Raw genomic sequence first — 72,089 nt, forward strand, 5'->3', positions numbered from 1 at the left:
GTGTGTGTGAGACAGAATGTGTGTGTGAGAGAGAATGTGTGTGTGAGAGAGAATGCGTGTGAGAGAGAGAGAGAATGTGTGTGTGAGAGAGAATGTGTGTGAGAGAGTGAATGCGTGTGCGCAAGAGAGAGAGAATGCGTGTGTGAGATAGAATGTGCGTGTGAGAAAGAGAATGTGTGTGTGTGTGTCTGAGAGAGAATGTGTGAGAGAGAGAATGTGTGTGTGTGAGAGAGAGAGAATGTGTGTGTGAGAGAGAATGCGTGTGTGAGAGAGTGAATGTGTGTGTGAGAGAGAATGTGTGTGTGTGAGAGAGAATGTGTGTGTGAGAGAGTGAATGTGTGTGTGAGAGAGAATGTGTGTGTGAGAGAGAATGTGTGTGTGAGAGAGAATGCGTGTGAGAGAGAGAGAGAGAATGTGTGTGAGAGAGTGAATGCGTGTGCGCAAGAGAGAGAGAATGCGTGTGTGTGAGAGAGAGAGAATGCGTGAGAGAGAGAATGCGTGTGTGTGTGAGAGAGAATGTGTGTGTGAGAGAATGCGTGTGCGTGTGAGACAGAGCATGCGTGTGTGTGAGAGAGAATGCGTGTGTGTGAGAGAGATAATGTGTGTGTGAGAGAGAATGCGTGTGCGTGTGAGAGAGAGAGAATGCGTGTGAGAGAGAGAATGTGTGTGAGAGAGAAAATGCGTGTGTGAGAGAGAGAACGTGTGTGTGAGAGAGAGAATGTGTGTGTGAGAGAGAGAATGTGTGTGAGAAAGAGAATGCGTGTGTGAGAGAGAGAAGGTGTGTGTGTGAGAGAATGTGTGTGAGAGAGAGAATGTGTGTGAGAAAGAGAATGCGTGTGTGAGAGTGAGAATGTGTGTGTGTGAGAGAATGTGTGTGTGAGAGAGAATGTGTGTGTGAGAGCAAGAGAGAATGTGTGTGAGAGAGAGAGAGAATGCGAGTGAGAGAGAGAATGCGTATATGCGAGAGAGAATGCGTGTGTGAGAGAGAGAATGTGTGTGTGAGAGAATGTGTGTCAGAGAGAGAGAGAATGTGTGTGAGAGAGAGAATGCGTGTGTGCAAGAGAGAGAGAATGCGTGTGCGAGTGAGAGAGAGAATGCGTGTGTGCGAGAGAGAATGCTTGTGAGAGAATGTGTGTGTGAGAGAGAATGCGTGTGTGAGAGAGAGAGAATGTGTGTGTGAGAGAGAGAGTGTGTGTGTGAGAGAGAGAATGCGTGTGTGAGAGAGAAAATGTGTGTGAGAGAGAATGCGTGTGTGCGAGACAGAGAATACGTGTGTGTGAGAGAGAGAATGCGTGTGTGAGAGAATGCGTGTGCGTGTGAGAGAGAATGCGTGTGAGAGAATGTGTGTGTGAGAGAGAATGCGTGTGTGAGAGAGAGAGAATGTGTGTGTGAGAGAGAGAATGTGTGTGTGTGAGAGAGAGAATGCGTGTGTGAGAGAGATAATGTGTGTGAGAGAGAATGCGTGTGTGCAAGAGAGAGAATGCGTGTGTGAGAGAGAGAATGTGTGTGTGTGAGAGAGAGAATGCATGTGTGAGAGAGAGAATGTGTGTGAGAGAGAATGCGTGTGTGCAAGAGAGAGAATGTGTGTGTGAGAGAGAGAATGTGTGTGTGAGAGATTGCGTGTGTGTGAGAGAGAGAATGCGTGTGTGAGAGAGAGAATGTGTGTGAGAGAGAATGCGTGTGTGCGAGAGAGAGAATGCGTATGTGCGAGAGAGATTGCGTGTGTGAGAGAGAGAATGTGTGTGTGAGAGAATGTGTGTCAGAGAGAGAGAGAATGTGTGTGAGAGAGAGAATGCGTGTGTGCAAGAGAGAGAGAATGCGTGTGCGAGTGAGAGAGAGAATGCGTGTGTGCGAGAGAGAATGCATTTGAGAGAATGTGTGTGTGAGAGAGAATGCGTGTGTGTGAGAGAGAGAATGTGTGTGTGAGAGAGAGAATGTGTGTGTGTGAGAGAGAGAATGCGTGTGTGAGAGAGAAAATGTGTGTGAGAGAGAATGCGTGTGTGCGAGAGAGAGAATGCGTGTGTGCGAGAGAGTGAATGCGTGTGTGAGAGAATGCGTGTGCGTGTGAGAGAGAATGCGTGTGAGAGAATGTGTGTGTGAGAGAGAATGCGTGTGTGAGAGAGAGAGAATGTGTGTGTGAGAGAGAGAATGTGTGTGTGTGAGAGAGAGAATGCGTGTGTGAGAGAGAGAATGTGTGTGTGAGAGAATGTGTGTCAGAGAGAGAGAGAATGTGTGTGAGAGAGAGAATGCGTGTGTGCAAGAGAGAGAGAATGCGTGTGTGAGTGAGAGGATGTGTGTGAGAGAGAATGTGTGTCAGAAAGAGAGAGAATGTGTGTGAGAGAGAGAATGCGTGTGTGCGAGAGAGAATGCATGTGAGAGAATGTGTGTGTGAGAGAGAATGCGTGTGTAAGAGAGAGAGAATGTGTGTGTGAGAGAGAGAATGTGTGTGAGAGAGATGCGTGTGTGCAAGAGAGAGAATGCGTGTGTGTGAGAGAGAATGTGTGTGTGAGAGAATGCGTGTGTGTGAGAGAGAGAATGCGTGTGTGAGAGAGAGAATGTGTGTGAGAGAGAATGCGTGTGTGCGAGAGAGAGAATGCGGATGTGCGAGAGAGAATGCGTGTGTGAGAGAGAGGATGTGTGTGTGAGAGAATGTGTGTCAGAGAGAGAGAGAATGTGTGTGAGAGAGAGAATGCGTGTGTGCAAGAGAGAGAGAATGCGTGTGCGAGTGAGAGAGAGAATGCGTGTGTGCGAGAGAGAATGCATGTGAAAGAATGTGTGTGTGAGAGAGAATGCGTGTTTGAGAGAGAGAGAATGTGTGTGTGTGAGAGAGAGAATGTGTGTGTGTGAGAGAGAGAATGTGTGAAAGAGAGAGAATGTGTGTGTAAGAGAGAATGCGTGTGTGAGAGAATGTGTGTGTGAGAGAGAATGCGTTTGTGAGAGAGAATGCGTGTGTGAGAGAGAATGCGTGTGTGAGAGAATGTGTGTGTGAGAGAGAATGCGTGTGTGAGAGAGAATGCGTGTGTGAGAGAGAATGCGTGTGTGTGAGAGAGAGAATGTGTGTGTGAGAGAGAATGTGTGCGTAAGAGAGAATGTGTGTGTGAGAGAGAGAATGTGTGTGTGAGAGAGAATGCGTGTGTGAGAGAGAATGTGTGTGTGAGAGAGAAAGCGTGTGTGAGAGAGAGAATGTGTGTGTGTGAGAGAGAGAATGTGTGTGTGAGAGAGAATGTGTGTGTGAGAGAGAGAATGTGCGTGTGTGAGAGAGAGAATGTGTGTGAGAGAGAGAATGTGTGTGTGAGAGTGAGAGAATGTGTGTGTGAGAGAGAGAGAATGTGTGTGAGAGAGAGAGTGTGTGTGTGAGAGAGAGAGAATGTGTGCGTGAGAGAGAATGTGTGTGTGAGAGAGAATGCGTGTGTGAGAGAGAATGCGTGTGTGAGAGAGAGAATGTGTGTGTGTGAGAGAGAATGTGTGTGTGTGAGAGAGAGAATGTGTGTGTGAGAGAGAGAGAATGTGTGTGTGAGAGAGAATGTGTGTGTGAGAGAGAGAGAATGTGTGTGTGTGAGAGAGAGAATGCGTGTGTGAGAGAGAGAGAATGTGTGTGTGTGAGAGAGAGAATGTGTGTGTGAGAGAGAGAATGTGTGTGTGAGAGAGAATGTGTGTGTGAGAGAGAGAGAATGTGTGTGTGTAGGAGACAGAATGCGTGTGTGAGAGAGAAAATGCGTGTGTGTGAGAGAGAATGTGCGTGTGAGAGGGAATGCGTGTGTGAGAGAGAATTCGTGTGTGAGAGAGAGAGAATGTGTGTGTGAGAGAGAATGTGTGTGTGAGAGAGAGAATGTGTGTGTGAGAGAGAGAATGTGTGTGTGAGAGAGAATGTGTGTGAGAGAGAGAATGTGTGTGTGAGAGAGAATGCGTGTGTGAGAGAGAATGTGTGTGAGAGAGAGAATGTGTGTGAGAGAGAGAATGTGTGCGTGAGAGAGAATGTGTGTGTGTGAGAGAATGTGTGTGAGAGAGAGAATGTGTGCGAGAGAGAGAATGTGTTTGCGAGAGAGAATGTGTGTGTGAGAGAGAATGCGTGTGTGAGAGAGAGAATGCGTGTGTGAGAGAGAATATGTGTGAGAGAGAATGCGTGTGTGCAAGAGAGAGAATGCGTGTGTGTGAGAGAGAATGTGTGTGTGAGAGAATGCGTGTGTGTGTGAGAGAGAGAATGCGTGTGTGAGAGAGAGAATGTGTGTGAGAGAGAATGCGTGTGTGCGAGAGAGAGAATGCGTATGTGCGAGAGAGAATGCGTGTGTGAGAGAGAGAATGTGTGTGTGAGAGAATGTGTGTCAGAGAGAGAGAGAATGTGTGAGAGAGAATGCGTGTGTGCAAGAGAGAGAGAATGCGTGTGCGAGTGAGAGAGAGAATGCGTGTGTGCGAGAGAGAATGCATGTGAGAGAATGTGTGTGTGAGAGAGAATGCGTGTGTGAGATAGAGAGAGAGAATGTGTGTGTGAGAGAGAGAATGTGTGTGTGAGAGAGAGAATGTGTGTGTGAGAGAGAATGCGTGTGCGGGAGAGAATGCGTGTGTGAGAGAGAATGCGTGTGTGTGAGAGAGAGAATGTGTGTCTGAGAGAGAATGCGTGTGTGAGAGAATGTGTGTGTGAGACAGAATGCGTGTGCGGGAGAGAATGCGTGTGTGAGAGAGAATGCGTGTGTGTGAGAGAGAATGTGTGTGTGAGAGAGAATGCGTGTGTAAGAGAGAATGTTTGTGTGAGAGAGAGAATGTGTGTGTGAGAGAGAATGTGTGTGTGAGAGAGAATGCGTGTGTGAGAGAGAATGTGTGTGTGAGAGAGAATGCGTGTGTGAGAGAGAGAATGTGTGTGTGTGAGAGAGAGAATGTGTGTGAGAGAGAGAATGTGTGTGTGAGAGAGAGAGAATGTGTGTGTGTGAGAGAGAGAATGTGTGTGAGAGAGAGAATGTGTGTGTGAGAGAGAGAGAAAGTGTGTGTGAGAGAGAATGTGTGTGTGAGAGAGAATGCGGGTGTGAGAGAGAATGCGTGTGTGAGAGAGAGAATGTGTGTGAGAGAGAGACAATGTGTGTGTGTGAGAGAGAGAATGTGTGTGTGAGAGAGAATGCGTGTGTGAGAGAGAATGCGTGCGTGTGAGAGAGAGAATGTGTGTGTGAGAGACAGTGTGTGTGTGAGAGAGAGAATGTGTGTGTGAGAGAGAGAATGTGTGTGTGAGAGAGAATGTGTGTGAGAGAGAATGCGTGTGTGAGAGAGAGAATGTGTGTGTGAGAGAGAATGCGTGTGTGAGAGAGAATGTGTGTGAGAGAGAGAATGTGTGTGAGAGAGAGAATGTGTGCGTGAGAGATAATGTGTGTGTGTGAGAGAATGTGTGTGAGAGAGAGAATATGTGCGAGAGAGAGAATGTGTTTGCGAGAGAGAATGTGTGTGTGAGAGAGAATGCGTGTGTGAGAGAGAGAATGTGTGTGTGAGAGAATGTGTGTCAGAGAGAGAGAGAATGTGTGAGAGAGAATGCGTGTGTGCAAGAGAGAGAGAATGCGTGTGCGAGTGAGAGAGAGAATGCGTGTGTGCGAGAGAGAATGCATGTGAGAGAATGTGTGTGTGAGAGAGAATGCGTGTGTGAGATAGAGAGAGAGAATGTGTGTGTGAGAGAGAGAATGTGTGTGTGAGAGAGAGAATGTGTGTGTGAGAGAGAATGCGTGTGCGGGAGAGAATGCGTGTGTGAGAGAGAATGCGTGTGTGTGAGAGAGAGAATGTGTGTCTGAGAGAGAATGCGTGTGTGAGAGAATGTGTGTGTGAGAGAGAATGCGTGTGCGGGAGAGAATGCGTGTGTGAGAGAGAATGCGTGTGTGTGAGAGAGAATGTGTGTGTGAGAGAGAATGCGTGTGTAAGAGAGAATGTTTGTGTGAGAGAGAGAATGTGTGTGTGAGAGAGAATGTGTGTGTGAGAGAGAATGCGTGTGTGAGAGAGAATGTGTGTGTGAGAGAGAATGCGTGTGTGAGAGAGAGAATGTGTGTGTGTGAGAGAGAGAATGTGTGTGAGAGAGAGAATGTGTGTGTGAGAGAGAGAGAATGTGTGTGTGTGAGAGAGAGAATGTGTGTGAGAGAGAGAATGTGTGTGTGAGAGAGAGAGAAAGTGTGTGTGAGAGAGAATGTGTGTGTGAGAGAGAATGCGGGTGTGAGAGAGAATGCGTGTGTGAGAGAGAGAATGTGTGTGAGAGAGAGACAATGTGTGTGTGTGAGAGAGAGAATGTGTGTGTGAGAGAGAATGCGTGTGTGAGAGAGAATGCGTGCGTGTGAGAGAGAGAATGTGTGTGTGAGAGACAGTGTGTGTGTGAGAGAGAGAATGTGTGTGTGAGAGAGAGAATGTGTGTGTGAGAGAGAATGTGTGTGAGAGAGAATGCGTGTGTGAGAGAGAGAATGTGTGTGTGAGAGAGAATGCGTGTGTGAGAGAGAATGTGTGTGAGAGAGAGAATGTGTGTGAGAGAGAGAATGTGTGCGTGAGAGATAATGTGTGTGTGTGAGAGAATGTGTGTGAGAGAGAGAATATGTGCGAGAGAGAGAATGTGTTTGCGAGAGAGAATGTGTGTGTGAGAGAGAATGCGTGTGTGAGAGAGAGAATGCGTGTGTGAGAGAGAGAATGTGTGTGTGAGAGAGAGAATGTGTGTGTGAGAGAGAATGTGTGTGAGAGAGAATGTGCGTGTGAGAGAGAATGTGTGTGTGAGAGAGAGAATGTGTGTGTGAGAGAGAATGTGTGTGAGAGAGAATGCGTGTGTGAGAGAGAGAATGTGTGTGTGAGAGAGAATGCGTGTGTGAGAGAGAATGTGTGTGAGAGAGAGAATGTGTGTGAGAGAGAGAATGTGTGTGAGAGAGAGAATGTGTGTGTGAGAGAGAGAGAATGTGTGTGTGTGAGAGAGAGAGAATGTGTGTGAGAGAGAGAATGTGTGTGTGAGAGAGAGAGAATGTGTGTGTGAGAGAGAATGTGTGTGTGAGAGAGAATGCGTGTGTGAGAGAGAATGCGTGTGTGAGAGAGAGAATGTGTGTGTGTGGGGGAGAGAATGTGTGTGTGAGAGAGAATGTGTGTGTGAGAGAGAGAGAATGTGTGTGCGTGAGAGAGAGAATGTGTGTGAGAGAGAGAATGTGTGTGTGAGAGCGAGAGAATGTGTGTGTGTGAGAGAGAGAATGTGTGTGAGAGAGAGAATGTGTGTGTGAGAGAGAGAGAATGTGTGTGTGAGAGAGAATGTGTGTGTGAGAGAGAATGCGGGTGTGAGAGAGAATGCGTGTGTGAAAGAGTGAATGTGTGTGTGAGAGAGAGAATGTGTGTGTGTGAGAGAGAGAATGTGTGTGTGAGAGAGAGTGTGTGTGTGTGTGAGAGAGAGAGAATGTGTGTGTGTGAGAGAAAGAATGCGTGTGTGAGAGAGAATGCGTGCGTGTGAGAGAGAGAATGTGTGTGTGAGAGACAATGTGTGTGTGAGAGAGAGAATGTGTGTGTGAGAGGGAATGTGTGTGAGAGAGAATGCGTGTGTGAGAGAGAGAATGTGTGTGAGAGAGAGAATGCGTGTGTGAGAGAGAATGTGTGTGAGAGAGAGAATGTGTGTGTGAGAGAGAATGTGTGCGTGAGAGAGAATGTGTGTGTGTGAGAGAATGTTTGTGAGAGAGAGAATGTGTGCGAGAGAGAGAATGTGTTTGCGAGAGAGAATGTGTGTGTGAGAGAGAATGCGTGTGTGAGAGAGAGAATGCGTGTGTGAGAGAGAGAATGTGTGTGTGAGAGAGAGAATGTGTGTGTGAGAGAGAATGTGTGTGAGAGAGAATGTGTGTGTGAGAGAGAATGTGTGTGTGAGAGAGAGAATGTGTGGGTGAAAGAGAATGTGTGTGAGAGAGAATGCGTGTGTGAGAGAGAGAATGTGTGTATGAGAGAGAATGCGTGTGTGAGAGAGAATGTGTGCGTGTGAGAGAATGTGTATGAGAGAGAAAATGTGTGCGAGAGAGAGAATGTGTGTGTGTGAGAGAATGTGTGTGAGAGAGAAAATGTGTGCGAGAGAGAGAATGTGTTTGCGAGAGAGAATGTGTGTGTGAGAGAGAATGCGTGTGTGAGAGAGAGAATGCGTGTGTGTGAGAGAGAATGCGTGTGTGAGAGAGAGAATGTGTGTGTGAGAGAGAATGTGTGTGTGAGAGAGAGAATGTGCGTGTGTGAGAGAGAGAATGTGTGTGTGTGAGAGAGAATGTGTGTGCGAGAGAGAGAGAATGTGTGTGTGAGAGAGAGAGAATGTGTGTGAGAGAGAGAATGTGTGTGTGAGAGAGAGAGAATGTGTGTGTGAGAGAGAATGTGTGTGTGAGAGAGAATGCGTGTGTGAGAGAGAATGCGTGTGTGAGAGAGAGAATGTGTGTGTGTGAGAGAGAGAATGTGTGTGTGTGAGAGAGAGAATGTGTGTGTGAGAGAGAATGTGTGTGTGAGAGAGAATGTGTGTGTGAGAGAGAGAGAATGTGTGTGTGTGAGAGAGAGAATGCGTGTGTGAGAGAGAGAGAATGTGTGTGTAAGAGAGAGAATGTGTGTGTGTGAGAGAGAGAATGTGTGTGTGAGAGAGAATGTGTGTGTGAGAGAGAGAGAATGTGTGTGTGTGAGAGAGAGAATGTGTGTGAGAGAGAGAATGTGTGTGTGAGAGCGAGAGAATGTGTGTGTGTGAGAGAGAGAATGTGTGTGAGAGAGAGAATGTGTGTGTGAGAGAGAGAGAATGTGTGTGTGAGAGAGAATGTGTGTGTGAGAGAGAATGCGTGTGTGAGAGAGAATGCGTGTGTGAGAGAGAGAATGTGTGTGTGTGGGGGAGAGAATGTGTGTGTGAGAGAGAATGTGTGTGTGAGAGAGAGAGAATGTGTGTGCGTGAGAGAGAGAATGTGTGTGAGAGAGAGAATGTGTGTGTGAGAGCGAGAGAATGTGTGTGTGTGAGAGAGAGAATGTGTGTGAGAGAGAGAATGTGTGTGTGAGAGAGAGAGAATGTGTGTGTGAGAGAGAATGTGTGTGTGAGAGAGAATGCGGGTGTGAGAGAGAATGCGTGTGTGAAAGAGTGAATGTGTGTGTGAGAGAGAGAATGTGTGTGTGTGAGAGAGAGAATGTGTGTGTGGGAGAGAGAGTGTTTGTGTGTGAGAGAGAGAGAATGTGTGTGTGTGAGAGAAAGAATGCGTGTGTGAGAGAGAATGCGTGCGTGTGAGAGAGAGAATGTGTGTGTGAGAGACAATGTGTGTGTGAGAGAGAGAATGTGTGTGTGAGAGAGAATGTGCGTGAGAGAGAATGCGTGTGTGAGAGAGAGAATGTGTGTGAGAGAGAGAATGCGTGTGTGAGAGAGAATGTGTGTGAGAGAGAGAATGTGTGTGTGAGAGAGAATGTGTGCGTGAGAGAGAATGTGTGTGTGTGAGAGAATGTTTGTGAGAGAGAGAATGTGTGCGAGAGAGAGAATGTGTTTGCGAGAGAGAATGTGTGTGTGAGAGAGAATGCGTGTTTGAGAGAGAGAGTGCGTGTGTGAGAGAGAGAATGTGTGTGTGAGAGAGAGAATGTGTGTGTGAGAGAGAATGTGTGTGAGAGAGAATGTGTGTGTGAGAGAGAATGTGTGTGTGAGAGACAGAATGTGTGTGTGAAAGAGAATGTGTGTGAGAGAGAATGCGTGTGTGAGAGAGAGAATGTGTGTGTGAGAGAGAATGCGTGTGTGAGAGAGAATGTGTGCGTGTGAGAGAATGTGTATGAGAGAGAAAATGTGTGCGAGAGAGAGAATGTGTGTGTGTGAGAGAATGTGTGTGAGAGAGAAAATGTGTGCGAGAGAGAGAATGTGTTTGCGAGAGAGAATGTGTGTGTGAGAGAGAATGCGTGTGTGAGAGAGAGAATGCGTGTGTGAGAGAGAGAATGCGTGTGTGAGAGAGAGAATGTTTGTGTGAGAGAGAATGTGTGTGTGAGAGAGAGAATGTGCGTGTGTGAGAGAGAGAATGTGTGTGTGTGAGAGAGAATGTGTGTGCGAGAGAGAGAGAATGTGTGTGTGAGAGAGAGAGAATGTGTGTGAGAGAGAGAGAATGTGTGTGAGAGAGAGAATGTGTGTGTGAGAGAGAGAGAATGTGTGTGTGAGAGAGAATGTGTGTGTGAGAGAGAATGCGTGTGTGAGAGAGAATGCGTGTGTGAGAGAGAGAATGTGTGTGTGTGAGAGAGAGAATGTGTGTGTGTGAGAGAGAGAATGTGTGTGTGAGAGAGAGAGAATGTGTGTGTGAGAGAGAATGTGTGTGTGAGAGATAGAGAATGTGTGTGTGTGAGAGAGAGAATGCGTGTGTGAGAGAGAGAGAATGTGTGTGTAAGAGAGAGAATGTGTGTGTGTGAGAGAGAGAATGTGTGTGTGAGAGAGAATGTGTGTGTGAGAGAGAGAGAATGTGTGTGTGTGAGAGAGAATGTGCGTGTGAGAGAGAATGTGTGTGAGAGAGAGAATATGTGTGAGAGAGAATGCGTGTGTGAGAGAGAATGTGTGTGAGAGAGAGAATGTGTGTGAGAGAGAGAATGTGTGCGTGAGAGAGAATGTGTATGTGTGAGAGAATGTGTGTGAGAGAGAGAATGTGTGCGAGAGAGAGAATGTGTTTGCGAGAGAGAATGTGTGTGTGAGAGAGAATGCGTGTGTGAGAGAGAGAATGTGTGTGTGAGAGAGAATGTGTGTGTGAGAGAGAATGTGTGTGTGAGAGAGAGAATGTGTGTGTGAAAGAGAGAATGTGTGTGTGAGAGAGAATGTGTGTGAGAGAGAGAATATGTGTGTGAGAGAGAATGTGTGTGAGAGAGAGAATGTGTGTGAGAGAGAGAATGTGTGCGTGAGAGAGAATGTGTGTGTGAAAGAGAGAATGTGTGTGTGAGAGAGAATGTGTGTGAGAGAGAGAATATGTGTGTGAGAGAGAATGTGTGTGAGAGAGAGAATGTGTGTGAGAGAGAGAATGTGTGCGTGAGAGAGAATGTGTGTGTGTGAGAGAATGTGTGTGAGAGAGAGAATGTGTGCAAGAGAGAGAGAATGCGTTTGCGAGTGAGAGAGAGAATGCGTGTGTGCGAGAGAGAATGCATGTGAGAGAATGTGTGTGTGAGAGAGAATGCGTGTGTGAGATAGAGAGAGAGAATGTGTGTGTGTGAGAGAGAATGTGTGTGTGAGAGAGAGAATGTGTGTGAGAGAGAGAATGTGTGTGTAAGAGAGAATGCGTGTGTGAGAGAATGTGTGTGTGAGAGAGAATGCGTGTGCGGGAGGGAATGCGTGTGTGAGAGAGAATGCGTGTGTGTGAGAGAGAGAATGTGTGTGTGAGAGAGAATGCGTGTGTGAGAGAATGTGTGTGTGAGAGAGAATGCGTGTGCGGGAGAGAATGCGTGTGTGAGAGAGAATGCGTGTGTGTGAGAGAGAATGTGTGTGTGAGAGAGAATGCGTGTGTAAGAGAGAATGTTTGTGTGAGAGAGAGAATGTGTGTTTGAGAGAGAATGTGTGTGTGAGAGAGAATGCGTGTGTGAGAGAGAATGTGTGTGTGAGAGAGAATGCGTGTGTGAGAGAGAGAATGTGTGTGTGTGGGAGAGAGAATGTGTGTGTGAGAGAGAATGTGTGTGTGAGAGAGAGAGAATGTGTGTGTGTGAGAGAGAGAATGTGTGTGAGAGAGAGAATGTGTGTGTGAGAGAGAGAGAATGTGTGTGTGTGAGAGAGAGAATGTGTGTGAGGGAGAGAATGTGTGTGTGAGAGAGAGAGAATGTTTGTGTGAGAGAGAATGTGTGTGAGAGAGAGAATGCGGGTGTGAGAGAGAATGCGTGTGTGAGAGAGAGAATGTGTGTGAGAGAGAGAGAATGTGTGTGTGTGAGAGAGAGAATGTGTGTGTGAGAGAGAATGTGTGTGTGAGAGAGCGAGAATGTGTGTGTGTGAGAGAGAGAATGCGTGTGTGAGAGGGAATGTGTGTGTGAGAGAGAATGTGTGTGTGAGAGAGAGAATGTGTGTGTGAGAGAGAGAATGTGTGTGTGAGAGAGAATGTGTGTGAGAGAGAGAATATGTGTGTGAGAGAGAATGCGTGTGTGAGAGAGAATGTGTGTGAGAGAGAGAACGTGTGTGAGAGAGAGAATGTGTGCGTGAGAGAGAATGTGTGTGTGTGAGAGAATGTGTGTGAGAGAGAGAATGTGTGCGAGAGAGAGAATGTGTTTGCGAGAGAGAATGTGTGTGTGAGAGAGAATGCGTGTGTGAGAGAGAGAATGCGTGTGTGAGAGAGAATGTGTGTGAGAGAGAATGCTTGTGTGCAAGAGAGAGAATGCGTGTGTGAGAGAGAGAATGTGTGTGTGAGAGAATGCGTGTGTGTGAGAGAGACAATGCGTGTGTGAGAGAGAGAATGTGTGTGAGAGAGAATGCGTGTGTGCGAGAGAGAGAATGCGTATGTGCGAGAGAGAATGCGTGTGTGAGAGAGAGAATGTGTGTGTGAGAGAATGTGTGTCAGAGAGATAGAGAATGTGTGAGAGAGAATGCGTGTGTGCAAGAGAGAGAGAATGCGTGTGCGAGTGAGAGAGAGAATGCGTGTGTGCGAGAGAGAATGCATGTGAGAGAATGTGTGTGTGAGAGAGAATGCGTGTGTGAGATAGAGAGAGAGAATGTGTGTGTGAGAGAGAGAATGTGTGTGTGAGAGAGAGAATGTGTGTGAGAGAGAGAATGTGTGTGTAAGAGAGAATGCGTGTGTGAGAGAATGTGTGTGTGAGAGAGAATGCGTGTGCGGGAGAGAATGCGTGTGTGAGAGAGAATGCGTGTGTGTGTGAGAGAGAATGTGTGTGTGAGAGAGAATGCGTGTGTGAGAGAATGTGTGTGTGAGAGAGAATGCGTGTGCGGGAGAGAATGCGTGTGTGAGAGAGAATGCGTGTGTGTGAGAGAGAATGTGTGTGTGAGAGAGAATGCGTGTGTAAGAGAGAATGTTTGTGTGAGAGAGAGAATGTGTGTTTGAGAGAGAATGTGTGTGTGAGAGAGAATGCGTGTGTGAGAGAGAATGTGTGTGTGAGAGAGAATGCGTGTGTGAGAGAGAGAATGTGTGTGTGTGGGAGAGAGAATGTGTGTGTGAGAGAGAATGTGTGTGTGAGAGAGAGAGAATGTGTGTGTGTGAGAGAGAGAATGTGTGTGAGAGAGAGAATGTGTGTGTGAGAGAGAGAGAATGTGTGTGTGTGAGAGAGAGAATGTGTGTGAGGGAGAGAATGTGTGTGTGAGAGAGAGAGAATGTGTGTGAGAGAGAGAATGTGTGTGTGAGAGAGAATGCGGGTGTGAGAGAGAATGCGTGTGTGAGAGAGAGAATGTGTGTGAGAGAGAGAGAATGTGTGTGTGTGAGAGAGAGAATGTGTGTGTGAGAGAGAATGTGTGTGTGAGAGAGCGAGAATGTGTGTGTGTGAGAGAGAGAATGCGTGTGTGAGAGAGAATTCGTGCGTGTGAGAGAGAGAATGTGTGTGTGAGAGACAATGTGTGTGTGAGAGAGAGAATGTGTGTGTGAGAGAGAGAATGTGTGTGTGAGAGAGAGAATGAGTGTGTGAGAGAGAATTAGTGTGCAAGAGAGCGAATACGTGCGTGAGAGAGAGAGAATGAGTGTGTGTGTGAGAGAGAGAGGATTCGTGTGTGCGAAAGAGAATTCATGTGTGAGAGAGAGAATGAGTGTGGGAGAGAGAGCGAATGCGTGTGTGATAGAGAGAATGTGTGTGTGAGAGAGACAGAATGCGTGTGTGCGAGAGAGAATGCATGTGTGAGAGAGAGAATGAGTGTGGGAAAGAGAGAGCGAATGCGTGCGTGAGAGAGAGAATGAGTGTGCAAGAGAGAATGCGTGTTTGCGAGAGAGAGAATGCGTGCGTGAGAGAGCGAATGAGTGTGTGAGAGAGAATTAGTGTGCAAGAGAGCGAATGCGTGCGTGAGAGAGAGAAGGAGTGTGTGAGAGAGACGATTCGTGTATGCGAGAGAGAATGCATGTGTGAGAGAGAGAATGAGTGTGGGAGAGAGAGAGCGAATGCGGGCGTGAAAGAGAGAATGAGTGTGCAAGAGAGAATGCGTGCGTGAGAGAGAGAATTAGTGTGCAAGAGAGCGAATGCGTGCGTGAGAGAGAGAATGAGTGTGTGAGAGAGAGAGGATTAGTGTGTGTGAGAGAGAGAATGCGTGTGTGCCAGAGAGAGAATGCATGTGTGTGAGAGAGAGAGAATGAGTGAGAGAGAGAATGCGTGTGCGTGCGAGAATGCGTGAGAGAGAGAATGCGTGCATGTGAGAGACAGAATGCGTGCGAGAGAGAATGCGTGCGTGAGAGAGAGAATGCGTGTGTGTGAGAGAGAGAATGTGTGTGTGAGAGAGAGAATGCGTGAGAGAGAGAATGCATGTGTGTGAGAGCGAGAATGAGTGTGTGAGAGAGAGAATGTGTGCGTGAGAGAGAGAATGTGTGTGTGAGAGAGAGAATGAATGTGGGAGAGAGAGAGCAAATGTGTGCGAGAGAGAGAGAATGAGTGTTCAAGAGAGAATGCGTGCGTGAGAGAGAGAATGAGGGTGCGAGAGAGAGAATGCGTGCGAGAGAGAGAATGCGTGCGAGAGAGGGAATGTGTGCGTGAGAGAGTGAATTAGTGTGCAAGAGAGCGAATGCGTGCGTGAGAGAGAGAGAATGAGTGTGCGAGAGAGAGAATGTGTGCAAGAGAGAGAATGCGTGCATGAGAGAGAGAATGAGTGTGGGAGAGAGAGAGCAAATGTGTGCGAGAGAGAGAGAATGAGTGTTCAAGAGAGAATGCGTGCGTGAGAGAGAGAACGAGTGTGCGAGAGAGAGAATGTGTGCGTGAGAGAGTGAATTAGTGTGCAAGAGAGCGAATGCGTGCGTGAGAGAGAGAGAATGAGTGTGCGAGAGAGAGAATGCGTGCATGAGAGAGAGAATGAGTGTGTGAGAGAGAGAATGTATGCGTGAGAGAGAGGATGCGTCTGTGAGAGAGAGAGGATTCGTGTGTGAGAGAGAAATAATGCGTGTGTGAGAGAGAAAGAATGCGTGTGTGCGAGAGGGCGTGCATGAGATAGCGTGTGCGCAAGAGAGAGAAAATGTGCGAATGTGAGTGAGAAAGAGAATGAGCGTGTGTGAGATATGATGTGCTCATGCATGAGAGTGTGTGTGAGTGCTAGAAAGAAAGTGTGAAAGTGAGAGAGGAAGTGTGTGTGTATGTGAAAGAGTGAGTGCATGCGAGTGTGTGTGTGCGCATGTGAGAGAGAGTGTGTGTACAAGTGAATGAGAGTGAGTGCGCACGTGAGAGAGAGGGCCTGTGTGAGAGACTTTGCAAGTGTGTGTGAGAGAGACAGTTTTGGAGAGAGAGAGAGTGAGTGTGTGAAAGTGAGCATATATGAGATGGTGAATGTGAGTGTGTGGGGGTGCGTGTGTCAGAAAGTGTGTATGAGAGTGTGTGTGTAAGGGTGTGTATGACTGAGAGAGTATGTGGAAGCGAGTTTGAGAGAGAGTGGAGAGAGAGAGAATGAATGAGTGAAAGTGTGTGTATGTCAGAGAGACAGAGAGAGTATGCGCGTGTGCATGTTTGTGTGTGAGTGTGAGAGAGAGATTGTGATAGTGCGTGTGAAAATGTTTGCAGTGTGTGAAAGGGCATGTGTGTGAGGGACTGAATGTGGTGTGTGAGGGTGTGTGTGCACACGTGTGAGAGTGTGAGGAAATGAGAGTGAGGGACAGTGTATGGTTTGTGGATCATTACTGGGACAGGGATATAAACACATGATTTATACACAGTTACATTATGGAGGGACAGCACTGACACGGAAACTGGGCACGCCGATGGAAACACACACACCCACCCACCCACCACCCACCCACACAGAGGCTTGGTCTCACTCTCTCTCACACACACACAGAGGCTTGGTCTCACTCTCTCTCACACACACAGAGGCATGGTCTCACTCTCTCTCACACACACACAGAGGTATGGTCTATCTCTCTCTCTCACACACACACACACAAGGCATGGTCTCACTATCTTTCTCACACAGAGACATTTCTGTGACGATACTTGAGCTCAGACCCTCACTGACTCTCCCCCCCAGACTAAATCTGTGCACAGTGCCATGTCCTGTGTTGGGGTGTGTCTGTGCCTGTATGTATGTGTGTATGTCAGTCTGTCTCTGTATGTGTGTGTGTAGGTCTGTCTGTGTGTGTGTGTGTGTCTGTCTGTGTGTGTCTGTGTGTGTGTGTCAGTGTGGGTCTGTGTCTGTGTGTGTGTCAGTGTGTGTGTCTGTGTCTGTCTGTGTGTGTGTGTCAGTGTGTGTCTGTGTCTGTGTGTGTGTCTGGGTGTGCGTGTCTCTGTGTGTTTGGGGGGGTGGTGAAGGCAGGGGAGCTGTGAGGGTGAAATGTGGGTGTTGAGGGGCAGGCACATGATCTATGATTTAAATTCACAAACTCTGCCAATATTTTTGAGAAAGGGAAAGGAAATAAAAGACTCAAAATCAAGTTGGAAATGGCTGGATGTAGAGCAGGGCAGGGAGAGACAGACAGAGAGAGAGAGACACACACATACAGGGACAGAAAGAGAGAGACAGAGACACAGAGAAGAGAGAGACACAGGGACAGAGAGAGAAGACAGGGAGAGATAGAGAGAGAGAGAGACAGAGAGTGGGACACACAGGGACAGAGAGAAAGAGAGAGACACACACACAGGAACAGAGAGAGAGAGGGACAGAGACAGAGAGAGACACACACAGAGGCAGGCAGACAGGGACAGAGACAGAGATTAATTCTAGGAATCACACATACAGCAGGAAAATCCCAAGAAAACCTCAGCAAATATCCCCCTCTCCATTCCCAGCCCTGTGTGTGTGTGTGTGTATCAGGAAGCCTACCTACAGTCAGGCTCTGAGACGCTAGTGTGGGAGTAATCTTTAATATTTTCAAACTGCACTGACACAGCTTCAATAAAAAGGGAGTTGTAGCAACTGGGAAAGATGACACTTTGTTGCCCCCGAATTAACATCTCCGTGGGCAGCCAGATCCCACCAGGCTCCTGTCCTGGGAATTAACATCTCAATCAGACAGAGCCCTCCCCAGGGAGCAGACTGACAGACGATGGGACGTGTCAGAGAGGGCAGGGGTGGGCTTCACTAACCCCTCACCCAGAATAAATGTGTGCAACGAATTGGTCAGATTCATTCTCCAACCCTGTTCTCTCTCTGTGTGGGGAGTGAGCAGCTCTCCCTGTCTGCCTGTGACTGTGTGACAGTGTGTGTGAGAGTTTAATAATGTTTCCAGCCTCTGGTTAATTGCTTTCTTATGATTTGTTTGTATTTTGATGTTGCTGTGAGGTTATGAAATGCATTGGGGATGGGAGAAGGGAGTTGGTGGGATTGTGTTTAACCTGGGATCTTGCTGTGTAATTTTGCATCACGCTGCTCTCGCTCCCCCCCCCCCCCCCCACAACTAACTCATCTCTTCTTTCTTTTATCCCGAGGAACTTTTGTTGGGAAAGCAGGAAAGTGAAGATCCAAAATGCTTGGGGGGCCAGGAAAGCCTTGGACCAGAACAACCTCCAGAGGGCAGGGAGCACAGGCCTGAGGCCTGTTGGCCAGGCTGCAGCCCGTGGGGCCCAGGTGAGTGGGGGGGGTCTGTTTCTTCCCCCCCGAGGTTTCATCTCCTCTGGTGGTGGGGGGAGGTGGGAGCCCGGTTTGTCGGGGCCTCTGGTTAACTGGGGCCTGTCAGATCACGGGTTCGAAGCCTGGGGTTAAAGTCACCGGGGCATCGGTGACACAAACAGGTGAGACCCCCAGGATCTGGGAGAGGGGACTCCCTCGGGAGGGAACTCTAACCCAAAATATCTGACCCTCTGGAAAGAATTGTCACCCTCTCAGAGGAAAGTGGGTCATAGAGAGGGCAGGATGACCGAATTGGACACGGAGAGAAAGAGAGTGAGAGAAAGAAATGGAGAATGGTGAGAGCAAGAGAGAGAGGGGGTGGGGGGGCAGTGTGAGATTGGGGAATAGCTGCAATATTAGATTCTGGGGTGACAGGAAATAATTAAACTGGAAATAAAAACCATCAGATTATCGAGCTTCTGCAGCACTGTCACTTGTGGGATCTTGCTGTGCGTCAATTGCCCTAATGCCACCGTTGCAGGCAAGTGAGTGGTTTTAATCAGCTAACCCGTCATTTCAAAAACTTTTCAACATGAAAACTCAACTCATCACCCGATGTGTTTGTGTTTGGATGTTGCTGAGAAATTGCCTGTCTCGCTGAGAGGGGAAAAGCTGGGATCTTGCTGTGCTATCTCCCTGTGAAAGATTTTCCTGCTCTGCCTCTTTCCTCCCAAAGGGATCTTCCTGGCCAGCTGAGGATTTGAACAGTCTGTGTTTGGGAGCAGGAAACCTTCAGACAAGAGCTTCCTCCAGAGGGGGGAACACAGTCCTGAGGCCTGTATGACAGGCTGCAGCCTGTGGGGCCCAGGTGAGTTTTGTCTGTGTATGACCCCGAGGTTTAATCTCCTCTCTCTGGGCAGGGGGGCTGGCTTTTACCGGGACCTCTGGTTAACCGGGTCCTGTCGGATTGGGGCCTTCTCAGAGAAAGGGGTACAGAGAGACAGGGACAGAGAGAGGGAGGACAGACAGAGAGGGGACAGACAGAGAGGGGACAGAGAGAGGGGGGACAGAGAGACGGGGACAGAGAGAGGGAGGACAGACAGAGAGGGGACAGAGAGAGGGGGCACAGAGAGAGGCGGACCGAGAGGCGGGTCAGTGAGAGCGGATACAGAGATAGAGGGGGTAGGGAGAGGGGGACAGCGCGAGGGGTGTCAGAGGGGGGACAGAGAGGGGGGGACAGAGAGAGGGAAAGAGAGGGGAAAGAGAGAGGGGGACAGAGAGAAAGGGGGACAGAGGTCACGGACAGAGAGAGGGGGGACAGAAGAGTGAGGGACAGAGAGAGGGGGTGACAGAGAGGGAGGAGGACAGAGAGAGGGGGAGATAGAGATGCGAGACAGAGAGAGGGGTACAGAGAAAGGGGAACAGAGAGAGGGGAACAGAGGGAGAGGGATACAGAGAGATGCAGGACAAAGAGAGGGGCGACGAGGGGCAGAGAGAGGAGAACAGAGTGAGTGGGGCAGAGAGAGAGGGGGGATAGAGAGAGGGATACAGAGAGTGGGGCCAGAGGGGGGACAGAGAGAGTGGGGGACAGAGAGGGTGGACAGGGAGATGGGGCCCAGCAGAGCAGGGACAGAGAGTGGGGGACAGAGAGATGAGGTTCAGAGAGGGGGACAGAGAGAGGGAGACAGACAAAGGGGGGACAGAGAGAGGGGCAGAGCAGAGGAGGGACAGAGAGATGAGGTTCAGAGAGGGGGACAGAGAGAGGGAGATAGACAAAGGGGGGACAGAGAGAGGGGGACGGGGGCAGAGAAGTGGGGACAGAGACAGGGGGGCAAAGAGAGGTTAACAAAGAGAGGGGAACAGAGAGAGGGGACAGAGAGTGGGCATAGAGAGCGCGGGGAGATAGAAGGGGTCAGAGAGTGGGGGCACAGAGTGAGGTGGAGAGAGAGAGAGAGAGGACAGAGAGAGTGGACAGAGTAGGGGACAAAAGGGGGGAACGAGAGGGGGGAGAGAGAGGGGGGCAACAGAGAGGGACAGAAAGGGGGGTCTCGGATGGCAGAGAGAGGGGGGAACATAGTGATGGGGTACAGAGAAAGGGGCGACAGAGTGGAGACAGAGAGAGGAGGCAGAGGTGGGGTGTAAAGAGAGGAGGGGGAGAGAGAGGGGGACAGAGTGAGGGGGACAGAGAGAGGGGTCAGAGAGAGAGGGGGTAGAGAGAGGGGGACAGAGCGAGGGCTGCCAGAGAGGTGACAGAGAGGGGGGAGCAGAGGGAGGAAAAGAGAGGGGCAAAAAGAGAGAGGGAAGACAGAGAGAAGGAGGGCAGAGGGCGCGGACAGAGAGTGAGGGACAGAGAGAGTGAGGGACAGAGAGAGTGAGGGACAGAGAGAGGGGGGACAGAGAGAGGGGGGACAGAGAGAGGGGGGACAGAGAGAGGGAGGACAGAGAGAGTGAGGGACAGAGAGAAGGGAATAGAGAGACGGGGACAGATTGGGGGGCAGAAAGAGCGAAAGATGGGATAGAGAGAGTGGGGGGAGAGAGAGAGAATGGACAGAGAGAGGGGGACGGAAAGAGGGGGCAGAGAGAGGGGCACAGAGAAAGGGGAACAGACAGATGGGACACAGAGAGGGGGTCAAAGAGAGCGAAGACAGAGAGAGGGGTACAGAGAAAGGGGTACAGAGAGATGGGGACAGAGAGAGGGGGAACAGACAGAGAGGGGACGGACAGAGAGAAGGGGGACAGAGAGAGGGGGACCGAGAGGGGGGACAGTGAGAGGGGATACAGAGATAGAGGGGGTAGAGAGCGGGGGACATTGCGAGGGGTGTCAGAGGGGGGACAGAGAGGGGGAACAGAAAGAGGCAAAGAGAGGGGGAAAGAGAGAGGGAAGACAGAGAAAAAGGGGGACAGAGAGCAGGGGGACAGAGTTAGGGAGGACAGAGAGAGGGAGGATAGAGAGAGGGGGACAGAGAGACGGGGACAGAGAGTGGGGGCAGAGGTAGCGAGAGAGGAGATAGAGAGAGTGGGGGGTGAGAGAGAGAACGGACAGAGAGGGAGGGGGACTGAGAGGGGGGAGGTAGAGAGGGAGACAGAGAGAGGGAACAGAGACGGGGGTCACAGAGACGGGGACAGAGAGATGGGAACAGAGAGAGGGGGACGGAAAGCGGGGGCAGCGAGAGGGATACAGAGAAAGGGGAACAGAGAGCGGGGGACAGAGAGGGAGGACACAGAGAGGGGGGACAGAGAGGGGGCAGAGAGAGGGGGGACAGAGAGACGGGAGGACAGAGAGAGGGGGGACAGAGAGAGGGAGGATGGGGTGCAGAGAGAGTGAGAGAGGGGATAGAGGGGGAGAGCGAGAGAGGGAGACAGAGAGTGAGAGGGGACAGAGAGAGAGAGAGGGGGACAGAAAGCGAGGAGACAGAGAGAGGGGGACAGAGAGAGTGGGACAGAGAGAGGCCGTACAAAGACAGGGGGACAGAGAGAGGGGGACAGGGGCAGAGAAATGGGGACAAAGACAGGGGGGCAGAGAGAAGGGGGCAAAGAGAGGTTAACAAAGAGAGGGGAACAGAGAGACGGGAACAGAGAGAGGGGTTAGAGAGCGCGGGGAGATAGAAGGGGTCAGAGAGTGGGGGCACAGAGAGAGGTGGAGAGAGAGAGAGAGAGAGAGAGAGGGGACAGAGAGAGTGGACAGAGTAGGGGATAGAGAGGGGGAACGAGAGAGAGGGAGAGATAGAGAGGGCGACAGAGAGGGACATAAAGGTGTGTCGGAGGGCAGAGAGAGGGGGGACATAGTAATGGGGGATAGAGAGAGGGGGACATAGTAATGGGGGACAGAGAGAGGGGGCAGAGATGGGGTGTAAAGAGAGGGGGGGGAGAGAGATGGGGGTACAGAGAGAGGGGGACAGAGAGAGGGGGACGGGGGGGGCAGAGACAGAGGGGGTAGAGAGAGGGAGACAGAGCGAGGGGTGCCAGAGAGGTGACAGAGAGTGGGGACAAAGAGAGGGGCGAAAAGAGAGAGGGAAGACAGAGAGAAGGGGGGCAGACGGCGCGGACAGAGAGAGGGGGACAGAGAGAGTGAGGGACACAGAGAGGGGAATAGAGAGACGGGGACAGAGAGTGGGGGCAGAGAGAGCGAGAGATGGGATAGAGAGAGTGGAGGGAGAGAGAGAATGAACAGAGAGGGAGGCGGGGACAGAGAGAGTGGTAGATGGTCAGCAATTCATTCATTCATTCTGCAATAATGACACTGACCCAGGGTCACGTGGGAGATTGGGGAAGGCAGAGAGAGCTGTGGGATCGTGCTGTGCTTTTGGTGCCACTGTTGTATTTTATTTCAAATTGATTGTTTTTTTATTTCCTCAGTGTGTTCCCCCCCCCCTCCGCCCCCCCGCCCCCCCCCCCCCCCCGCCGCTCCCCCTAACCCTGGGGGTGAGCAGGAGATTGGATCCAGGAGCTGAAGCTCGGGACGACACAGAGACAGAGAGAATTAAATCACTTCTGCCGCGAGGAATCATCACACACAGAATAATCAGAAATTGTCCTGTCTCCTTGTCGTTCATTTACACACACACACGGGGAAAAGAATGGTGGGGTTCAGGCTGTCTCTGGGAATTTTACCACACGGCGGTGTGTTCTGGTCTGGACTGGGGGAGACAAAAGGGGGGGGGGGGAAAGATGTGGAGGGGGAAGCTGCTGCACAGACTGATCCCACAGGTGTCACTGCCTCCCTCTCTCACTCCAGCTTCAGGGACTGAGGGAGGGGTGGACGGAGAATGGGGGTGTGAAGGGGGTCAGACAGACAGACAGAGAGAAGTGAAAGAGAGCACTGACTATCCCAGTGGAAGGTTCATTGGTTTAAAATGGATTTGAGGCCTGGGGTTAAAGGACCCGGGGCCTTGGGATTGTGACACAAACTGGTTACACCCCCAGGGTCTGGGAGGAAGGACTCCCGGAGGAGGGAATGAATACCTTAACTCTCCAAAGTCCCATTCTAATGTCAGAGTCATGTGCATAGGCCAGGGGGCTAAAATGTGAGAAATCTGAGAGACAGAAAGATCTTCGAGATGGAGACAGTGAGAGGGGGGAGGGGGGGAACACAGAGGAAGAGATTTCTGAGATAGAGGGAGAGAGGGGAGGAACAGAGACATCTCAGAGTTGGAGAGATGAAGAGGGGGAACAGAGAGAGGGGGGGAACAGAGAGAGGGAGGAAAGAGAGAGAGAGAGAGATCTCAGATGGAGAGAGCACAAGACGGGGATCAGAGTGCGCAGGGCACAGAGAAGGAAGGGGGAAATGTTTGGAATTTGTACAACAGGAGGATTGCACCCTCTTGTCCAGGAGACAGCATCAAACCCTTAACCAGCATCAGGGACACACACCATCTGTCTGCGGTTACCCGGCTGCTCGTGGGATCATGCTGTGTGTGTTTCAAGCGAGCATCTGGTTAAAAGCTCAATGGTGATCTTTATATTTCGATGATGGAGATGCCGGTGTCGGACTGGGACAACACCAGGTTATAGTGTAACCGGATTCTCCAAAAGCTAGTGTTGTGTGATGTTTAATGTTATATATCGATATATATAGACACAGAGGGAGGGGAGGAGGGGCGTGTGTGTTTTGGGGGGCGTTTAAGGGTGGGTCCTGTTGGATTGGGGTGGGGAAAAGCTGGGATCTTGCAGTGCTATCTCCCTGTGAAAGATTTTCCTGCTCAGCCTTCCCACAAATGCCTCCCAAAGGGATCTTCCTGGCCAGCTGAGGATTTGAAAAGTGTGTGTTTGGAAGCAGGAAACCTTCAGACAAGAGCTTCCTCCAGAGGGGGGAACGCAGTCCTGAGGCCTGTATGACAGGCTGCAGCCTGTGGGGCCCAGGTGAGTTTTGTCTGTGTATAACCCCGAGGTTTAATCTCCTCTCTCTGGGGAGTGGGGCTGGCTTTTACCGGGACCTCTGGTTAACCAGGTCCTGTCGGATTGGGGCCTTGTCGTTTTTGAATAGGTTTGAAGCCTGGGGCTAAGGTAACTGGGGCCTTGGGATTTGACACAAATACGTCAACCCTTGACCAGCATCACCCACGATGTGTGTGGGGTTAGATTGCTGCTTGTGGGATCTCGCTGTGCGTACGTGTGTATTAATGTTTCGAGCCTCTGGTCAACTGCCCTGCGGTGATGTCTGTGTATTTCAATGTCACTGGGATGGTCAGCAATTCATTCATTCATTCTGCAATAATGACACTGACCCAGGGTCGCGTGGGAGGTTGGGGAAGGCAGAGAGAGCTGTGGGATCGTGCTGTGCTTTTGGTGCCATTGTTGTATTTTATTTCAAATTGATTTGTTTTTATTTCTCAGTGTGTTTCCCCACCCACCACCCCCGTAACCCTGGGGGTGAGCAGGAGATTGGATTGGGGGGGGGGACAAGGCAGGAGGGTGGGGACCAAGGCGGGGGTGGGGAAGAAGGCGTGGGATGGGGGGAGAGAGTGCAATGTGTGTGGGGAGAGAATGCGTGGGGCTTCCTCCAGAGGGGGGAACGCAGTCCTGAGGCCTGTATGACAGGCTGCAGCCTGTGGGGCCCAGGTGAGTTTTGTCTGTGTATGACCCCGAGGTTTAATCTCCTCTCTCTGGGGAGGGGGGCTGGCTTTTACCGGGACCTCTGGTTAACCGGGTCCTGTCGGATTGGGGCCTTGTCGTTTTTGAACAGGTTTGAAGCCTGGGGCTAAGGTAACTGGGGCCTTGGGATTTGACACAAAGCCTCTGGTCAACTGCTCTGCGGTGATGTGTGTGTATTTCAATGTCACTGGGATGGTCAGCAATTCATTCATTCATTCTGCAATAATGACACTGACCCAGGGTCACGTGGGAGATTGGGGAAGGCAGAGAGAGCTGTGGGATCGTGCTGTGCTTTGGTGCCATTGTTGTATTTTATTTCAAATTGATTGGTTTTTATTTCTCAGTGTGTTTCCCCACACACCCTGTAAGGCGGGGGGGGGGAACAAGACGGGGGGGGGGGGAAACAAGGCGGGGGGGAAACAAGGCGGGGGGGGAACAAGGCGGGGGGGGAAACAAGGCGGGGGGGGATCAAGGCGGGGGGGGAACTAGGCGGGGGGGGAACAAGGCGGGGGGGGGGAAACAAGGGGGGGGAACAAGGCGGGGGGGGAACAAGGCGGGGGGGAACAAGGCGGGGGGGGGAACAAGGCCCGCTGTCTGACCCCCTCTCTGTTGCCATCTCTCTGCCCCCACTCTCTCTGCCCCCACTCTCTCTGCCACCCGACCCCTCTCTCTGTCCCCCTCTCTCTGTCCCCCTCTCTCTGTCTCCCTCTCTCTGCCCCCCTCTCTGTCACCGTCTCTCTATCCCCCCTTCTCTCTGTTCCGCCTTTCTCTGTTCCCCCTCTCTCTGTCCCCCTCTCTCTCTGTCCCCCTCTCTCTGTTGCCTCTTTCTGCCCCCTCTCTCTCTGTCCCCCTCTCTCTGTCCCCCACTCTCTCTGTCCCCCCCTCTGCCCCCCTCTCTCTCTCTGCCCCCCTCTCTCTCTCTGCCCCTCTCTCTCTGTCCCCCTCTCTCTCTGCCCCTCTCTCTCTGACCCCCTCTCTCTCTGACCCCCTCTCTCTCTGACCCCCTCTGTCTCTGACCCCCTCTGTCTCTGACCCCCTCTCTCTCTGCCCCCCTCTCTCTCTGCCCCTCTCTTTCTGTCCCCCTCTCTCTCTGTACCCTCTCTCTCTGTCCCCCTCTCTCTTTGTCCCGCTCTCTCTGTTCCACCCCTCTCTGTCGCCCTCTCTCTGACCCCCCTCTCTCTGTCCCACTCTCTCTCGCTGTCCCTCTCTCTCTACACCTCTCTCTCTCTGTGCCCTCTCTCTCTGTCCCCTCTCTCTCTGTCTCCCGCTCTCTCTGTCTCCCGCTCTCTCTGTCTCCCGCTCTCTCTGTCTCCCGCTCTCTCTGTCTCCCGCTCTCTCTGTCTCTCCTCTCTCTGTCTCCCCTCTCTCTGTCTCCCCTCTCTCTGTCTCCTCTCTCTCTGTCTCCCCTCTCTCTGTCTCCCTCGCTCTCTGTCTCCACCACTCTGTCCCCCTCTCTCTGTCACCCTCTTTCTGCCCCCTCTCTCTGTCCCCCTCACTCTCTGTCCTCCTCTCTCTGTCCCCCTCTCTCTGTTCCCCTCTCTCTGACCCCCTCTCTCTCCCAACCGCCTCTCTCTCTCCCCCGCTCTCTGCCCCCTCTCTCTGTCGCCCTCTTTCTGTCCCCCTCTTTCTGCCCCCTCTCTCTCTGTCCCCCTCACTCTCTGTCCTCCTCTCTCTGTCCCCCTCTCTCTGTTCCCCTCTCTCTGACCCCCTCTCTCTCCCACCTGCCTCTCCCTCTGCCCTGCTCTCTGCCCCCTCTCTCTGTCGCCCTCTCTCTGTCCCCCTCTGTCTCCTACCCGCCTTTCTCTATCCCCCCTCTTTTTCACACTCTCTCTCTGTACCCCTCTCTCTGTTCCCTCTCTCTCTGTCCTTCTCTCTCTGCCATCCGCCTCTCTCTGACCCCCTCTCTCTCCCACCCGCCTCTCTCTCTGTCCCCCTCTCTCTCTCTGTCCCCCACTCTCTCCATCCCCCCACTCTCTGTCCCCCTCTCTCCCCCACTCTGTACCCCTCTCTGTCCCCCTCTCTATGTCCCCCTCTCTCTGTCCCCTCTATCTCCCCCTCTCTCTGTCCTCCTCTCTCTGTCCCCTCTATCTCCCCCTCTCTCTGTCCTCCTCTCTCTGTCCTCTATCTCTCTCCCCTGCTCTCTGTCCCCTCTATCTCCCCCTCTCTCTGTCCTCCTCTCTCTGTCCCCTATCTCTCTCCCCCGCTCTCTGTCCCCTCTATCTCCCCCTCTCTCTGCCCCCACTCTCTGTCCCCCCTCTCTGTCCCCCACTCTCTCTGTCCCCCAGTCTCTCCATCCCCACACTCTCTGTCCCCCTCTCTCTGACCTCCTGTCTCCCCCCCACTCTGTACCCTCTCTGTCCCCCACTCTCTGTCCCCCTCTCTCTGTCCCCTCTATGTTCTCCTCTCTCTGTCCCCCTCTCTCTGTCCCCCTCTCTCTGTCCCCCTCTCCCTGTCCCCTCTCTCTCTCCCCCCCGCTGTCTGACCCCCACTCTGTCGCCCTCTCTCTGTCCCCTCTCTCTGTACCCCTCTCTCTGTCCCCCACTCTCTCCATCCCCCCACTCTCTGTCCCCCTCTCTCTGAACCCCTCTCTCTCTCCCACTCTGTCCCCCTCTCTCTGTCCCCCTCTCTCTGTCCCCCTCTCTCTGTCCCCTTCTCTCTGTCCCCTTCTCTCTGTCCCCTTCTCTCTGTCCCCATCTCTCTGTCACCATCTCTCTGTCCCCCCTTCTCTCTGTCCCCCTCTCTCTCTGTCCCCCTCTCTCTCTGTCCCCCCCTCTCTCTGTCCCCCACTCTCTCTCCCACTCTCTGTGCCCCTCTCTCTGTCGCACTCTCTATCTCCCCCCTTTTCTGTCCCCCCTCTCTCTGTCCCCCCTCTCTCTGTCCCCCCTCTCTCTGTCCCCCCTCTCTCTGACCCCTCTCTCATTATGTCCTCCCCTATTTCTCTCTCTCCCTCCCTCACCTTGTCTCTCCCTTCCCTCTCTCTCTCCCTCTGTCTCTCCCTGCTCCTTCGCTCTCTCTCCATCTTCTCTCACTCTCGATCCCCCTCCCTCGGTGTCTCTCTCTCTCCCCACCTCCCTCCGTTTCTCTCTGACTCAATCTCTCTCCCTCCTGTCCTGCCCTTCCTCTCTCTCTGACACACTCTGTCTCCCTGGTCCTTCCCTCTCCCTCTAACCTAGAGACTGGGTGTTTGTGGTGCAGCTGCGTGTGGGGGGTGGGGGTGAGATGATTGAGAGATGTGGGAAGTGGGGAAATTGTGGTAGAGACGGAATTGCGGGAGGGAGACAGAGATGGCAGGAGAGAGAGAGTGAGGGTGAGGGGGAGAGAGAAGAATGGGGGCAGGTGGAGAAACTCATGTTGGGGTGTGAGAGAGAGAGGGGGAGAGTGAGGCGGAAAGAATAGTGGAGGCAGGTGGAGAAACCGGGGTTGGGGGGGGGTGTCTGAGAGGGGACCAGAGAGAGTGAAAGGGAGAGGAGGTGAGAGAGAGAGACAGTGTGCAGAGAGAGAGAGAGAGAGAGGGAGAGAATTGAGGAGGAAGAGTCGGGGAGAGGAAATGGGGAGGCCAGGTTGGAGTGGGGGGGGGGACAGAGGGAGTTAAACACAGCTCCTGAGCTCAGGGCGCGGTGCCCTCCCCTTCCCTGAGGACCAGGACTTGGGGCTGAGTCTGTCTCTCTCCAGCTCAGCTTCTCCAACACAAAGACACACACCAACATCGCTCACTCTGCTGCTCGGCACGCTTTAATCAATATTTTTATTGGTTACAAATGGAAGTGATGGATACAGTCAGTGGGATGGTGCCTTTTCTCACCGGCCCCTGAGTTGTGAGAAACATTGAAATGTTTCCCTGTAACCCCCCTGTGGGATAAGGATGGACAACCCAGCGCTACCCTCAGTCTGTTACCACAGCGACAGGCTGCTCCATCGCTGAAACACGGAACTGAAATGAGAAAATCCCGGATGGATTGATTAATGCGGGAATTTGATGGATGGATGGATCTGGGTGAAGGGATATTTCAGCACATTCTTCAGCTGCTGCCTAAACTTAGTCTGGGTCACGGCATAAATCGCGGTGTTTGTGCAGCAACTGAGGAGCTGCAGCATGAAGCCCAATTCCTGCACAAACCAATCGAGATACACAGACTGATACCCAAAATCATACAACCGTCTCCATATCGAATACAGCATGAATGTTGACCATAACAGGATGAAATTGGCCGAGATCACAAACAGTAAAATGATGGATTTTTTTCGGTTTCTCATTTCAGTGTCAGACTGAGCGTCCCCATTGGTGGGAGCGCGGACTCTCCTGTGGGCTCTGCTGGTCACTACAATGTGTCTGACGGTGAGAACATTGAGCAGCAGAATCAGGAGAAATGGGACACACGGGGTTAGAATGTGGTGGAGGGACTCGATTGTGACCCAGACAATGGAGACTCGAACAGCGACTGTTACATCACAAAACCAGGGGGCGTTCCACATCTGATACCGAGCCGTGTACATAAAATACCAGAAAATGTTCTTTAAACAGCTCAGCACAGTCACTGCTCCCAGAACCACAGCCGCCGTTTTCTCACTGCAATATTTACTTTTCAGCTTCTGGCAACAAATGGCCACAAACCGATCAAAGGTGAAAGTGACGGTGAACCAGACAGAGGAGTCAGTGGCTGCATAAAGCAGGACGGCGTGGATATTACACACGGGGACGGAGTCCCTCAGGAAATAAAACTGTTCCTGATAAACAATGGGAATGTGTCTCAGGATCAGGTCGAGGATAATGACCAGGAGATCCGCCGCTGCCATGGCCCCCAGGTAACGTCTGACACATGGAGACAATCCACAATCTTTATAAAGCAGGACGTAGATGGTCACTACGTTAACTGTGAGGAAGGAAAACAAACCCATTATCCATCAGCCTGGAGGCAAAGGGACCCGTTTGATCGGGGACCCAGTGAGATTTTCAAACGTGTCCCTGTATTCAGGGATTTATTAAAATAATTGGAGCTGGAATAACAAATGGGAAGATCTGAATTACTGACAAAAATGTGACATAAACCACAAGAAACCCTCCCTCCCCAAACACACAGAGACACATCCATAAGGACAGATGGTTTCTAGAACATTCCCACACACTCGATCACTCGAGAGCAGACACAATTCACTCCTTCCCAGTTCCTAATACGGAGGGTAGGAACGTTGCTGTCCTGAAGGATTCTGTCCCAGTTTCCTGAAGACACACGGAATTTGTGAATTCCTGTATTTTGAACTAAATTGTGGTCGATCCTGTGTCGGGAAGAAATGTAAACGCAGGGAAAACATATTCACCCCTTTAACTGCCTGAGGGGCCTTCGGAACAGTGTCTCCTTCTCCCTGGAACGGGATCTCTTCCCTCGGGATCTTATCATTTGTTCAATTCACTGACGTTCGGCCATTCACAAACAACGTCAGGGACAGAACGTTCCGGGGAATGGTAGTTATAGAATGTCAGGGACAGAACGTTCCGGGGACTGGCAGTTATAGAATGTCGGGGACAGAGCGTTCCGGGGAATGTCAGTTATAGAATGTGAGGGACAGAACGTTCCGGGGAATGTCAGTTATAGAATGTGAGGGACAGAACGTTCCGGGGAATGTCAGTTATAGAATGTCGGGGACAGAACGTTCCGGGGAATGTCAGTTATAGAATGTCGGGGACAGAACGTTCCGGGGAATGTCAGTTATAGAATGTCGGGGACAGAACGTTACGGGGAATGTCAGTTATAGAATGTCGGGGACAGAACGATCCGGGGAATGTCAGTTATAGAATGTGAGGGACAGAACGTTCCGGGGAATGTCAGTTATAGAATGTGAGGGACAGAAAGTTCCGGGGAATGTCAGTTATAGAATGTCGGGGACAGAACGTTCCGGGGAATGTCAGTTATAGAATGTCGGGGACAGAACGTTCCGGGGAATGTCAGTTATAGAATGTTGGGGACAGAACGATCCGGGGAATGTCAGTTTTAGAATGTCGGGGACAGAACGTTCCGGGGAATGTCAGTTATAGAATGTCGGGGACAGAACGATCCGGGGAATGTCAGTTATAGAATGTCGGGGACAGAACGTTCCGGGGAATGTCAGTTATAGAATGTCGGGGACAGAACGTTCCGGGGAATGTCAGTTATAGAATGTCGGGGACAGAACGTTCCGGGGAATGTCAGTTATAGAATGTCGGGGACAGAACGTTCCGGGGAATGTCGGTTATAGAATGTCGGGGACAGAACGTTCCGGGGAACCCCTTGACCTGTCCATCACCTTTCCCCCTACCCACCCCACCAACATGATGTACTGTCCCTGGGAACACTGTAACATTAATGGGATGAGAGACTGAGGGTCCAATCACAGGAATGGGAACTAAAGGCATTGCCAGATCAGCTGAAAGGGTTAGATATACCACATTCTCAATCCACCGCACAGAACCAGCCCAGACACCATACACCCAGAGGGGATATCTGTTCACCGTGGAACACTGTGCAGACCAGGCCAGTGTCCTGCTCAGTACAACCCAGTAATCTGTCCAGATTCATCCATTGCACTGGTCAATACAACGCAGCAATCTGTCCAGAGTGGAACACTGCGCAGATCAGATCAGGGCATTGGTCTATAAACCCAGACCATATATCTGTCCAGGGCAGTGAGCTGTGCAGATCACAGCAGTGCATTATCTATAAACCTCAACCAGATAGTCTGACCAGCACAGTGATCTGTGCAGTGGTCACCCGTGAATTAATCTGTAAACCAGGAGCAGTTACCCTCCCAATATGTAGGACTGTGTGCACCACCCCATTACATTGATCTGTAATCAGGAGCAGTTACCCTCCCAGCATGTAAAGCTGTGTACATCACCCCAGTGCATTGCTCAGTAACACTGTGATAAATCACTGCCCAGCGTGGGGAAACTTGCAGCCCATGCTGGAAGTGATGGGATGGGTAGCTCCCATCCATTTCCAGCTCCATCTCTCCATCGTGCCCTGACAAGGGGGTGCTATGGGTGTGAACATCACTGCCAGAGAGAGATGGCGGGCGAATCACTTTAAATATCACCACATGGGAGGGGTTTGGGGTATAGACAGAGAGGGGGAGACTGAGAGAAAGTGTCATGGAAGGATGTGTTTCCAGGTTTCAGAATGCTGAAATTAGACACTTCGATAACATCCTGTAACATGAGCCTGTCTTCCCAGGAAAGATGGGAAAAAGGGATATTGGTGTGAGGTCAGATGAGCATTTGTTCTGCATCTATGTTACTGGAATTAGTTTCAACCGAATCTATGACTCATTGGGCAGATTCTAACAATAAATGATCTTTGTTTGATTTTCCTTGAGTGTGACAGAGGGATTGTCCACATGAGGCTGAGCTAGTTTCCTGGTGCTATCGTATCGTACTCACCTCATTAACTGCCCACCCCACCCCATGGTGTACCTCTCATTCAATACCAGCCCGATTCTCCCACCCATTATGGCCGCAGTAACTCACCATCGCCCGGATGCCCCTTGATATTCTCTGATCCCTGGCATTGGTTCCATCTTTAAAAGGCCAATGGGCACATATTGACCTTTCTCCGTTTGGAGTTGCCCTGCACAGTTTACTCCGAGCATGGCAGGTATTGGGCTATTACACCACGGTTTGTCGACATGGACACGGAGTTCCTGGCGGAGGGCCTAGTACAGAGGGGGCCATTCTCTTCCTAGAGTGGGGGGCACACCACCAGACCCACCGAGCATGGTCTGAGCTCCTCACCCAGCTCAGTGCACTATCTGCGGTCTGAGGAAATGTCCAGCAATGCAGGACAAGCATCAATAACCTTCTCTGATCTATCAGGAAAAGGGTGACCGTATTCTCTCTGCTCCCTCACACTCACTTTATACCTGTTATGCCACCAACCCTCGAACTAGGTTCCTGCTCCACCACTCTCACTGCTGCATGCAGCACCTTCTCTCTCTCTCTCTGTCTCCATCCACTTTACCCCCTGCATAGATAAAACACTGTGGACTGACTCCCTCCGGACACCCCACCATACCTCCCCCAACCCCCACCTACACCAGCACTAACAGCAGGGCCTCCCACTCCCTCCCTCCCTTCCTCCATTCGAAGAGAAACAGCCTGGAATAGCACAGGAAGGGCCAAGGCGGGCGGTGGAGTGCCCGATATCCATTCCCTCACCCCCTCCCCCCGCCATGTGGGGAGGACCCTGGTACGAGCCGGAGAGCACTGGGATGCCTCACGTGGAGATTCTGAAACATCCACGTCCCACCGACCGAGTAAGGAGCAATGTTCAGTGAAGGGCAATTCTCACTTTAAACCCACTGGCAGCTCCGTTTCCCCCCGGCACAACTTAGAAGACGTGGCCCTGATGCCATCTCCCTTTTGTGTTGAGCTGGTACAAATGGAATCCCCACGGTCTCGGTGGGCAGGAGGGTGGGCTCACAACGCATCGTCACCACCACCTCCCAGGAAGGGAGCATGGAGACTCCCTCCTACACCTCCCCCTGTAAACAGCTCAGATACTGAAACTAATCTGTGATAGTTACTGTTCTCCCCACTTGTCCTGACATCTTCAACAATCTGTGCTCATATACACGCAGCGCTCTCTGCTCCTGCAGCTCCATTGTAATGGCACAGCCTGTTTTAAATTGTCTTTCGTTGTCGTTCCTACCGAAGTGTATCACCTCACACTGCTCTGCACTGATCCCCATCTGCCTTAAACCTGAACACTACACCAACGTGTCACTGTCCTGTTAGAGTTCCACACTCTCCTCCATAGACTTCAGAGTTCTTCCAGGTTCGGTGCCATCTACAAACATTGAGATTGTCATAGCGTCACAGTCCCCATGTAACAACTGAAATTCTGCCCCACACACACGAGTGTGAGCAAGTGAAATACTGATATATTCCTATGGACAGAGTCGACATGCTGTCAATGGAGCAACAAAAATCCTGCACACACCAGACGGAGCAAATGAAATATTGACAAACCACAGAGCAAAAGAAATCCGGATAGGTTCCGCTTAACGATATTCATCAGGGTATAATGTGATGAAGTTGAAAGCGTGTACTGTACCTTGAAGCGAGGGTGAATGCTGTTCTGAACTGACAGCTTACAAGCACCTGTGATATGAGAGGATGGCAGACCCAGAAACAGTATATTGCTATCGAGCTGGAGTCGGGTAATAAGTAGTTAAGAGAAAGAGGGTCCCAGAGTTGTGAATAGTTAATGTAAAATGTTCACTTTCAGAGTCAAAAAATAAATTGATGTTTTTATTTAAACAGTAGAATTTGGCAGACCTGTCCCTCATATTTTAACAGTTTACAAAGCAAATTGAGCATTTCTTTATGTTTAGTTTAAATTACCAGATGAGCTCAATGTTGTGTCCTAACAATTGCTGTGCGTGTATCTGTGTGTCTCTGTGTGGGGCAGGTCTGGCAGTCTCTGTGGTGCTTAAAGTAATGCAATGTCACCCTCTGCTGGCCTCGTCACGCCACTGCACAGGCATTGGCAGAGGGTGAAAACTAACAGGGATTCATTCAGAGATGGGGAGGGAGAGGGCAGCTGCTCACAGCACCATCCAAACTGATGTCTTATCCATGTACTGATCGAAATGTCCTTTAAACGTTGTAGCTGTCCCTGCTTTCACCACTTCCTCTGGAAGTTCATTCCACACACATGCCAGCTTCTGTCTAAAATATTTACCTCTCGTGACTTTTGTAAATCTTTTTCCTCGCACCTTAAAATATCCCTCAGTTTTGAATCCCCAACTCTAGGGAAAAGACATCAGCCCTTCAGCTTATCTGTACCCCTCATTATTTTATAAACCTCTGTAAAGTTACCCCTTAGTCTCATACTCTCCAGTGAAACGAGTCCCAGCCGACCCAGCCTCTCCTTAAAGCTCACTCCCTCCTTTCCCAGCAACATACAGATTAATCTGTTCTCAACCCTCTCCAGCTTAATAATATCAACGTCAGTAATATCAAAGTGAACAGTCAAGGTGTTTTCTAAGGGTACGGGAAGTCCATAACTAGAGGGCATAGGCTTAAGGTGAGAGGGGAAACATTTAAGAGTGACCTAAGGGGCAGCTTTTTCACCCAGAGGGTGGTGTGCCTTTGGAATGAGTGGGCAGGGTGACCAGACTGGACACAGTATTCCAGAAGAGGTCTCAACAATATCCTGTACAACCACAACATGACGTCCATATTCTGATACTCAAAGGTCTGACCAATGAAGACAAGTGTGTTAAACACCTTCTTAACCACACTATCTATATGAGATGCAAATTTTAAAGAATTATACCTGACAGCTAGGTCTCTGTCCTACAACACTGCCAAAGGCTCTGCTTTTAATTGTATAGGTCCTGCTGTTGTTTGATTTACCAAATCCAATACCTCGCATTAATCCAAACTACACTCCATCTGTCACCCCTCAGCCCAGTGAGTGATATTACTGCCACCTCACCCTCCCTCTTCAATTTTAAAATGCCCATCCCTCTCCAGGAGGCCTGCACACTCCGGCCTTGATTTTCACAAAGACCCTGAGCTTGATTTGCCTTGTGTGGTTCGGGCGAGGAGAGAGAGATTGCTGACACAGTCAGTGGGGAGGAGAGGCTGGACAGTAATCAGCGGCCTGGTGTCATTTCATTTTAGGAAGAGGGCAATCGCACGTTAGAGGTGGGTAAGGGTGATCGGTGTGTTGTGACCAGAAGTAAAGCTCTTCCTTCGTCTCTGGTGTTCAGTAATAAATATCTATTTGAGACGCTTCATTGGGCAGATTGTGTCAGCAGGATTTCTTTTTCTCATATTGCAGACCACAGATAATAGCAATTAAAGATGTTTATAGTTAATTTCGATGGCACAGCACATGCACTCAATATCCTACAGTTGAGACAAATGTCTTGCATTTGTTAAAAAATGCAAAGTGTTGTTTGTAATTCAGTAATGGTAACCTGATTATAATAAATCCACACCAAGCTGAAAGTGGCCACTAAAATATGAACCAAAATCTGGGTATGGTAGTGTAGTGGGTAGTGTCCCTGTCTCTGAGCCAGAGCTCTGGATTTGATTCCAATTCCTGAAATTGTGTGGTAGTGTTCCTAGGTCTGGAATAGAAGGCCTGGATTCAAGTCCTGCCTGTTGCAGAGGTATGTCCCAGCATGTCTGAACAGACTGATGAACAAACCACAGAGGAGAATACTGTTACAGCTTTATGGGTATTGCAGAGTGATGCTAGTGTCCCAACCTCATTGCACAAAGGTCTAGGTGTAAAGCTCACAGAAGTGCCTCATGATACATCTGAACAAACTGAATAAAATGGACTTATAATTGTGACTTGATGGAGAAGGAAGAGGTGTCAGTATTGAATTTCAGAATTTAGGCCCAGGATAACTGCACGTACAGCCATTCGTGTTGATTGGGGCCATATTTCGCAGCAGTAACGGTTTATAAAATCAGAATGGTCATGGATAGGGTGAGTAGTCAGGGTTTTTCCCAGATTAGGGGCGTCTAAAACTAGAGGGCATTGGTTGACAGTGAAAGGGGAACGTTTTTGAAAAGGCCTAAGGGGCACCTTTTCACGCAGAGGTTGGTGTGTGTATGGAATGAACTGCCAGAGGAAGTGGTGGAGGCTGGTACAAATACAGCATGTAAAAGGATGCTGACAGACCTGCAAAGCTTTTCCAGCAATTTATGCATTTCTTTAAAAATGCATGCATTTTAACTTAGGGATTCTGAATAAATTAAACATTTCAGTTTTTTAATGACGCGGGGCTATGTAAACATATTTCAAATCGGCCGAGACCATTTTCTGCGAAGGGTATGGCTCTGTGTATGACAGCAGCAATGATGCAACAACATGGAATAGGGAATGTGATGGAGACATAGTTTGGACCATGTACAAGGAGACCTCACATGGTCCAGTTTGGGAGAGGATGACATTATTGTGTGACTCAGCTGAGAAAGGGAGAAAATGTAATCTGTCCGAGAAGGAACGGCCTATTGTACTCTCTCTCCTTCATTGTTCCTCATCACAGCAATGTGTGCGAGCTAAAAAGAACTCTACAGTCATCGTTACCATTCTTATTGGAACAGAATCCCTGCAGTGTTGAAACAAGCCCTTCGGCCCAACAAATCCATACCAACCTTCCCAACACATTCCCCTATAGTTATCCCAGAGTAATACACCTAACCTAGAAACCCTTGAAAACTACAGACAATTTGGCATGATCAATCCATCTAACCTACACAGTTTGAGCTGTGGTAGGAAACGGGATCACCCATTAGAAGCTCACACAGACAGGGGGAGAATGTGTAAACTTCACACAGACAGTCACCCAAGGTTGGAATCGAACCCAAGCCCCTGGTGCTGTGAGGCAGCAATGCTAACCACCATGCTACCCTTTGGGTGATCCCTGACCAGCATCCATTGGAATCTGCTCACTGCCTAAAGCAAATGGAATTCAGCCAAATCCAACTCTCCCAGGATGGAATCCCATTGCTAGCAGCTGTGTGAGAACAATATCTTCAGAAGCAGAATGATGTTTTTGGAAAATCTTGCAATTTTTCCTTTTGTCATGAGTTACAATAATATCTGGGCAAAGTTCTTTCAAGTTAAAGTTGCAGAGATTTTGTTTATTTGTGTGTGTGTGTATGTGTGTGTGTGTATGTGTGTGTCTGTGTGTGTGTCAGTGTTTTTAGAAAAGGAAATATTGATTATATATTTTCAACACCCAAACATCCATCTTTCCATCAGAGTTTGAGTAACATTGCTCTGGATCAAAAACGTGCTATTTGAGCAGATTACAGAAACTAGCCTGACTTGTTCCTAAAACTGACCCTGGCCCAGTCTGAGACCGATATGATCGGCATGACACCAACCTGGTTACATTTAACACCTGTTGTGAGCAGTGCAGGAGTGGGACGAGAAAAGCAAACAGTGACCCAAAAAGCCGGGGAACTACAGACCGGTGAGCCTGATGTCAGTGGTGGGTAAATTGTTGGAGGGGATTCTGAGGGATAGAATTTACATACATTTGGGAAGGCAAGGGCTGATCGGAGTAGACAACGTAGCTTTCTGCATGGGAAATCATGTCTCATTAATTTGGTTAAGAGTTAACAAAGAAGATTGATGAAGGCAGTTTGGGTGACATTGTCTATATAGACCTCAGCAAGTTGTTCATTTAAAGAACAAAAAGCAAAGAAAATTTACAGCCCAGAAACAGGCCCTTCAGCCCTCCAAGCCTGAGCCAATCCAAATGTACTGTCTAAACCTGTCGGACAATTCCTAAGGATCTGATCCCTCTGCTCACTACTTACTCATGCATCTGTCCAGACGCATCTTAAATGAATCGACCTTGCCTGCCTCTACCACCTCTGCTGGCAACGCGTTCCAAATGCCCACCACCCTCTGTGTGAAGTGCTTACCGCGTGTATCCCCCTTAAACATTCCACCTCTCACTTTGAAAGCACGACCTCTCGTGACTGAATCCTTCAACCTGGGAAACAGCTTGTCTCTATCCACCCTGGCTATACACTTCATGATTTTGTAAACCTCAATCAGGTCCCCCCTCAATCTCCTTTTTCTCGTGAAAATAAGCCTAGCCTACTCAATCTGTCTTCATAGCTAGTATTTCATTCTGATTGGTAGACAAATGAGTAAGGTTCGGTCACTTGGGATACAGAAGAAGCTAGTTACAATTGGCTTGAAGGAAGAGGGATATTTTTCAGACTGGAGGCTTGTGAGCAGCAGTGTGCTGTAAGAATCCGTACTGAGTTCACTGCATTTCATCATTTATGCAAAGGATTTAGTTGTGAATATTGAGGACAGAGTAAGTTTGCAGATTATATCAGAATGGTGGTTTAGTAGATTATCTCAGAGTACAACAATATCATAAATAGATGGGAAAAAGGTGCAAGGAGTGACAGATGAAGTTTAATTTAGATAAATACGAGGTTTTGCATTTGTAGAAGGCAAATCAGGGCAGACATTATATACTTCATGGGCAGGTCCTGGTGCATGTTGTGAAACAAAGGGGCATAGGGCTGCAGGTGCATTGTTCCTTGAAAGTGGAGTCGCAGGTAGACAGTGTGGTGCTAAACACATTTGGCACATTTGCCTTAATCAGTCAGAGCATTGAGTATAGGGGTTGTGGTGGCATATTGTATCTGTACAGGATGTTGGTGAGGCCACTTTAAGAATATTGTGTACAACTCGGTTTTCTGCAGAAATGACTTACACATATGTTCCAGGACTGGAGGTTTGACTGCAGGGAGAGGCTGATTCCGTTGAGGCGTTTCCCCCCGGAGTGTCAGAGGTTGAGGGGTAACATTACAGATGTTTATAAAACCAGCAGGGGCATGGATATTCTGAACAGCGACGTTCTGCTCCCCAGGGTAGGGGAGTCCAGAACAAGAGGGCATAGGCTGAAGGCGAGGGGGATTGATTTAGAAGAGACCTGAAGATAAATGTTTCACACAGAGAGTGGTGTGTGTACAGAAAGTGCTGTTAGGGGAAGTGCTGAAGGCGGTTACAATCGCACATTTAAAAAGTATCTGAAAGAGGAGGGATATTGGCCAATTGCTGGCAAATGGGACTGGATCAGATTTGATATCTGATCGGAGTGAACAGATTGGACTAACGGGTCTGTTTCCGTTCTGCCTGACTCTCTTATTCTATAAGAGGGATGGTGAAAATTTCTGAAAGGACCTTTCAAGTAGGAATTCTCTTCACTGGAAGTTTATCGTGCCTCTATGTTCACATTGATTGAAAGATGCGTTAGGTAAATATTTGGTAGAGAAGTGAATAACGGATAATGGGATATAGACAAAAAAGTAGGCACAATTTTAGTGCCTGGTGGAGAAGGGTCAAAATGTCTAATGACCCTCTCCTGCTCCTCAGTCCCATATTCTCGTGTTCCATCCAGCCCCTCATACCTGCTGGACAGGAACAGTTGGAGGCCACTTACTCCTATAACCTGGTGCACGGAAACAGAGGAGACCATTTGGCCCTTGAAGACTGCCCCACATGTTTCGAGGTGATTTGGGAAATATAATTGGAAAACCCAGGCACGGGTATGAAAGAGGCCCCTCATCTCTCTTTACAGAGCTTCCCCTCTCTGCAACTTGTGCTTCATTTGTTGGTCATGTTGTAGACCCAGATTCACTGTGAATGCAGCCCCCATACCTCACTCAGCGCTGGCTCACAAAATCCTCTGGTCTCCCTGTCTGCAATATTCAAAACCATAACATTCAGGAAAATAACACCCACTAACTTTCCAATAACAGAATGGGCGAAGATCAGATACAGGGGCAGGTCGTTCACTCCCCAAGCCTGCCTTGCCCTTCACTAAGATCATGACTGATCTGCTCTTGGTCTCAAATCCTCTTCCATACCCAATACTTCATAGCCCTCACAACTCTGACAGGTCAATATCCAGTACCTCCTCTTCAAATACTTTCAGTCATCTAACTCCCCGAACACTCTTGAGACGAGAAATCCTGGCATTCAATCCCATCTGTTTGAAGAAAACACTTGCTGCTCCGATACCATGGCCTATTGATATGAACAAAAGAGGATGAGACAAGGGTTCAGGTACAAAATGACTGGCCCTGATACCAAGGCAATGGTTGGCTTCTGTTGACATCAAGGAGCTTAACAAAACTGGACTTAATGGGAATCAGAGTAAACTCTCCAGTGTTTGGAGTCAAACATGGCACAAAGGAAGATGTTCATCATCTCCGTCCTGTGTCAGCTCTGCGGGAGATCCTCAGGGTAGCTTCCTCTTCACAAACAGCTTCAGCTGCTTCATCAGTGTCTACCCAGCCCCACCCTCCCCACCATAAGATCAGAAGTGGGGATGGTCACTGAAGATTCCACAATGTTCAGAACATTTTGTTGCCCGTCAGCTCCTGAACTGGTCTGTGTCCATGAGCAGCAAGACCCAGACTCCATTGAGACTTGTGCTGTTAACGTGTCTGTAACATTCGTGTAACAGCACTGCCTGACACTGCACATTGCTACAGTGAAATAGAGTTCATTCAGCAACACACGCTGGTTTCACAGGAATATGAGGAAGCCATTCAGCCCATTGACATTATTGGAGAAGAACAGGGACAGCCTGTTCAGTGCCTCCAACCTATTACTCAGGAAGAGAAGGAGTCTAGTGTGATGGACCACACAAGAGCCCGTCGACAATATTTGAAAGCGGTAGCGTAGATTCTAATGTTTTCTTATTTTAAAGGGAATGTAAAGGGTCTGTTCCAGATGCAATGTGACAGGTCAAACTACTCGGTGTGAAGCTAAACACTATTTATTTAAACACGAAAGATAAAATGAAAGCAAAGAAAGAGGAAATTAGAATAACTTAATTCTATTGGACAAGTTAACAGAATAATTGATCGTGGAGCTATTACTAATGAACTGGCCCGATACACGAAAATCCCATAAACACAGCCCTTGGCAAAACTGAGTATTCAGTCACAGATTGCCACAGACTCAAAGATCCTAATCCGTGAGAGCTGGCCACATCCATTCGGGCTGCACGAAAATAAACCCAAGGCCTCCCTCGCTGTTTACTCAGTGGTCTTAACTAACCAGCTTGTTAATGATCATTCAATCTCTCTCTTCAAAGAAACCAGAACAAAATAATTCTTAAAGCTGCAGCATCATCACACTTGTCAGTACATCGACCTATTAAACAGGAACCAGGGGTAACCAGTCAGGCCCTTGGCCCTGTCCAATTGAACAAGGAATAAGTCATTCAGTCCCTTGAGTCAATTACACAGAAACAGAACGAGGCCATTCAGCCCCTTGAGTTACTTACACATGAACAAGAGGAGGCCATTCAGCCCGTTGAGCCACTTATACAGGAACAGTAGGAGGCCATTCCCACCTCAATGCACTTACACGGGGGCAGAATGAGTTAATTGATGCTGATTCTGATGAATGGCTTATGCCCAAAACGTCGTTTGCCCTGCTGTGCTTTTCCAGCAATTGATGCTCCACTCTGATCTCCAGCATGGGTAGTCCTCACTGTCTCCTAATAGATGCTCTAACATGATGAACAACTGGAGCTGAGGTTGCACAGACAGGCTGCTCCATGTTGTTCCTCCTGGCTCCATTGCTCATGACACACACGTGGGACTTTAACATGGTTTTCTCGCAGTGAGGAGGGAAGCCATATGTCTTGTGTGAAGTCTTAAGAAGGCACCTTTCATTTCCGAGAAGACAGCCTGCTGTTCATTATGCAGGACGGAAGCTGTTGGGAATGGCTACCTGTTTCAGATGGAAGGTATTGTGGCTGCTGTTGGGGATTGTGAGCAACCTGACGTTCAGTACGGGCTCACCCGCCGACTGCACAATAACATGGGGAGAGTTAGTAAAAGCATATAGACTATTAGGAAAGTCACATTAGACTGATGAATGGACTCACTAAGTTCAAATAATGCTGATATTACTCATGTTGATCTTGTCTAGTGCACGTCCAGTTCCGTGTAACTTGTGTGCCTTACTCTGTCCAAGTCTATGTCCACCCTATGATCTGTCTGGCCATGCTTACGATGACCTGTATCCACTGCTCATAAATAAAGTGTTTCCCTGTACTGAGGAACACGTGGCAATAAATCAAACCAATCAATCCTGGGTAAAGCATGGAATTTCTCACCCTATCAATGTCTCTTTTGCAAATAAGTGATCGCTGCCACTCCTCGTGTTTCAGCGTCACTATTTCTTCATCCCTTACATCTCTACAGGTTAAACACTTAGCTTCTTCACTCTATCCTCATGTTACCATCACCCGTGTCTGTGGTAAGGAGATCATTCCTTACAAAGGAGATCAAATCTGTAGAGATTGCCCCAAATGCTCTCTCAGCAAGGCTCTAAAACTGCAGGAAGATGGCTTTACTTATGTTCTCGAATCATCATAAAATGAAGGACAGCATACCATTGACTGTACCCATTACCTACACAGGGTTTGATTCAGAGCAGTCAGCATAGATTTGTGAGTGGGAGATCATGCTTCCCAAATTTGTTCGAGTTCTTTGATGAAGTGACCAGGAAGGTTGATCAGGACAGAGGGGTAGATATAGTCTCTATGGATTTCAGTAAGGTCTTTGATAAGGTCCCACACGACAGGCTGCTCTGGAAGTTTCCATCACGTGGAATGCTGGGGGAAGTGGCCAATTGGGTACACAGTTGGTTTGATGGTAGAAAGCAGAGGGTTTAGTGGAAGGATGCTTGTCAGACTGGAGGCTGGGTCCATTGTTGTTTGTTATCTGTGAATTGGTTGTGAATGTACAAGTTATGATTAGAAAGTTTGCAGATGACACTAAAGTAAGTGGGAGCATGGTCAGTGAGGAAGTTTATCAGAAATTGCAGCAGGACCGTAATCAGGTGGGGAAGTGCGCCGAGAAATGGCAAATGGAATTTAATATAGATGCGTGAGGTCTTACATTTTGCGAACTCAACGCAAGGTAAGAGTTTCATGGTGAATGGGAGGATCTTCAAGGGTGTAGTGGGCAGAGAGACCTTGGGGTTCAGGTGCACGGTTCTCTGAGAGCGGAGAGGTAGACAGGGCAGTGAAGAAGGCATTTGGCACATTGGCCTTCATCAGGCAGGACATGGAGTACAGAAGTTGGGAATTTATGTTGCAGTTACACAGGACTTTGGTAAGGCCGCACTTGGAGTATCGTGTTCAGTTTTGTCACCTTGTTATAGGGAGGACACTATTAAATTAGAAAGAGTGCAGAAGAAATTTTCAAGGATGTTGCCAGGACCCAATGGTCTGAGCTATAGGGAGAGGTTGGACAAGCTCGGACCTTTTCTTTAGCATGTAGGAGACTGAGAGAGTCCTTATAGAGCTGTATAAGATCACGATGGTAGGGTTAATGCTCTCAGTCTTTTTCCAAGGTTTAGAGAATCGAGAAAGAGAGACGATCAGTTTAAGGTTAAAGGGGAAGGATTAAAAGGGAAGCTGAGGGACCACATATTTACATAAATGGCTGGTGTACGGATGAGCTGCCAGCAGATGTGGTTGGGGGGTACATTAACAACATTTCAAACGCATTTGGATAAATATGTGAATAGGAATGGACTGGAAGGATATGGGCCAACTGCAGGGAATTGGGGTTAGCGTGGATGGACATTTACATGGTGGAGTCGAACCCTTCTGTTAATTAAAAACAAACACCCAGAATAGCTCGCCTCACCTCGTAATCTGTTAAAATATGATCGACACAGATCTCCTACATTCCACGTTTTATACAAAAATTAACAAGTTAGTTTCTTAACTTTAAAAGTGAACACTAAACGATAACTATTCACAAATACAAGCCCCTCCTTTCTTAGCTACTTACTATCTGACTCCGACTCTGTAAAAATATTCTGTTTCAAAAGCCCACATATTAAACATTACAATCTCAAGACCACACCGTCTCTATCTTCCCCGCTGTGTTCACTCTTCCAGCTGCTGATCTCCCTGGGTCATTTTTTATTGCAAGTAGGTTTGACATGAACATGTATCTTTGAAAGAGAGTGTTTGAGATGGCCAGTTAGCACTCCTGCTCTACAGCAGTTACTCTGTTGTTGGATGGCAGTGGCTCTCCCTCTAGTGTTCAAATGCTGGGTTTATATACTCCCCATGATACAACAATTCTCATAATTTGATTGCTTTCCAGGTGTCTAAACAATAATATTCAAATTCCGTTGGCTTCTGGTATCCTGACCATTATTTAAACACTTTGGTTTTATTTGAATTGTTGTCAAACCAGCAACCAAAACTCAGGTATCCATTTCACAGCTAACTGTGACATATGGAACAATCTGACATTTAGCTGTCATCTGTGCTGTACTTTCTATTCAACAAAACCCGTTCTGTCTTAAAGTGAGCTGACATGCTTTCTGCTTCATAAGACATCCCTCCTTCAGAAAAAAAACATCAGAATGAAAAGATGGCTTCGTTTCTTTTCTTCTAATTCTTAATCCCATTATTATGAAATACAAAAGTATTAATCTCAGTTATATCAATCATATTAATCTTACACACCTATATAAACTGGAATAAGTCAAATCTTATCTAAACATTTTCCTTTAAATCCACGATAACACATCTGCTATCACATTTTAGGACCCACAGCATGTACATTTTGTAAGTTTAAAGTCGGTGTGATAAGACTCCAATGAAACGCTCTCATATTCTGGTCTTTAAATATTCCAAAAAACGCGAGAGGTTTGTCGTTGTCCACAACCATCTCCGACAATTTATTTGTCACATAAACATTAAAATATTGTCAGGTCAGTTCGAAACTTAATCATCCTTTTTCAATAATGGAGAATGGTGTATTTTTTCTTTCTGGTGGATATTGCGTTTTTTCGACAAGTAGCCAATTAGCCATTCAATTCTATCATCATCTTACTGTATCAATACAACTCCAACCCCTATATCCCTAGAAGCAAATAGAATTTTGAAAGGGTTTCAAAATATTTGTTGTAGCTAAAACTGGTGCGGTGATTAATCCTGCTTTAAAATTCTCAAATGCCTCCTGGCATTGTTCTGTCCACCACAATTATGTTTCCTTCTTTACTAAGTCCATCAGTGGTGCCAATATGCTGCTGAAGTTTGGAACAAACTTCCGATCGAATCCACTCAGTTCCAAAAATGCTCTTTCATCGAGGATGGTCGTGGAAATTCCTCAAAGCCCTTTGTCTTTGTGTTCCATGGGGGTCAACCTTCCATGTCCAATGTAATGTCCCACGAACGTCACCTCTGCCTTCGCGAATTCAGTTTTCTTTAAGTTTATTACAAAGTTTGCTTCTTGTAAACATTCAACATGCTCTGGCAGCTGCAACACGTGAGCTTTCAATCACTTGCTAAAAATCACTACATCATACAGATAAACTACACAATTTGTCCATCTGACCATAACTCTGTTCCTGAGTCCCTAAACCTGGCATTGAACGGGATTCCTATCACTGGTGACAATACTAATACGTCATCCCCACAGGAAATCGTCAAAATTTCAGAGTTTTTATCTGCCACGTGCTTCATTCTATACTGTGCCCTTCAGGTGTTGTTTAGCTAACTCACCTACTCCATCAAATCTCTCCCTCACCTCACATATATAATCCGAGTCTCTGACTTCGGTCCTGTCAATTTATATTCAATTAATTCCAAAGGAACTCTGACTTCAAATATTAACTCAAAGGAAGTAAACTGAGTAGATTTATTTGGGGCAAATAATTTTTGTCTAATGGCAAACAATTTAATGAGACACCTTCATTCCAATCATTCCGGTAATCCTGACAGTACGCTGTTAGTATGGTCTTCAGCGCCTGATGCTAACTTTCCAAGGGTGCCTGGGATTCAGGATGGGACACCCTTGATTTGAAGTGCTGAATGACTAAGCTATCCATGACTTCCTTAAACTATCCATGACTTCCTTGAACAGCTGAGCGGTAAAATGAGACCTTGGTCTGATTGAATCTCTCAGCGGAGCCCACAGTGAGTAAAGAAAGCTACCAACTCCTCCACCTCCCTTTTTACCTTAACACTCCATAATAGTTAAAAATCACACAACACCAGGTTATAGCGCAACAGTTTTAATTGGAAGCATACAAGCTTTTGGAGCGTCGCTCCGAAAGCTATCTCTGAAAGCTAGCGCAACCCACCCATACCCATACATTTACCCCTTACCTAACACTAGGGGCAATTTAGCATGACCAATTCACCTGACCTGCACATCTTTGGACTGTGGGAGGAAACCGAAGCACCCGGAGGAAACCCACGCAGACACGGGGAGAATGTGCAAACTCCACACAGTCAGTCGCCTGAGGCGGGAATTGAACCCGGGTCTCTGGCACTATGAGTGCAGCAGTGCTAACCACTGTGCCACCGTGCCGCCCACAATCTTGTTACTATACAGTCTGGAAAAATCCTGAGTATTTTTCTTTTAACTCCCCAATTCCCTAGTTTTTCTTTTGCCTTCTCCAACACAAGGGGTGCCACGCCCAACTTGGATCCTGTTAAATCGTTCACAAGAACAAACTGTATTCCTGGAAATGACACTCTGTTACTCACTGTCACTGTTACTTCCCCAACCTTGATTTGGCATTCCAACCTGATGTTACACAAAGGAATGCTTAATTTCTAACCCCATTCCACAAATTGTCACGATCTTGATTAATACGTCAGAAAGAGTGAAAATACTTTCATCTCTCACGATTAGAGGCCGAGAGAAAGTGAGGGCTGCAGATGCTGGAGATGAGAGTTGAAAAGTGTGGGGTTGGAAAAGCATAGCCAACCAGGCAGCATCCGAGGGGCAGAAGAGTTGACTTTAAATCCTTCTCAGGAAAGTGGGGGATGGGGTAACGGAGGGGGAAGGGGGCCGAGAAATAAATAGTAGGATGGGTGTGGAGCTGGGTGTAAGATAGCTTGGAAGGCGATAGGTAGACGCAGGTGGGGTGTCATGGTGATAGGTCGGAGAGGAGGGTGTTGTGGATAGGTGATAGGACAACTAGAACCCTCAAACTAGAACCATCATCAACGTTGACTTCACCAAATTTCAAATCTCCCCTCCACCAACCTCTCCCAGATCCAACCGTTCAACCTAGTATTGCCATCTTGAACAGCCCTAACTGGCCAGCTTGCTTCCCACCTACCGACTCCATCCTCCCAACCGACATATCATTATTACTCCCACCTACATCTTCTTATCGCCTTCCCAGTGACCATCCCACCAGCTCAGCTACTACCCTCGAATTTATCTTTCAGCCCCTTTGTCCCCCCACCATGTTCCTGACGATGGGTTTCCGCCTGATATTCGATTGTCCTGCTGTTCAGATGCTGCCTGATCTGTTGTGCTTTTCCGGCGGCTCACTTCTCAACTATTAGAGACTGAGCAGATCCCGTATCTCACAAAATTATAACTTCTTGTCCAACTCCCCCTGATCTTTCTGAGTAAACTTTATCTACAGAGGTGAATTCTTTAGAGAGATTAGGCACTGCCTCCATACCCAGCCCTTGCAGAGGCTGTGCAATTTCCCGCAGCTCCTCGCCTCCACTTGGGGTCTCCTTTACCAGTTTTACTAATGCCACTGGCCTAGCCTCTTCTACCACATCTTTCCCCAAAATGCCTTCCTTCAACGACCATCACAGTGTGTCCCAGCTTACTGCAGTGAAAACACCTTTTCCCAGTGCCCTTCTTAAACCATCGGCACTGTCATTTTATGTATTACACTGCCTTATACTGAGAACACCTGAGGCCTTTCACCTCCTTTCAACCCCTTTGGGCTTCTTTTTTCACTTGTGGTAAACTATTGTGCGCTACTGTTCGCTTTGTAATGTGTGAACTTTCCTTCTCCCAATTTTTATCCTTCATAGTATGAAAATTCTCCCGGTAGCTAAATTTCATCTCATGCACCAATGCATATTTACCTGCCATTTCTGCCGCGCTTCTCACTTCTTGAACTTTCTGTTCGTGCACATAAAATCTTACCATCTCTGGAAGTGAGTCTTTAAACTTCTCCAGCAGAATAATCTCCCTTCGAGCCTCACAGGTCTTATCCATTTTTAAGTCCAACACCCAACTATCAAAATGACTATAGTTAATTCTTTCAATCTTAACATAAGTCTGACCAAGTTCAGTTTCAATTTTTATGAACCTCTGTCTATGTTCTTCTGGTACCATTTCATAACCAATCAAAATAGCCAATTCGACATCTGCATAATCTCTTGACCCATCATCTGACAGTGCTGCACATATCTCACCAGCTGTGCCCACCAGCTTAGTCTGAACTAGCATTACCCGCAAGTTCACTGGACACATAATCTGCCGAGTCATTTTTTTTCAAATGAAATAAAAAAAGTTTTGAAATTTTTCTCACCGAAATATGGCAAAGTACTAACATAGTTGTATACATCCCGATGTTCTCCCTTCAACTCCATTAATTTAACTTATAGTCTAATTCACAACTTCTGAATCTCAAATTCTCTCTCTCTTTCTTTTCCCTCTCCTCTTTTTTCTAACTCTGTTTCCGTCTCTTTCTTTATCTTCTAACTTCAGTTGCTATATTTGCAATGTAAGTTTTTTCTAACTCGATTGCACTTGTCTGTTTCTCTGATACATCAATGTGCTTGACCAACTACATTATAATTTCAGCTTTCCTTCTGTCCGTGGTTAAACCCAATTCCAACCTATTTGCTAATTCTAATAAATGTCCTACTTCTGTCTTTCTCAACTTTCTTGGCAAATTTGGGAACCTCTTTAGTAATGTTAAGAGCCATTTCCCTCAGTTTTAATTTAAACAACCACCAGTAAACAAAATTAAACAGATTTTCCGTCCGGTTTTATTTGAAGAACTAGGTCACTAATTGCAACGTGTTGGAATTTGCTGGGACATTTTGTACCCGAAATCTGTTCAAATCTACCCAAGTCCCTTATGGCAGGGCCCCGAACTGTGAAGACATCTATGTCGAGCACTTCTGTTAATTAAAACCACAAACCCAAAAAAGCTCACCTCACCTCGAAATCTGTTAATACATAAGTGACAAGAACTCCCAAATTCCACTAATAAAAGAAAAATAACAGTTTGCATGTATGCAAGTTAGCTCGCTGTGCTTGAAGGGTTGTTTCCTGACGATTCGACACTATGACTAATTAACATCATCAGTGAGAGGCTCTGCTGAAGCGCTGGTGGTATGTCGCGCCTCTCTATTTATAGGTCTTGGGTTCTTAAGATGGGTGATGTCATTTCCAGTTCGTTTGTTTTACAAGAGAAGGTAGATAGGATCTAAATTGCTGTGTTTATTGACGGACTTCTGGTCAGAATGCCATTTCTCTAAGAACGTCCTTGCATGTCTTAGTATGTGTGTGCGTTGTCCCAATCAAAGTGGTGCCCTTCTTTGTGTGTATGTATGGAACATAGTGATAATGGGTCATGTCTTTTGGTGGCCAGTTGGTGTTCATGTATCCTGGTATCACGACAACAGGACAGTTTCAATGGCGGAAGAATGATTTTATATACACTGTTTAATTAATGTATGTGTGCAGATATGTAACATTTTTCATATGTGCACAACACATATAGAGTTATAGGGTAGCCAGGAAGGACCTGAAGAGAGAGCTAAGAGCAGCAAGGAGGGGACATGAAAGGTCCTTATTCGGTAGGATTAGGGAAAACCCTAAGGCTTTCTATAGGTATGTTAGGAGTAAAAGAATGACTAGGGTTGGAATAGGTCCAGTCAAGGATAGTAGTGGGAAGTTGCGTGTGGAGGCGGAAGAGATTGGGGAGACACTGAATGAATACTTTTCTTCAGTATTTACTCAGGAACAGGGCATTGTCGTCGATGTGAATACTGAGTCACAAATAAGTAGAATGGATGGCTTTGAGGTATGTAGAGAAGAGGTGTTGTAAATCCTGGAAAAGGTGAAAATAGATAAGTCCCCTGGGCCTGATGGCATTTATCCTAGGATTCTCTGGGAAGCAAGGGAGGAGATTGCAGAGCCATTGGCCTTGATTTTTATGTCCTCTTTGTCTACAGGAGTAGTGCCAGAAGACTGGAGGATAGCAAATGTGGTTCCCTTGTTCAAAAAGGGGAGTAGGGATAACCCTAGTAACTATAGGCCGGTGAGTCTCACTTCTGTTGTGGGCAAAGTCTTAGAGAGAATTGTAAGGGATAGGATTTATGCACATCTGGATAGGAATAATGTGATCAAGAATAGTCAGCATGGTTTTGTGAAGGGCAGGTCGTGCCTCACAAACCTTATTGAATTCTTTGAAAAGGTGACGAAGGAGGTTGATGAGGGGAAAGCGGTAGATGTGGTATATATGGATTTTAGTAAGGCGTTTGATAAGGTTCCCCATGGTAGGCTACTGCAGAAAATACGGAGATATGGCATTGAGGGTGAGTTGGAGGTTTGGATTAGGAATTGGCTGGATGGAAGAAGACAGAGGGTAGTAGTTGATGGCAAAGTTTCTTCATGGAGTGCCGTCACTAGCGGTGTTCCGCAAGGATCTGTTTTGGGACCATTGCTGTTTGTCATTTTTATAAATGACCTGGAAGAGGGGTTAGAAGGTTGGGTGAGCAAGTTTGCGGATGATACGAAAGTCGGAGGAGTTGTTGACAGTGAGGAAGGATGTGGCAGGTTACAGCAGGATATAGAGAAGCTGCAGAGCTGGGCAGAAAGGTGGCAAATGGAATTCAATGCAGCTAAGTGTGAGGTGATTCACTTTGGGAAGAATAACAAAAAGATGGGGTACTGGGCTAATGGTCGGATACTTGGTAGTGTGGATGAGCAGAGGGATCTTGGTGTCCATGTACACAGATCTCTGAAAGTTGCCACCCAGGTAAATAGTGCGGTGAGGAAGGCATATGGCGTACTTGCTTTTATTGGTAGAGGAATTGAGTTCCGGAGTCCTGAGGTCATGATGCAGTTGTATAAGACTCTGGTGCGGCCGCATCTGGACTATTGTGTGCAGTTTTGGTCGCCATACTATAGGAAGGATGTGGAGGCACTGGAACGGGTGCAGAGGAGGTTTACCAGGATGTTGCCTGGTATGGAAGGAAGATCGTATGAGGAAAGACTGAGACACTTGGGGCTGTTTTCATTAGAGAAAAGAAGGTTTAGGGGTGACTTGATTGAGGTGTACAAGATGATTAGGGGGTTAGATAGGGTTGACAGTGTGAACCTTTTCCCGCGTATGGAGTCGGGTATTACAAGGGGGCATAGCTTTAAATTAAGGGGGGGGGGTAGATATAGGACTGAAGTTAGGGGTAGGTTCTTCACTCAGCGAGTCGTGAGTTCATGGAATGCCCTGCCAGTAGCAGTGGTGGACTCTCCCTCTTTATGGGCATTTAAGCGGGCATTGGATAGGTATATGGAGGATAGTGGGTTAGTATAGGTTAGGTGGGCTTGGATCGGCGCAACATCGAGGGCCAAAGGGCCTGTACTGCGCTGTATTCTTCTATGTTCTATGTTCTATGTTCTATTCTAAATGAACAACGGAGACACAGTTAACTGAAAGTGATGCATATGATGTCTAAAATTTATAAAACATTAAAACATCATTTGATTCTCATCTAAAATGATATGTTCCCCTTCTTTCAACGTTCCCTCCTTTTCTGGAAATCTCCACTCCAATCTCTCATTCTTATCAGGATGTGTATTATAAATTCTTGCTTCTGGTGTCCCAGCTTATTTCAGTTAATCCCCTTTCTACCAGAATTCAATATATTGGCCTGTTGGGTACTTTCCAAAGCTAGTGTCTGTCACATTATTGGAGATAAAATTTCTGGCATCAGACCCAGCATTTGAACATATTGCTCCGTTGTACATGCACTGTACATAGGACCACAGCACACAGAAGTTTCCAAAACATTGGGGGATGTTCTACTACTTCTTTCAATAATCTAGATTTCTCATGTTTCACATTTCATCATCTATATCCTCTCTCTCTCTTTCTCTCCTTGTAGCGAGTTAAGAAATTTACCAATTATTCTTTGCGTCCCTTCTCTCAAAGCTCCTTCTTTAGGTTTATATCTATTGCTCTCTTCTTGATGTAATGTGATTATAATTGAGCAATGTTACTACAAAGAAATTTGGAAGGAGCTGGTCACAGTCAATTGGAAGGGGAACTGAGCAGGGCAGACCATGTAACAGCAAAAGCTGGAATTTCTTTTTAGATTAGATTACAATGTGGAAACAGGCCCTTCGGCCCAACAAGTCCACACCGACCCGCCGAAGCGAAACCCACCCATACCCCTATATTTACCCCTTACCTAACACTACGGGCAATTTAGTATGGCCAATTCACCTGACCCTGCGCATCTATGGTCTGTGGGAGGAAACCGGAGCACCCGGAGAAAACCCACGCAGACACGGGGAGAACATGCAAACTCCACACAGTCAGTCGCCTGAGGCGGGAATTGAACCCAGGTCTCTGGCGCTGTGAGGCAGCAGTGCTAACCACTGTGCCACCGTGCCGCCCCATATTTCGGAGGATATCAGAAATTCTCCCAAAGGAGATGAAACATACTCATGGCAGGACAAGGCAACCATGAGTAATAAGGCATCAAACCAAAAGAGGAAACATACAATGTGGTGAAGATGATTGGGAATCCAGAGAATTCAGTGGTTCTGAAACGACAGAAGGCTGACATCACTGGCACTGCAGAGCTCTTAATCATGGTCAGGGAGCGAAACAGAGGGAAATGCATTCACTTTAAACACAGAAGATGGTATTACTAAGGGAAAAGATTCAGATGAATTAAACAATTGAATTAAAATCAGTTAATTGGTTTTGCAGAATGTGTCAGATTGAAGGCATGACCCGGGGAGAGACCTTCAGCAGAATGAAAGTATGAAAATGGAAGTGTTACCACATCAGAAACCAGAGTAGGTCACTGAGTACATGACTGATGGGTGAATGGGTCTCGTTGTGAACTAAGGGACAGAGAGTAGAATTGCATTGCAGATATTGCATCTCAAAACTGCGTAGCTATGTAGTGCTGTAGACTACAGCAGCAGGAGAAGCAGAACAGCATTCAACCACAACCTGTAACTTTTAGCCTCGAATAATTCCCTCAGTCTGCCATTGCCATCAATACGATCTATGTTTCAGTAATGACTGTGGGTGAACATGACTGGATCAGAACCACGTGAACCTAAACCTGACGCGAACCCATTAAAGCTACCACACTTGACGAACAGATCTGATCGAAGCTCCGCAATCCTGTCACGTTCTGTCATAAATGGTGATGAATTATTAAACAAATGACTGGAGCAAAGGGATCCACAAATATCCCCATCCTCAGTAATCAAACAGCTCTGCACATCAGTGTAAAAGACCAGGATGTGGTAGCTGCACCAACCTCAGCCAGAAGTGTTGAGTTGATGAACCACCTCACCCTCGCCATGATACCCGCAGAATCACAGATGCCAGTCTTCAACCAAGTCAACTTGCTGTACGTGACATGAAGAAACAGCTGAACACAGTACGTACGAAAAAGACAATGGTCCCTGACCCCATTCCTGCAATAGGACTGAAGACTTGTGCTGCACAACAAGCCGTGTTCCTGGGGAAGCTGTTTCATTCCAGCTCCAACTCTGACATCGCCCTGGTAATGTGGAAAATTACTCAACTATGTCCAGTTCCTATGAGGATTATAATTACAATCTGAGCAGTTACCTCCCCCTCAGTCCCACCATGACACTCAAATTGGTGTGAGTTCTTTTTGACAGAGTTATTAAATAGCACAAAAATAACCTGCTCAGTTTGATTTCAGATAGGTCCCCGTGTAGAGATGGTGCTGCTGTGGAAAGGTCACTGGATTACTAATCCAGTGCTCTGGCAGCTGGTGTAAATTGAACACAATTGACAAAATATTAAGATGCAAAATCTGGTGTCCGTAAATAATGACCTTCAAGCCAATGTCGATTGTACACACCAATTTGCTTCACAAATGTACTTTCAAAAAATGAATCTTCCGTGCTTTCCTGGTCTGGCCTAAACGTGACTACAGACACACAGACATGTGGTAAACTTTTCAATGGTCTCTGATTCCGCCAAGCAGGACATTCTATTGCATCAAACTGTCCCGGGGTCTAAAGGATAAAACCAGACAGAACACCCGGGCCCAGCCTCAGTATCGGAAAAGGCAATGCGAAACACAGTCCTGTTGACCCTGCAGAGACCTCCTTCCTAACATTTGAGAGCTTGTGACAACATTTACAGACTACACAGAAACATCGGGAATGGAGTAGGCCATACAACACATTGAGCCTTCCCCATTCCAGTTCATGTTCAAACATCTCCTCAATGCACTTTTCCCACACACTGTACACATCCCTTAATGTGTTTAACCGTGGGAAGCGATAAAGTAGGAAGTGCAGTAGTCCATTTGGTCTGTCGAGTTTTCTACCCAATTCAATATAATGATACCTGGCCCTTTATTTCCATATCGTTCTCCTTCTCTCCCACCATTCCTTTACTGTCTCTACGTCCGTATTTATATTCAGTGTCTTGGCTTCCAGATTCGAGTGCATTCCCCAGGTTCACCAGACGCTGAGAGCAGACATTTATTGTCATCTCATTGCAGAATGGTCTGTCTGTACCTAATACTGTGGAGCCTTGTTTTAGACACCAGAGCCTGGGAAATTATTATCCCTGCTTCCAATCCGTCTCACCCTGTCAGAGCTTTATATATCTCACTGAGATCTCCACCCATTTTCCTAAACCCCATGGAATACAGGCCCAGTCACCCCAAACTCTGCTCCCACAACAAGCCTGTCATCACAGAGATCCGTCTGGTCATCCTTCACTGCTCTCCCTCAATGTCAGGTTTGTCCTTTATTAGGTACTGAGACCAAACCTGCACACAATACTGCACAGTGTTTGAGACGGGGTCTCAACAACACTCTGTACAGCTGCAGTTAGACACCCTTACTCCTGGATTCAAATCCCCCTGAAATGAAGGTCAGCACATCATTGATCTTCCTGCCTGCTTTCTGCTCGTGCAATATTGCTTTCAGTGACTGGTGTACAGGGAGATCCAGATCCTTTGCAATGTTGCAGCTCCCCACTTGGTGGGTCTATAGAGTTCATTCAGCACCTCACGCTGGTTTCACAGGAATATGAGGAAGCCATTCAGCCCATTGACATTATTGGAGAAGAACAGAGACAGCCCATTCAGAGCCTCCAGCCTATTACTCAGGAAGAGAAGGAGTCTAGTGTGATGGACCACACAAGAGCCCCTCGACAATATTTGAAGGCGGTAGCGTAGATTCTAATGTTTTCTTATTTTAAAAGGAATGTAAAGGGTCTGTTCCAGATGCAATGTGAATGGTCAAACTACTCGCTGTGAAGCTAAACACTATTTATTTAAACATGAAAGATAAAATGAAAGCAAAGAAAGAGGAAATTAGAATAGCTTAATTCTATTGGACAAGTTAACAGAATAATTGATCGTGGAGCTATTACTAATGAACTGGCCCGAACAGTGTGGAAACAACTCCACACCGACCCGCCGAAGCACAATCCACACAGACCCATTCCCCTACATTTACCCCTTCACCTACCACTACGGGCAACTTAACTTGGCCAATTCACCTAACCTGCACATTTTTGGACTGTGGGAGGAAAACAGAGCACCCGGAGGAAACCCATGCAGACACGGGGAGAATGTGCCAACTCCACACCGAGAGTCACCTGAGGCAGGAATTGAAACCGGGTCTTTGGTGCTGTGAGGCAGCAGTGCTAACCATTGTGCCACCGTGCCGACTTCGCATTCATGTGGGGGCGAGTTAATTAAGGCATATAAACTATTAGGAAAGTCACGTTAGACTGATGAATGGACTCTCTAAGTTCAAATAATGCTGATCTTATTCATGTTAATCTTGTCTAGTGCTTGTCCTGTTCAGTGTATCCTGTATGCCTTACTCTGTCGAAGTCTATTTCCACCCTATGACCTGTCTGGCCATACTTACTATGATCTGCCTCCACTGCTCATAAATAAAGTGTTTCCCTGTACTGAGGTACATGTGGCAATACATCAAACCAATCAATCCTGAGTAAAGTATGGAATTTCTCACCCTATCGATGTCTCTTTTGGAAATAAGTGATTGCTGCCACTCCTCGTGTTTCAGCATCGCCATTTCTTTGTCTCTCACAGCTCTACCGATTAAGCACTCAGCCAATGTGCCAAAAGCCTTTTTCACTGCCCTGTCTACCTGTGACTCCACTCTTAGAGAACCGTGCACTGAACCCCAAAGTCTCTCTGCCCACTACACCCCTTAAGACCCTCCCATTCACCATCAAACTCCTACCTTGATTTGAGTTTCCAAAATGCAAGACCTCACACATCTATATTAAACTCCATTTGCCATTTCTCAACCTACATCCCCACCTGATAAAGGTCAAGCGGCAATTTCTGATAAACGACCTTCAGCTGGCATCTGTGGCTGTACTTTCTATTCAGCAAAACCCGTTCTGTCTTAAAGTGACCGGACATGATTTCGGCTTCATAACACCTCCCCACTTCAGGAAAAAAAAACATGAAACAGCAGGATGAAAAGATGGATTCATTTATTTTCCTCTAATTCTTAATCCCATTATTAAGAATTACAAAAGTATTAATCTCAGCTATACCATACATATTAATTCTGCACACATAACTAACATTGCAATAAGTCAAATCTTATCAAAACTTTTTTTCCTTTAAACCTGCGATAACATTTTAGGACCCACGGCATGTACATTTTGTAAGTTTAAAGTCGGTAAAATAAGACTCCAATGAAATACTTTCATATTCTGTTCTTTAAATATTCAAAAAAATCGAGAGGTTTGTCGTTGTCCACGATCATCTCTGACAATTTGTTTATCATTTAAACATTAAAATATTGTCAGTCCAGTGCGAAAGTTAATCATTCTTTTTCAATAATGGAGATGTTGCATTTTTTTTCTGGTGGATATTGAGTTTTTTCGGCAAGTAGCTACTTGGCCATTCAATTCCATCATCATTTTACTGTATCAATACATCTCTGAGCCCTATATCCCGAGCATCAAATGCAATTTTCAAAGGGTTTCAAAATATTTGGTTCAGCTAAAACTGGTGCGATGATTAATCCTGCTTTAAAATTCTCAAATGCCTCCTGTCCACCACAATTCTGTGTTCTTCTTTAATAAATCCAGCAGTGGTGCCAATACGCTGCTGAGGTTTGGAACAAAGTTCCGTTAGATTCCACGCAGTCCCAAAAACCAAAGCACCTCTTTCTTCAAGGATGGTCGTGGAAATTCCTCAAAGCCCTTCATCTTTGTGTTCCATGGGATCAACCTTCCATGTCCAATGTCATGTCCCAAGAACGTCACCTCTGCTTTCGAGAATTCTGTTTCCTTTAAGTTTATGACCAAGTTTGCTTCTTGTAATCGTTCAACATGGTCTGCCAGCTGTAACATGTGAGTTTTCAATCACTTGCTAAAGAACACTCCATCATACAAATAACCTGCACAATTTGTACATCTGGCCACAACTCTGTTCCTGAGTCTGAAATGTGTCTGGAGCATTATTCATTCACATGACGTACTCGAACTATTTTTGTCACCTCCGGTATCTTTACCAGATAGTTGAACTGACTCAACACTTTTTTAATTTGAAAGGGACCACTAAACCTGGCTTTGAAGGGATTTCCTACCACTGGTGGCGATATTAACACATCATCCCCACGGGAAATCGTTAAAGTTTCAGAGTTTTTATCTGCAACCTGCTTCATTCCATGCTGTGTCCTCTTCAGGAGCTGTTTAGCTAACTCACCTACTCCATCTAATTTCTCCCTCCCCTTTGCGTACAATTCTGGTCCCCTTCCTATCGTAAAGATGTTATGAAACTTGAAAGGGTTCAGAAAAGATTTACAAGGAGGTTGCCAGGGTTAGGGGACTTGAGCTACAGGGAGAGGCTGAATAGGCTGGGGCTGCTTTCGCTGGAACATCAGAGGCTTTGGGGTGACTTTATCAAGGTTTATAAAATCATGACGGGCATCGATAGGATAAATAGACAAAGTCTATTCCTTGGGGTGGGGGAGTCCAGAACTAGAGGGCACAGGTTTAGTGTGAGAGGGGAAAGATATGAAAGAGACCAAAGGGGCAACTTGTTCACTCAGAGGGTGGTACATGAATGGAATGAACTGTCAGAGGAAGTGGTGGAGGCTGGTACAATTGCAACATTTAAAATGCAGCTCGATGGCTATATGAATGGGAAGGTTTGGAGGAATTTGGGCCAAGTGCTTGAAAAAGAGTCTAGAGTAGGTTAGGATATCTGGTCACCATAGACGGGTTGGACCGAAGGGTCTGTTTCCATGCTGTACATCTCTACGACTGTATGACTCCGCGATTTTGTGACTCACTCCTTGTTATCTGTTATTCTGTATGTAAACCACCCCGAACCCCTCGATTAGATTCCAGTCTCTCCCTCACTCCTGGGTATCTCATATGCTGTATATAAACCACCCTGAACCCCTCGGTTAGATTCCAGTCTGTCCCTCACTCTTGGGTATCTAATATGCTGTATATAAACCACCCTGAACCCCTCGATTAGATTCCAGTCTGTCCCTCACTCTTGGGTATCTCTTATGCTGTATATAAACCACCCTGAACCCCTCGATTAGATTCCAGTCTGTCCCTCACTCCTGGGTGTCTCATATGCTGTATGTAAACCCTAAACCCCCCAATTCGATTCCAGTCTGGAACTCACTCCTGGGGATGTGTTATTGGATCAGTGAAGTGATCCTTGTTGGATATTAGACCGAAGACAAGATAAACTAAATGGTCAAATATTACATTGGGAGCAGGAACACAGAAAGCTGCTGTTTCATTTCAGTTCTGTGACATATCTCCAAGTTTCAGATTGGGGCTGAATTTCTGTCACAATGGGGAAAATCTCAAAAGCTGTTTACTGTCCTGCTTGAATGCATCATCATAACATGAATTCCCTTGCAAAATAGGAAATGGAGACAGCTTCTGGAAGGTGTCTGTATCTGTGTGTGTGTGATTCTGTCTGTCTGTGTATGTCTGTTTGTGTGTGATTCTGTGTGCGTGTTCAATGTTTTATATATTTTCAAACTGCCTTGATGTTGCCAGTCTCTCTTGCTTTTCCTTATTTATAAACTCAATGCCATCGTTTTGCTGATATAAAATGGTGGCTGTGGACAAATCTAAAATGTCTGCCTGACTGATTTGTGTCAGGAATACTTTCAGCAAGGGAGATGGGGCAATGTGTCAAAAGCCATTTCCATTCATTGATGCTAGCAGAGATAGGGAATGGAGACAGCTCTTTGAAGGGGATTAAAATGCATATCCCAGAACCTGTTTGCAGTGAATGCGGAGAGACAATGTGACATTCCAGCAAAGTCTGCCTTACTTTCCAAGCTCCTAATATATGAGAGAAACATAATATACAAAACCTGAAAGAGCTCAGCCACTGAATTGCAGATTTGCAGCGTTTGATCAGGCTAGGCTAGGCTAGGCCATATCCCAAATTGAAGGGTTTCTCAAATCCAACACTGACCTTCTGTGGGTTTAAATTGGGAACCCATTGACTAGATTCAAGGCTGTAAATCACTCCGGGCTATCTTTTTATTCTGTACATAACCACACTGAACCCCTCGATTAAATTCAAGGCTGTAACTCACCCGGGGCTATCTGTTAGTCTGTATATAAACCAGCCTGAACCCCTTGATTAGATTCCAGACTATAACTCACCCTGGACTATCTGTTACTCTGTATAGAAACCACTCTGAACCCCTCAATTAGATTCCATGCCTTAACTCACTAAAATAACTACATGTTATTTTGTATATTAACCACCCATTGATTTGATTCCACTTCATGTCATGTTAAGCTCATGTTGCCAACACAATCTCATCTCAATAATGATCAATGTATCACGGGTCCTCCGATCTGCTGGCACTACCATATGTTAACTTACTGATGTTTACGTCTCCCCCTCACTCCTGGGAACTTCATATGCTGTATGTAAACCACCCCGAACCCCTCGATTAGATTTCAGTCTCTCCCTCACTCTTGGGCATCTCATATGCTGTATGTAAACCACCCTGAACCCCTCAGTTAGATTACAGTCTCTCCCTCACTCCTGGGAACCTCATATGCTGCATGTAAACCACCGCGAACCCCTCGATTAGATTTCAGTCTCTCCCTCGCTCCTGGGTATCTCATATGCTGTATGTAAACAACCCTGAACCCCTCGATTAGACTCCAGTCTGTCCCTCACTCTTGGGCATCTCATATGCTGTATATAAACCACCCCCAACCCCTCGATTAGATTACAGTCTCTCCCTCACTCCTGAGTGTCTCATATGCTGTATATCAACCACCCTGAACCCCTTGATTAGATTCCAGTCAGCCCCTCACTCTTGGGCATCTCATATGCTGTATATAAACCACCCCCAACCCCTCGATTAGATTTCAGTCTCTCCCTCACTCCTGGGTATCTCATAGGCTGCATGTAAACCACCCCGAACCCCTCGATTAGATTCCAGTATCTCCCTTGCTCCTGGTTATCTCACATGCTGTATGTAAACCACCCTGAACCCCTCGATTAGATTTCAGTCTCTCCCTCGCTCCTGGTTATCTCACATGCTGTATGTAAACCACCCTGAACCCCTCGATTAGATTTCAGTCTCTCCCTCACTGCTGGGTATCTCATATGCTGTATTTAATCCACCCTGAACCCCTCGATTAGACTTCAGTCTCTCCCTCGCTCCTGGTTATCTCAAATGCTGTATGTAAACCACCCCGAATCTCTCGATTAGATTCCAGTCTGTTCCTCACTTTGGGCATCTCATACGCTGTACCTAAACCACCCCTAACCCCTCGATTAGATTTCAGTCTCTCCCTCGCTCCTGGTTATCTCATATGCTGTAAATAAACCACCCTGAACCCCTCGATTTAATTCCAGTCTGTCCCTCACTCTTGGGTATCTCAAATGCTGTATGTAAACCACCCATAACCCCTCGATTAGATTCCAGTCTGTCCCTCAATCTTGGGCATCTAATATGCTGTATATAAACCACTCCGAACCCCTCGATTAGATTTCAGTCTCTCCCTCACTCCTGGGTATCTCATATGCTCTAAATAAACCACCCTGAACCCCTCGATTAGATTCCAGCCTGTCCCTCACTCTTGGGTATCTGATATGCTGTATGTAAACCACCCCGAACCCCTCGATTAGATTTCAGTCTCTCCCTCACTCCTGGGTATCTCATATGCTGTATGTAAACCACCCTGAACCCCTCTATTAGATTCCAGTCTGTCCCTCACTCTTGGGTATCTCATATGCTGTATATAAACCACACTGAAACCCTCGATTAGATTACAGTCTCTCCCTCACTCCTGGGTATCTCATATGCTGTATGTGAACCACCCTGAACCCCTCGATTTGATTCCAGTCAGTCCCTCACTCTTGGGTATCTCATATGCTGTATATTAACCACCCCGAACCACTCGGTTAGATTACAGTCTCTCCCTCGCTCCTGATTATCTCATATGCTGTACATAAACCACCCTGAACCCCTCGATTAGTTTCCAGTCTGTCCCACAGTCTTGGGCATCTCATACGCTGTATCTAAACCACCCCTAACCCCTCGATTAGATTTCAGACTCTCCCTCACTCTTGGGTATCACATATGCTTTATGTAAACCACACTGAACCCCTCGATTAGATTCCAGTCTATCCCTCACTCTTGGGCATCTCATATGCTGTATATAAACCACCCCCAACCCCTCGATTAGATTTCAGGATCTCCCTCACTCCTGGGTATCTCATATGCTATATATAAACCACCCTGAAACCCTCAGTTAGATTACAGTCTGTCCCTCACTCTTGGGTATCTCTTATGCTATATATAAGCCACTCCGAACCCCTCGATTAGATTTCAGTCTCTCCCTCACTCCTCGGTATCACATATGTTGTATGTAAACCAGCCTGACCCCTCGATTAAATTCCAGTCTCTCCCTCCCACCAGGTTATCTCATATGCTGTATGTAAACCACCCCGAACCCCTCGATTAGATTCCAGTCTCTCCCTCGCTCCTGGTTATCTCATATGCTCTATGTAAACCACCCCCACCCCTCGATTAGATTCCAGTCTCTCCCTCGCCTCTGGTTATCTCACATGCTGTATGTAAACCACCCTGAACCCCTCGATTAGATTTCAGTCCCTCCCTCACTGCTGGGTATCTCACATGCTGTATGTAAACCACACTGAACCCCTCGATTAGACTTCAGTCTCTCCCTCGCTCCTGGTTATCTCAAATGCTGTATGTAAACCACCCCGAACGCCTCGATTAGATTCCAGTCTGTCCCTCACTCTTGGGTATCTCTTATGCTGTATGTAAACCACCCATAACCCCTCGATTAGATTACAGTCTCTCCCTCGCTCCTGGTTATCTCATATGCTGTATATAAACCACCCTGAACCCCTCGGTTAGATTACAGTCTCTCCCTCGCTCCTGGTTATCTCATATGCTGTATATAAACCACCCTGAACCCCTCGATTTGATTGCAGTCTGTCCCTCACTCTTGGGTATCTGATATGCTGTATGTAAACCCAAACCCCTCAATTAGATTCCAGTCTGGAACTCACTCCTGGGGATGTGTTATTGGATCAGTGAAGTGATCCTTGTTGGATGTTAGACCGAAGACAAGATAAACTAAATGGTCAAATGTTACATTGGGAGCAGGAACACAGAGAGCTGCTGTTTCATTTCAGTTCTGTTACATATCTCCAACTTTCAGATTGGGGCTGAATTTCTGTCACAGTGGGGAAAATCTCAAAAGCTGTTTACTGTCCTGCTTGAATGCATCATCATAACATGAATTCCCTTGCAAGATAGGAAATGGAGACAGCTTCTGGAAGGTGTCTGTATCTGTGTGTGTGTGATTCTGTCTGTCTGTGTATGTCTGTTTGTGTGTGATTCTGTGTGCGTGTTCAATGTTTTATATATTTTCAAACTGCATTGATGTTGCCAGTCTCTCTTGCTTTTCCTTATTTATAAGCTCAATGTCATCGTTTTGCTGATATAAAATGGTGGCTGTGGGCAAATCTAAAATGTCTGCCTGACTGATTTGTGTCAGGAATACTTTCAGCAAGGGAGAGGGGGCAATGTGTCAAAAGCCATTTCATTTCATTGATGCTAGCATAGATAGGAAATGGAGACAGCTCTTTGAAGGGGATTAAAATGCATATCCCAGAACCTGTTTGCAGTGAATGCGGAGAGACAATGTGATATGCCAGTAAAGTCTGCCTTACTTTCCATCTCCTAATATATGAGAGAAACATAATATACAAAACCTGAAAGAGCTCAGCCACTGAATTGTAGATTTGCAGCGTTTGATCAGGCTAGGCTAGGCTAGGCCTTATCCCAAATTGAAGGGTTTCTCAAATCCAACACTGACCTTCTGTGAGTTTAAATTGGGAACCCATTGACTAGATTCAAGGCTGTAAATCAATCCGGGCTATCTTTTTATTCTGTACATAACCACACTGAACCCCTCGACTAAATTCCAAGCTGTAACTCACCCGGGGCTATCTGTTCGTCTGTATATAAACCAGCCTGAACCCCTTGATTAGATTCCAGACTATAACTCACCCAGGGCTATCTGTTACTCTGTATATAAACAACTCCGAACCCCTCAATTAGATTCCATGCCTTAACTCACCTTGGCCGATCTGTTACTCTGTATATAAACCACTCTGAACCCCTCAATTAGATTCCATGCCTTAACTCACCTTGGGCTATCTGTTACTCTGGAAATAAACCACTCTGAACCCCTCAATTAGATTCCATGCATTAACTCATTAAAATAACTACATGTTCTTTTGTATATTAACCACCCATTGATTTGATTTCACTTCATGTCATGTTTAGCTCATGTTGCCAACACAATCTCATCTCAATAATGATCAATGTATTGCGGGTCCTCCTATCTGCTGGCACTACCATATGTTAACTTACTGATGTTTACGTCTCTCCCTCACTCCTGGGAACCTCATATGCTGTATGTAAACCACCCTGAACCCCTCGATTAGATTTCAGTCTCTCCCTCGCTCCTGGGTATCTCATATGCTGTATGTAAACCACCCTGAACCCCTCGATTAGATTCCAGTCTGTCCCTCAGTCTTGGGCATCTCTTATGCTGTATATAAACCACCCTGAACCCCTCGATTAGATTTCAGTATCTCCCTCACTCCTGGGTATCTCATATGCTGTATATAAACCACCCTAAACCCCTCGATTAGATTCCAGTCTGTCCCTCACTCTTGGGTATCTCATATGCTGTATATAAACCACCCCCAACCCCTCGATTAGATTTCAGTATCTCCCTCACTCTTGGGTATCTCATATGCTGTATATAAACCACCCTGAACCCCTCGATTAGATTCCAGTCTGTCCCTCACTCTTGGGCATCTCATATGCTGTTTGTAAACCACCCTGAACCCCTCGGTTAGATTACAGGCTCTCCCTTACTCCTGGGTGCCTCATATGCTGTATATAAACCACCCTGAACCCCTCGATTAGATTCCAGTCTGTCCCTCACTCTTGGGTATCTCATATGCTGTATATAAACCACCCCCAACCCCTCGATTAGATTTCAGTATCTCCCTCACTCCTGGGTTTCTCATATGCTGTATGTAAACCACCCTGAACCCCTCGATTAGATTCCAGTCTGTCCCTCACTCTTGGGTATCTCACATGCTGTACATAAACCACCCCGAACCCCTCGGTTAGATTACAATCTCTCCCTCACATCTGGGTATATCATGTGCTGTATGTAAACCACCCTGAACCCCTCAATTAGATTCCAATCTCTCCCTCACTCCTGGGTATCTCATATGCTGCATGCAAACCGCCCTGAACACCTCGATTAGATTCCAGTCTGTCCCTCAGTCTTGGGCATCTCATATGCTGTATATAATCCATCCCGAACCCCTCGATTATTTTTCAGTCTCTCCCTCACTCCTGGGTATCTCATATGCTCTAAATAAACCACCCATAACCCCTCGATTAGATTCCAATCTGTCCCTTACTCTTGGGTATCTCATATGCTGTATATAAACCACTCCGAACCCCTCGATTAGATTTCAGTCTCTCCCTCACTCCTGGGTATCTCATATGCTCTAAATAAACCACCCTGAACCCCTCGATTTGATTCCAGTCTCTCCCTCGCTTCTGGTTATCTCATATGCTGTATATAAACCACCCTGAAACCCTTTGTTTAATTCCAGTCTGCCCTTCACTCTTGGGTATCTGATATGCTGAATGTAAACCACCCCGAACCCCTCGATTAGATTTCAGTCTCTCCCTCACTCCTGGGTATCTCACATGCTGTATGTAAACCACCCTGAACCCCTCGATTAGATTCCAGTCTGTCCCTCACTCTTGGGCATCTCATATGCTATATATAAACCACCCCCAACCCCTTGATTAGATTTCAGAATCTCCCTCACTCCTGGGTATCTCATATGCTGTATATAAACCACCCTGAACCCCTCGATTAGATTCCAGTCTGTCCCTCACTCTTGGGCATCTCATATGCTGTACGTAAACCACCCTGAACCCCTCGGTCAGATTACAGGCTCTCCCTCGCTCCTAATTATCTCACATGCTGTATGTAAACCAACCTGAAACCCTCGATTAGGTTCCAGTCTCTCCCTCGCTCCTGGTTATCTCATATGCTGTATATAAACCACACCGAACCCCTCGATTAGATTTCAGTCTCTCCCTCACTCCTGGGTATCTCATATGCTGTATATAAACCATCCCGAAACCCTCGATTAGATTTCAGTCTCTCCCTCACTCCTGGGTATCTCATATGCTGTAAGTAAACCATCCCGAAACCCTCGATTAGATTCCAGTCTCTCCCTCCCTCCAGATTATCTCATATGCAGTATGTAAACCACCCTGAACCCCTCGATGAGATTCAAGTCTCTCCCTCGCTCCTGGTTATCTCATATGCTGTATGTAAACCACCCCGAACCCCTCGATTAGATTCCAGTCTCTCCCTCGCTCCTGGATATCTCATATGCTGTATATAAACCACCCCGAACCCCTCGATTAGATTTCAGACTCTCCCTCACTCCTGGGCATCTCATATGCTGTATGTAAATCACCCTGAACCCCTCGATTAGATTTCAGTCTCTCACTCACTCCTGGGTATCACATATGCTGTATGTAAACCACCCTGAACCCCTCGATTAGATTCCAGTCTGCCCCTCGCTCCTGGTTATCTCAAATGCTGTATGTAAACCACTCCCACCCCCCCGATTAGATTCCAGACTGTCCCTCAGTCTTGGGCATCTCATACGCTGTATCTAAACCACTCCTAACCCCTCGATTAGATTTCAGTCTCTCCCTCACTCTTGGGTATCACATATGCTTTATGTAACCCACCCTGAACCCCTCGATTAGATTCCAGTCTCTCCCTCGCTCCAGGGTATCTCATATGCTGTATCTAAACCACCCTGAACCCCTCGATTTAATTCCAGTCTGTCCCTCACTCTTGGGTATCTCATATGCTGTTTGTAAACCACCCATAACCCCTCGATTAGATTCCAGTCTGTCCCTCACTCTTGGGTATCTCATACGCTGTATATAAACCACTCCGAACCCCTCAATTAGATTTCAGTCTCTCCCTCACTCCTGGGTATCTCATATGCTCTAAATAAACCACGCTGAACCGCTCGATTAGATTCCAGTCTGTCCCTCACTCTTGGGTATCTGATATGCTGTATGTAAACCACCCCGAACCCATCGGTTAGATTTCAGTCTCTCCCTCACTCCTGGGTATCTCATATGCTGTATGTAAACCACCCTGGACCCCTCGATTAGATTCCAGTCTGTCCCACACTCTTGGGCATCTGATATGCTGTATATAAACCACCCCCAACCCCTCGATTAGATTTCAGAATCTCCCACACTCCTGGGTATCTCATATGCTGTATATAAACCACCCTGAACCCCTCGATTAGATTCCAGTCATTCCCTCAGTCTTGGGCATCTCATATGCTGTATGAAAACCACCGTGAACGCCTCGGATAGATTACAGTCTCTCCCTCACTCCTGGGTGTCTCATATGTTGTATATAAACCACCCTGAACCCTCGATGAGATTCCAGTCTGTCCCTCATTCTTGGGTATCTCATATGCTGTATATAAACCACACCGAACCCCTCGGTTAGATTACAGTCTCTCCCTCACTCCTGGGTATCTCATATGCTGTATCAAAACCACCCCTAACTCCTCGATTAGATTTCAGTCTTTCCCTCACTCCTGGGTATCTCATATGCTGTATGTAAACCACTCCCACCCCCTCGATTAGATTCCAGACTGTCCCTCAGTCTTGGGCATCTCATACGCTGTATCTAAACCACTCCTAACCCCTCGATTAGATTTCAGTCTCTCCCTCACTCTTGGGTATCACATATGCTTTATGTAACCCACCCTGAACCCCTCGATTAGATTCCAGTCTCTCCCTCGCTCCAGGTTATCTCATATGCTGTATCTAAACCACCCTGAACCCCTCGATTTAATTCCAGTCTGTCCCTCACTCTTGGGTATCTCATATGCTGTTTGTAAACCACCCTGAACCCCTCGATTAGATTCCAGTCTGTCCCTCACTCTTGGGTATCTCATACGCTGTATATAAACCACTCCGAACCCCTCAATTAGATTTCAGTCTCTCCCTCACTCCTGGGTATCTCATATGCTCTAAATAAATCACGCTGAACCGCTCGATTAGATTCCAGTCTGTCCCTCACTCTTGGGTATCTGATAAGCTGTATGTAAACCACCCCGAACCCATCGGTTAGATTTCAGTCTCTCCCTCGCTCTTGGGCATCTCATATGCTGTATGTAAACCACCATGAACCCCTCGATTAGATTATGTAAACCACCCTGAACCCATATGCTGTATATAAAGCACCCTGAACCTCTCGATTTAATTCCAGTCTGTCCCTCACTCTTGGGTATCTCATATGCTGTATGTAAACCACCCATAATCCCTCGATTAGATTCCAGTCTGTCCCTCACACTTGGGTATCTCATATGCTGTATATAAACCACTCCGAACCCGTCGATTAGATTTCAGTCTCTCCCTCACTCCTGGGTATCTCATATGCTCCAAATAAACCACCGTGCCCTCGATTAGATTCCAGTCTGTCCCTCACTCTTGGGTATCTGATATGCTGTACGTAAACCACCCCGAACCCCTCGATTAGATTTCAGTCTCGCCCTCACTCCTGGGTATCTCATATGCTGTATGTAAACCACCCTGAACCCCTCGATTAGATTCCAGTCTGTCCCTCACTCTTGGGCATCTCATATGCTGTATATAAACCACCCTGAACCCCTCGGTTAGATTACAGTCTCTCCCTCACTCCTGGGTGTCACATATGCTGTATATAAACCACCCTGAACCCCTCGATTAGTTTCTAGTCTGTCCCTCACTGTTGGGTATCTCATATGCTGTATATCAACCACCCCGAACCCCTCGGTTAGATTACAGTCTCTCCCTCGCTCCTGGGTATCTCATATGCTGTATATAAACCACCCTGAACCCCTCGATTAGATTTCAGTCTCTCCCTCACTCCTGGGTATCTCCTATGCTGTATATAAACCACCCTGAACCCCTCGATTTGATTCCAGTCTCTCCCTCGCTGCTGGGTATCTCATATGCTGTATGTACACCCTGAACCCCTCGATTAGATTCCAGTCTGTCCCTCACTCTTGGGTATCTGATATGCTGTACGTAAACCACCCTGAACCCCTCGATTAGATTTCAGTCCCTCCCTCACTGCTGGGTATCTCACATGCTGTATGTAAACCACACTGAACCCCTCGATTAGACTTCAGTCTCTCCCTCGCTCCTGGTTATCTCAAATGCTGTATGTAAACCACCCCGAACGCCTCGATTAGATTCCAGTCTGTCCCTCACTCTTGGGTATCTCTTATGCTGTATGTAAACCACCCATAACCCCTCGATTAGATTACAGTCTCTCCCTCGCTCCTGGTTATCTCATATGCTGTATATAAACCACCCTGAACCCCTCGGTTAGATTACAGTCTCTCCCTCGCTCCTGGTTATCTCATATGCTGTATATAAACCACCCTGAACCCCTCGATTTGATTGCAGTCTGTCCCTCACTCTTGGGTATCTGATATGCTGTATGTAAACCCAAACCCCTCAATTAGATTCCAGTCTGGAACTCACTCCTGGGGATGTGTTATTGGATCAGTGAAGTGATCCTTGTTGGATGTTAGACCGAAGACAAGATAAACTAAATGGTCAAATGTTACATTGGGAGCAGGAACACAGAGAGCTGCTGTTTCATTTCAGTTCTGTTACATATCTCCAACTTTCAGATTGGGGCTGAATTTCTGTCACAGTGGGGAAAATCTCAAAAGCTGTTTACTGTCCTGCTTGAATGCATCATCATAACATGAATTCCCTTGCAAGATAGGAAATGGAGACAGCTTCTGGAAGGTGTCTGTATCTGTGTGTGTGTGATTCTGTCTGTCTGTGTATGTCTGTTTGTGTGTGATTCTGTGTGCGTGTTCAATGTTTTATATATTTTCAAACTGCATTGATGTTGCCAGTCTCTCTTGCTTTTCCTTATTTATAAGCTCAATGTCATCGTTTTGCTGATATAAAATGGTGGCTGTGGGCAAATCTAAAATGTCTGCCTGACTGATTTGTGTCAGGAATACTTTCAGCAAGGGAGAGGGGGCAATGTGTCAAAAGCCATTTCATTTCATTGATGCTAGCATAGATAGGAAATGGAGACAGCTCTTTGAAGGGGATTAAAATGCATATCCCAGAACCTGTTTGCAGTGAATGCGGAGAGACAATGTGATATGCCAGTAAAGTCTGCCTTACTTTCCATCTCCTAATATATGAGAGAAACATAATATACAAAACCTGAAAGAGCTCAGCCACTGAATTGTAGATTTGCAGCGTTTGATCAGGCTAGGCTAGGCTAGGCCTTATCCCAAATTGAAGGGTTTCTCAAATCCAACACTGACCTTCTGTGAGTTTAAATTGGGAACCCATTGACTAGATTCAAGGCTGTAAATCAATCCGGGCTATCTTTTTATTCTGTACATAACCACACTGAACCCCTCGACTAAATTCCAAGCTGTAACTCACCCGGGGCTATCTGTTCGTCTGTATATAAACCAGCCTGAACCCCTTGATTAGATTCCAGACTATAACTCACCCAGGGCTATCTGTTACTCTGTATATAAACAACTCCGAACCCCTCAATTAGATTCCATGCCTTAACTCACCTTGGCCGATCTGTTACTCTGTATATAAACCACTCTGAACCCCTCAATTAGATTCCATGCCTTAACTCACCTTGGGCTATCTGTTACTCTGGAAATAAACCACTCTGAACCCCTCAATTAGATTCCATGCATTAACTCATGAAAATAACTACATGTTCTTTTGTATATTAACCACCCATTGATTTGATTTCACTTCATGTCATGTTTAGCTCATGTTGCCAACACAATCTCATCTCAATAATGATCAATGTATTGCGGGTCCTCCTATCTGCTGGCACTACCATATGTTAACTTACTGATGTTTACGTCTCTCCCTCACTCCTGGGAACCTCATATGCTGTATGTAAACCACCCTGAACCCCTCGATTAGATTTCAGTCTCTCCCTCGCTCCTGGGTATCTCATATGCTGTATGTAAACCACCCTGAACCCCTCGATTAGATTCCAGTCTGTCCCTCAGTCTTGGGCATCTCTTATGCTGTATATAAACCACCCTGAACCCCTCGATTAGATTTCAGTATCTCCCTCACTCCTGGGTATCTCATATGCTGTATATAAACCACCCTAAACCCCTCGATTAGATTCCAGTCTGTCCCTCACTCTTGGGTATCTCATATGCTGTATATAAACCACCCCCAACCCCTCGATTAGATTTCAGTATCTCCCTCACTCTTGGGTATCTCATATGCTGTATATAAACCACCCTGAACCCCTCGATTAGATTCCAGTCTGTCCCTCACTCTTGGGCATCTCATATGCTGTTTGTAAACCACCCTGAACCCCTCGGTTAGATTACAGGCTCTCCCTTACTCCTGGGTGCCTCATATGCTGTATATAAACCACCCTGAACCCCTCGATTAGATTCCAGTCTGTCCCTCACTCTTGGGTATCTCATATGCTGTATATAAACCACCCCCAACCCCTCGATTAGATTTCAGTATCTCCCTCACTCCTGGGTTTCTCATATGCTGTATGTAAACCACCCTGAACCCCTCGATTAGATTCCAGTCTGTCCCTCACTCTTGGGTATCTCACATGCTGTACATAAACCACCCCGAACCCCTCGGTTAGATTACAATCTCTCCCTCACATCTGGGTATATCATGTGCTGTATGTAAACCACCCTGAACCCCTCAATTAGATTCCAATCTCTCCCTCACTCCTGGGTATCTCATATGCTGCATGCAAACCGCCCTGAACACCTCGATTAGATTCCAGTCTGTCCCTCAGTCTTGGGCATCTCATATGCTGTATATAATCCATCCCGAACCCCTCGATTATTTTTCAGTCTCTCCCTCACTCCTGGGTATCTCATATGCTCTAAATAAACCACCCATAACCCCTCGATTAGATTCCAATCTGTCCCTTACTCTTGGGTATCTCATATGCTGTATATAAACCACTCCGAACCCCTCGATTAGATTTCAGTCTCTCCCTCACTCCTGGGTATCTCATATGCTCTAAATAAACCACCCTGAACCCCTCGATTTGATTCCAGTCTCTCCCTCGCTTCTGGTTATCTCATATGCTGTATATAAACCACCCTGAAACCCTTTGTTTAATTCCAGTCTGCCCTTCACTCTTGGGTATCTGATATGCTGAATGTAAACCACCCCGAACCCCTCGATTAGATTTCAGTCTCTCCCTCACTCCTGGGTATCTCACATGCTGTATGTAAACCACCCTGAACCCCTCGATTAGATTCCAGTCTGTCCCTCACTCTTGGGCATCTCATATGCTATATATAAACCACCCCCAACCCCTTGATTAGATTTCAGAATCTCCCTCACTCCTGGGTATCTCATATGTTGTATATTTAACCACCCTGAACCCCTCGATTAGATTCCAGTCTGTCCCTCACTCTTGGGCATCTCATATGCTGTACGTAAACCACCCTGAACCCCTCGGTCAGATTACAGGCTCTCCCTCGCTCCTAATTATCTCACATGCTGTATGTAAACCAACCTGAAACCCTCGATTAGGTTCCAGTCTCTCCCTCGCTCCTGGTTATCTCATATGCTGTATATAAACCACACCGAACCCCTCGATTAGATTTCAGTCTCTCCCTC

This window comes from Chiloscyllium plagiosum, unplaced genomic scaffold (assembly GCF_037043375.1).
Source record: "Chiloscyllium plagiosum isolate Xiang-an unplaced genomic scaffold, Cpla_swu_hap1 HiC_scaffold_14, whole genome shotgun sequence".
Classification (NCBI taxonomy): Eukaryota; Metazoa; Chordata; class Chondrichthyes; order Orectolobiformes; family Hemiscylliidae; genus Chiloscyllium; species Chiloscyllium plagiosum.